Genomic DNA, 72,089 nt, shown 5'->3' with positions numbered 1-72,089 from the left:
CTAACGTGCACTTGTAAAACGCATGGCATGCTGTTTTACAGGCAGTAGCATATAAAATACTTTTTCCAGATGTGGATTCATAATTCTCCAAAGACTATAATACTTATCATAAGATTTATGGAGGATAATTTATTAATCACATTTTTTTCTTTTAGAGATCTGTTTAGTAAGATGAAAGAGAACTCTAAAATGTCATTTTAACGAAATGTAGATGGCATAATATCAAGTTACTCCTTTTGTTCAAATTATTTCCAATGGCTTTATTTGTTTTATTGCCTACACAAGTCAGTACCAACTTGGTGGTAATGATCTCAGGAAATCTCTTAAGGTTTTGAGAGTAAAATAGCATGGAGCTATTTTAAAAGCTAAATGAACTAAAGTGTGAGAGTTAATTAATGTTCATTTACATGAGCTACTGAAGCTTATTTTTTTTAACAGTAGGAAAAATTTGTTGGGAGAAAGAAAGCTTCTAAGAGAGACAGAAGGGGGACTGGAAGGTGGCTTGCCCACCCACCCCACTTTTCAAAGATGTTTTATACAGCAAAGCCCTGTGGTGAGGCAGGTACAAAGTGGGACAGAACTGTAAGACCCAATGGAAATTTACAAAGTGGGCATGAGGTGGGGCAAAACCATAACCAACCAATGAGATTACAAGTACAGTCACCCAGGTAATATTGGTTAAATGGGGGAGCAAGTCATGTAGCAAGCATACAAGAATTTTCAGTAAGGGTGGGGGTCGGGGATATTTCCTTTAGAGGCTGGGTTAAGACCTTGACCCCCCATCCAAGTGATTGATACCCTTTAGAATATCAGTCACTGCTATTTATCCCCAGAGGAAGCACAAGGGTGTGTAGTTTCTCTCCTTTTACAATTCTGGCCTTCAGTGAAAGTGTCTTGACTGTCCTCCATGTTGGCTCTCCTGGGCTGGCCCTGTCTAACTACCTACAAGTTATCTAATTAAATTTCCAATCTGCAATATTCCCCTCTCTGAAGAAGGACCCCTAACTGCTATGAGGGGGAAAAGGGTGAAGACAATTTTGGCTACTTCCAGCTGAAGAGGGTCATAGTTGTGATCAGCAGTTAGTTACTCTCCAGAGAGTCTATCTAAAGGCCCTCGGTGGGCACCAGGCATTGTCATCTTGGGTAGGTGTATAGCTTTGAGTCTGGAGGAGACAGAGCCAAAGAAACAGTTAATACATGGACCAAATTATAAGGTCAGCAGAACTGCTATGAATATAGCTAAGAAGTGTTTCCATTGAGAGGAACTAGAAATGGCCTCCCACAAAAAGGATAAGAAGGTCCAGGAGACTTCAGAATCCAACATAGAAGTCATATCGTATAGTTTAGCAGTTATAAGCTGTTGAGAAGTTCGAGCTGGTGAATCCCAGTGAAAGAAGTCTAGCACATTTGTCATTGGCTCCATTTGTGTGACTGCTTGGAATTTGGCAGCCTCTAGGCAAGAATAAACCAAACTTAAGAAATTAGAGCATGTATAATCTAAGCATGAGCACACTAGAATGGAAGGGCAGGGTGGAGAGAAAGTCACACTTAGAAATTGAAATAGTGATTTTAACCTGCTGGCTCTTAGATTCTTCCATTGATAGAGATTACCTATAAGTCTGACAGTTTGTCATAAGTCTCTCTAGTTTCATCTGTAAGAAGAGATAATTTAAAGAACAAATTTCACTACAAAAGATAAAACTCTAGCTGAGCTCTTATAGATTTTACCATAGTTTTTTTTTCTAATGATCCATAATCAAGGTCAGCTACTGGTGTAGCTGGAAACTGCCAGAAGAGTTCAGAGACTGGAGCCCCTTTTTATATCTAGCTTTATTACTATGGCATTTTTTATACCTCTTTTGATTATTCTTTTCTGCTGGGTGTTTAAGACCAAGTTAAAGTGAGACCTGTGTCAATCAGTATGAACCTCTTGCTATCTGTCAAAGGTCAATTAAGTCTCCTCAGGCATTAATTTGGAACGATGCATAGAGCCTCTCAGCTCCTCTGTCAGTGTCAGCAGTCAGCATGGGTCATGGTCTTGCTTGACCATGTTGCTTTCAGTGAAAGCGTGGGAGATTTTTCCCTCTTTGTGACCCTCCTTTGGCACATGGTACATTTGTCCTCTGGTTCCCAGCAATCTCCTTTCTCAGGAGGTTGAGTGACTTACCAAAGATGTAGGGTCCTGTAGGAAAGGTTCCTTTGTGTCATGGATCTTTGTTGACCTTGAAGGGCCAGGGTCAAAATATTGGTTGTCCTCATAGCCCAGTTACCTTTCTAATTTTGGTCTCTAAACTTTAGTTGTTGAACACCCAGAAGCAAAGATCAGTGACGTAAGTATTTTAGTAGGAGCAGTGAGCTTAACCATTATAATAGCTAAGACATCATGCACTTTTGAAGTATAAAGCACAGTTAGAAGGCTGTTATTTTTTACCAACCATGGTTGTTTAGTAGTTGAATCCCTGTAGAATGTTAACAGACAACAGTTATATATTATAGAGAAACTTAAGATCAAGAGCCACACATAGTATTTTAGCATGGCAATCATGATGACATTGTCTTTGTAACACTTACATGTCTATCTTAGTACAGAATAGTCCTTCAGTCAAACACCTTCATCTGATCACAAGACATTAAATGACATAAAGAAAACTCTTATTTGTTATCCTTTAGTAGGATGCCATCTAAAGAGAACATACATATTGGCCTATAAATGTATCTTAGGAGTTCATAATGTCTAGCCTTTAATTTTAGTCTTACATTGTTTCAACAGTTTGGTGACTGAGCATCCCTAAGTGTGGTGACACATATAACATACCTCATATAAGTTTTTAAGAGAACTATTATTTGACTGGTTTTCTCATGCTGGCTTGACATGTACCTCTTATCACAATTAGCTGGAGTGTAAGAGAGAGGCAAATACCTGAGTCAAAAAAGATCATTACCATAAACAATATCTTAGAAGACCTGTACACCCAGAAGCCATGAATGATATTTAGTACACCACGAGATAACAATGAATATCAGTGACATGAAACCCATTGTCATTTAATTTTGTTTTGCATCAAGAACATTTTAAATAAAACCTTATTGTTTTTCCACAGAAATCTTAGCCCATGACCAATGTATACCTATCACAATGATATGTTTAATGATGTATTTCCCACAAAGCTATGGAAGTTATTGGGGTCCCCTTTGTGAACAAAGGCTGGAATAAATTTTTTCCAGGCAGCTGCTCCTTTATTTACCAAGGGGAGTCCTGTCCAGTAGTTTTTCCAAGCCCAAGAGTCTTTATTTAATTATCTTAACAAATTTTTAGATGACCTGAGAGAGCCAGATCATAACAATTAACACATTATTTTGACCAATGAAAGATTCCCAAGTTATACATAGACAACAATATGTACTGTATTTGTAGAACCAGTTGATATTATTTGGATCATCTGGCAACCTGGGGGAACCATATCTTTAATTACATTTATCTATAATCCAACTTGAGTTACAGGCAAACATCTTAAAAAATCCAAAATGCCAAAAGAAAAAAGCTCAAAGATAACAGCTGTACGTGTTGTAACAAATTGAACAGAGAGACAGACACACACATAAGACAAGTTGTTTGTAAACCAGAGTGCACTCAGATGTATTTGGCCAAGTTGAATTATAATAACTTACAATTGTTAGTTTTATAACTATAAAAAGACTAGTCAGAACTTTGTAGATCGATTAACAGAGATCTTTGTAATAAGAATCAAAAAGAATAAAAATCTTCTACACCTGTGAAAGCAAAGACAATTTTAAGATGGGCCCCAAGCTGATGGTTTATCTGACTGGAATACCCAGCTATACAGGCTTCTCATTGTTGCTTTGATAACCACAGTTCTTTGATAGCTACATGTAATTGCTCCCTCTAAAGGGATAGACTATTAAAGGTAATTTTAACTATCTCCAGTGGGGGTCTGCTCAGGCCAGGTTTGCATGTAGAAGAGAGTAGGTGACACTCTTTGGAGTTAAGTATGAATTCCAAGCAGTGAGGGAAGAAGGCCTGCCAAGGCTCCAACCTACTGCGCTGCAGATGTCTACCTGTGACAGTTTTTCGCATTTTGAAAAAAAAAAAAAAAGGGAAAGAAGGCATCATTGTCTATCCCTCTTGTTCTGTGCCCAATGTAAGGTGTCCCTTAGCCTTTATCTCATCCAGTGCCAGTGGCGGCTGACGAGAGGTGCAAGGAAGAGGCCAGGGCCAGGTTAGCTCTTCTTATCATTCTCTAGTTTTGCCTGAGGGCTGAAAGACTGATAAATCTGGACTAAAACTTTTACATTTATTTTTTGAGAGTTTTAGGATTAAACCTAGACCAGTTTTCTATATGTCCCAGAGATAAATGAAGGTCAGCTTTACTCTGGAAGGATTCCAGGGAGGGGAAACTCACCATTCTGGAAGCTTTGTCTTGAAATCCAGCAGCCACAGAGGAGGGAAGTGCCTTGAATCAAGATGTGTTATTTCTCAGGGTCAGGGCAGTGGAGAAGGGACAGAAGAGTGCCTTTAAGTATGGCACAAGAACTAAATCTCAACCATCTCAGGTGTAGAAGGACAGTTAAGATCAGGAGCTTTTCCAGAGTGGATCTGCGATCCTTAACAAAACATGTCTCCAGGGACAAAAACTATGACTGACTCCCACTGCATTGCCAAGCAGAAAAATCAACCAATAATCAAAGAACCCAAATGGCTGCTTTTTGCCTCTTGAAAGAGAATGAAAATGTTCTAACTATATTGTTTAGGGCTTACCCTTTTAATAAATTACTCTGAATCTATAATATCTAATTTATGATTGAAATACCCTACAGGCTATTGACCAGCTCCCTGATGGTGTAGAAACACTCCCAGAGCCATGTCTCACCTTTTATTAACATAAAAACTGAAACAGTGTCCTGTAGGTAGACATTTAGAAGTGCTTGTTTGAACTTCTGGAATGCAGTCTGGGAAAAAGGTTCCCAGGTGTCTGTCTCTTGGATTTTTCTATAAGCTAATAGAGGGGTCATGTAATCTCATTATATCCTGCCTGTAATTTCTAGGAATGTCCTTAGCTGTTTTAGAGTCTTGGGCTGTGGAAATGAAAGAATTGGTTTAATTCTTTCTTCCCCCAGTCTTTGGGTTCCCTTAGATATAATAATACCTAAATATTTTACCTCGAGGCTGCAAAGTTGTGCCTTCGATCTAGAAATATTATAACCCCTGTCAGAAAATTCAGCAGAGCAGATGTCTTGGCTAGAAAGCTCTTCTGAGGAGGCACATAATGGCATACCATCTACATATTACAAGACTGTGACTTGGGAAAAACTATAGTATTTCCTTTTATCAAATCAGGATGTAGAGATGTCTTATTTTTCCTGATAAATAGTTGACAATTTAAAATAATTGAAGGACTGAGTTCTAATGTTTATTAGACCATCAAGAATACATGCCTGAAAATGTCTTCTATTTAATCTCCTATCTGATTGGCAGGCCAGTGGGGGTCTTGTATAGGAACTGCCTGTGTTCCAGTAGGAACCAGTTGTCCCCATGGCTGCCTGTCTTTTGAAGTTCCAAAATTAAGATAATATTTGTCTCTACCTGTAGTAGCAGCTTGTAATACTACTTGTCTCTTATTAGAAATCAATGTTTGATTTAAGAGCGACATTACATCTTTCTAATCTAGTCCATAGGTCTGAGTAAGTTCTTCAAAGACCTCAATGTACATATCAGGACCATCTGAAAACTTTCTTAGGTATCATTTAATCTGTCTTAGATCACTGAGAGAAAAAAGACACATCATCACATGTAGTCCCATATTTTCCATTTACTTCCTGCAAGGGATGCTGTCTTTGAGGGACCTGAACAACTTAGCTAAGGATGGATATAGCCTCAGAGAGAGATTAATTATGGCTGGGCTAGAAACTCCACCCTCCGTAACTGGTGGTTAGGGTGAGGAGTAGCCTCAGGCTTAGAGGTACTGAATGTCTAAAGGGTGAAGTGTCTCTCATTTTTCTATGGCCCACATTTACATTTGAACACAAGCAAGAATTGCTTGTTAATATAAAGAAAATCTCAACATAAGATGATGACCATCTTTTCTCTCTTACAGTATAATTCTAATTGTGAAATAGCATCATAGTACTTTCCTCTCTGTGCTTGGCTTTAGGCACACTACCTGCAGGTGTAGAGAAATACTAAATTGCTCCTTAATATAGTCCAAAGGAGTAAGAGGTTCAGATATGGAGTTCCTAATCTGAAACAAGAGAAACAAATATGGCATCCCATAAGTCTCTTCTTGATTCCTGTGACCCCAGAGTGTCCCCAGGGAGTCCCCAAGGTTTATATCACTCCAGGATAGGTAGCTACCATCTGGAGAGAGAATTAGAAAATAAAACCAGACTGGACTATCTACCCTTTACCAGCACATGATCTTATCTTCCTCAGGTAACTCATATCCTTACTCCAGTAGGTACTCTTAAAGCACAAGTTATAATTGACTTTGGCCATAACAATCATATTTAGAGAAGGAAGTATTACTAGAAAACCAAGAGGTTTAAACCACTGCTATCTATTTCCTTGAAAGAGAGAGAGGAAAATAAGTCAACAGTCAAATTAGGGCACTTTTCCTGCAATAGAGAGATCACCTCCAGAGATGGTAAGTCAGAGATTCTGCCCTGTGCCCTAGGGCAGAGAAAGCTCTGAGACATTTCTGTTGTCTATCAGTCATTTAGGCAACTTTTATTAGCAGCAAAACAAGGCTACTCCTTTAAGGTCCATTTTTAATTCACTAAGTATTTGAAACTCATAGGTCCTCCTAGCAGCCACAATCTATATAGTAAAGGCACTCTTATCAACTTCCTATGCACACATGAAGAGAAAGGCTGACTAAAATAGTCCCATATTCTAGTTAGCACGTAAAAGCACAAATGCAAGTTACTGATTATTTTCCCTAGTGTAAGACAAAACAGTTGTTGCAAGTTGCCTTCGTCTGACTTTCTGGAAGGAGGAGCAGTCTGACTACTAGGGATTCTGAAATGAACTCCCAACAAGTTGGAGAAAAGTGTAAGGGAGTTTTTAACTCACTAGCAGAGAGAAAAAGTCCAAATAAAGCTCAAGCTGGTTAAACATCCAAAAAATCACCATATAGCATTTTATAAGTCCACAGTCAACGTTCCAAAGTCCACAACCTATTGGAAAAGGCATTTTTCTCCCCTACACACATAAATGATGAAGACCATGCCTGGGGGTGGGGAGAGAAAAGGTTCAGGTAGCTTTTAAACTATCAAAGATTCATTTTATACATTTGTCTAGAGGTATTACTAGGAGAAAGCAGTCCAAACCTTTAGCTCAACTCTTAATGGAGGCTTAAGAAAGGGCTCTGATGGCATCACCTCAGATCACTCTGAGAAAGAGGGTATCTGATGATCACCGACAGAGTTCCCCTTTCACCTCACTGAGGAGTCCAGATAGGGACAAGATGTGGAGATTTTCTGCTGATTACCCAGATGGGCTGTCAGGAGCTAGTTTCTTCTGAGGGACCTTCGGGTATCCACCAGAGAGTTGCCCTGGCCATGACCCTTCAGTTGTCACCTCAGTTTCTGCTAGTTCCACACAGAGATCTTTCTCCGAAAGGAACCCAATGGCCTATCTGGTCAACATTCCACCCACCACTGGTGTCAGTGGGAGTGGGGATTCACGAGAGGGCAACTAGAGAAACCTGTCCTCTGCTTTGAGAGTGGCAGCTGCCCTAAAGGCAGTTACTAGCTGGCAGAGTAACACTGTTTGGCATTCTGTAAGGGACAGAGAAAAGCCTGACTGTCTTCATCTGAGATGATTTCATAAAAGACCCATTTTACAACATTTTTAAGCAACTGTCCAAATGCAACACATACAAAACAAGAATAAAACATAATTTTAAGAAAAGACAATGCATAAGAAAAACAAATTTGTGAACATTTAAAACACACAGCTTAAAATTAAGTCACCTTTGAGACAAAAGCCAAAACAAAGGCCAGAATTTATGGAACAAAAACCAGAATCTGTGAGACAAATGTCCAGAGCCCCTGAGACAAAAGTTACAATCTATGAAGCAAGAAGACCAAAGTTAGAACCTGTGGAACAAAACCAAACTCTTACCTCCGGCCAGCAATCTCAGTGGGACCTCCAAAATGATATAGGGGAAGAGATGTAACTCCCACACCTGCTAGATATCCGAGACGTGAGTTTGTGCTCTCTAAAATCAAAGAATGAATTCTAGGAACAATGGAGGTTAAGAGTAGGAAAAATTTATTAAGAGAGAAAGCTTCTGTCGAAGAGAGACAGAAGGGGGACCTGAAAGGAGCTTGCCCTGAAGGTTATTTTTAATAAGGTTTAGACAAGAAAAACCTTATGAAAACTGTTGCTCACTGAACACTCACGCAGCTTCCTCCACAGAAACTTAGAAGCCCACTGGCGTCTGAGGTGCTAGAAGTAACACGTTGTTAAATAAAGAGCACTGTTCAAACACAGACCCTTTTAATCTGGTGAAGATTATTTAAAAACACAGCTGTGTCAAATCTATATTAAGTACTGGAATCACATGATACATAAAAAGTCCAAATGCCCCTCTTCAGCTTAGCTCTGGAAAAGGAAGCAGGGAAAGGATGATATTGCAATTTAGAGAAACTCCTTGGTCCTAAACAACTTAGACTCTGGCTCCAGAATGACTTGTCCTCTCACACACCCTACCCTCCTTGGAATCCCTCTGCTCCTTGGTGAAGGAATTTGCGCTAGACAAAGACCATCAGTAAATTATGAATGAGCAATCAGTAGGAAGGCTTGCCTTCCTTTTTCCATTCAGGATTCCCCAATGATCAGTTTTCTCTTCTCTAATATCAGGGTAATAATGTTTACTTTGCAAGGATTAAAATAAAACAATACTTGCAGGACACTGAAAGCCCAGCTCACAGCTGATACTCAACTGACATTCAAAGTGTTTGTAATGTGTGAGTGAGCTCCCTTAAGATCTCCCTGCACATGTCAACTGCATTGTACGCTGATGGCAATGCAGACCACAGTACCAGAGACAGGCCTGGGGTTAAGTGGCCACCTCCACATGTCTGATTAATCAGTGACTAGAAAGTCAAGAAAAGGCTGAGACTGGAGGAGTGGACTAGGAAGACATCCAGCTAGTTGGGTTGGAATGGATGTAAGAAAGGTGGGAAGTCTAGGAGAAAACTCAGGAGTATTTGATATTCCTTTTTATTATTTTTATTAACAGATAATAATTGGACATATTTGTGGGGTACAATGTGATGTCACACATTTGCGCATTGTTTGAAAATCAACCCAAGATACTTAGATTATCTTTCATCTCAAACATTTATCATTTCTTTGTGATAAGAATCCAAAATCCTCTTTTCTAGCTATTTAGGGTTGTGCATACAACACTGTTAACAATAATCACCTCTATGTAATAGAAGACCCTCCCTCAGTCCTCCTAGCTGGCTATGTGCCCATGAAGCAATCTCTCCTCATCAACTCTTCCCTCCTCCCCCTCCCCATCCCCTGCTGACCACTATTCTGCTCACGAGTTCTATGAGCTCAGCTCTTTCAGATTTCACATATGAGTGAAATCCTGTGGTATTTGTCTTTCTGAGCCCTGCTTATTTTGCTTCATATTTGATTTCTAGCTCCATCCACATGCAGCAAATGACAAGATTGTGTCCTTTTATGGCTGAATAGTATTCCATAGCATATACATACCACATAGTCTTTATTCACCCATCTTGGCCATTGTCAATTTTGACTATTCAGTGCTGCAATAAACAGCAGAGTACAGTTATCTGTGTGGTATGCTAACTTTATTTCCTTTGGATTGATGCCCAATATGGGTCATGTGATGGCTCTAGTTTTGATTTCTTGAGAAACGTCCGCACTGCTTTCCATAATGGCAGCACTAGCTTACATTCCTGCTGACAGTGTCTAAGGGCTCCCCTTGTAAGCACTTGTCATTTTTTATTACAGTCTTTTGAACAAGATTGAGGAGAAAGACTGTGACTTACAGAAAAGTAGAGCTGAGAAATTAAGAACCAAGCTCAGTTTTCATGTAGACATAGGGCCTCTCTGAAACTCTTTGAAAGTCTGCAGGAAGGCCATGCCTGAAATCATCTCCAAAGGAGATTTTCCATCTCTGATAAAGGTTTCCATGGCACTGTAAGACATGGTGCTGACTATGGCTGCTCTCCAGTAGCCAAGAGGCCACCCATAGGGGAGACAGCAGGACACAGCCTGCCAGGAACAGCCCTCTACCTCGCACCACATCCACACCTCCAGAGCCACAAACTGCAACCTGACGATCCTCTCTCAGGATGGTCATCCAGTCCACAAGACTCTGAGCTCCCTGAGGACACATCTGTTTGGTCTTCCCACCACTCTGAGCAAAGGCAGGCCTCGGGTCATGTCTCTCAGATGGCCTCCTCCATCCATGACTGGTGTTGTCAGAAGTGCAGGCTGCCTGGCTCACCACCTGCTCTTGCCTCGTTCTTCCTCTAGCTGTGTAGAAATTACCACACAGCAAGAAGGTGAAACAGGGGAGGAAAGGAAATCTTCCAGTCAGCTTGGGACCTGAATGGAAGCATTCTTCTGGGGCTCCTTGTTTAGTCCAACAGCACGACCTAGAAATGCTTTCTATAGGGACACATGTGAACCAGTAACCAACGGGACATGAGGAGGTCCTCAACATCAAACCAGATCCCTTGTAGTCCTTTCTCAGCAGAGGAAGCAGGAGCAGGAGCAGACAGACATGTGCAAGGGAGGCTCCTTCAATGGTCCGCTCCCAAGGCTTGTGCCCGAGGATTCCAGCCTCTGCTTCCAGCCAGCAAAGCAGGAGAAACAGCAGCACCAGACCTCAGGGGCCATACCCTCCTGCTGGCTGCCATCACCAATCTAGAAAACAAGCCCTGCCCTGTCCACAGGGACAGTGTGCCCTCCCTGCTGGTGTGGAGAGGCTGCCCCCTGGTTTGCTCTGCTCCCCTGAAGGCACTGCCTAAGGTCTGGGGCAGTAGCCCAGAATCAACCTGACATTTCCTCTAAGTCATGGCTTCTCACATGTGAGGCTGTGAACACAAAGGTGTAACAACACAGACCATGCTGGCCACCTCAGAGAGCCTCGCTGGATGAGTTAAAATATCCTGCCTGATTAGCCCGACCCCGGCTGGGTCTCCATGGCCCAGAAAGCATGCGTTATAGAGGTTCAGAGACAACAGAAAGGTTAAAAACTGGCAGGATCTTTTGTAGGAGGTGGCCCAGCAGCTTCTCTAGCATAAAACTATCACAGAATCGACACTGTGGCTGTCTCCTTTTGCTAAGTTGGAGCCAGGTGCTGGGGAGCCTTGAGTGGAGGCCGGTGCAGGCTACCACGGACAGTGGACATGATGGACAGAAAGCACAGATTCACCTCCCTTCTCAGGCTTTGTGTGTATCTGTTTCCACAGGGAGACAATAGCTCACATACACAGTACTTAATTTCAGGCTTTGCACATACAACTCAGTATTGCTCACCACCACCTGTGAGTTATGGTCTGTCCCATTTTCTGTACTATCAGCGGCCCAATGTTTAAGGGTTGCAGTGGCATGAAATTGAAAGATACCTTGGTGGAGAATGCTTTGTATTCTAATAGGTAAGTGTTCTTCAGGCCCAGAATCCATACAGGAAGCTGGGCTTCAGCTCACCTCTGTGGAAATCCCGAGTCTCAAGTCTGAGCCAGTCAATGGCATCTAAGTCATTAGTCTGCAGGTAACACCGCTGCATATTCTATTCTTAGCTTACAGTCCAAAAGTCAGAGCAGAGGTGGGGGTGAGGGCATAAATTCGCCATCTGCGGTGAAATGTAATCGGACCCCAGGAGCTCCCCCTTTGAAGCCTCCCTGGGTCTCTGTGGGTGACGAGTCTGAGCACATCACCGCCTTGGGCAGGTGGCCTTGTTCTTCATTTCAACGAGGAGTGACGTAGGGGAGGGAAGCAGTGAACCCAAGCACAGGGAGCTCTGGAGGCAGCCCGAAGCTCACAGGCACTTAGTTTAGGTGAAAGGCTTGGCGGAGCAGAGCAGTGGGACCCTGGGCCCTCAGGCGTCTTCCTGCCCAGCACCAGCACTGGGAGAACCGCCCCTCTGCATCGTGGGTAGTCCCTGCGCCATTCCTGCTCTGGTGGTGGATTTACCCCACAGGCCATCCAGGGCTCCTGGCTGGGGCCTCATCTGAAGAGGCTTGGGCAGAGGGGCAGTCTTTCTCGTTTCAAAGGATGACAGTACTTCAGAAGGCTGGCGCCAGCTGTCCTTTGAAATCGGAGCCCACAGACCACTGCTTGCCACCAGCACCCAGCGCTCCCTCCACGCACTGACTGCCGGTGGGCTCGAAGCTTCCTCTGGGTAGGCCACACCTAATGTGCACTTTAGCTCCATGACACCAGAGCACAGCAGAGCAGAGCCCCAGGTTGGACCCTGCAAAGTCAAGCAAGCAGTTCCTGCCCAGGCCTGAGGTCCTGAAAGGCCACAGTGCTACCATCACTGCACCCCACAGCATGAGCTGCCCCCAGCCCACAGACACAAAGCTCCCCCTTCCACATGGCAAAGCACGTTTTCCAGGGGACACAGGCCTGGTGCGGGAGATATGATCAGGCACTTGGCCTTGTTGGGGACAGAAACCAGCTAGTTCCTGGCCTTGTGGCCTTTGGATGGGCTGCCAGCCCAATGGGCTCCCTGGGGTGGCAAGAGTCCTGTGAGAGGGATGCAGGAAGTGAGGCTCTCAGAGGCTGTGAGCTCAGAGCTCCCATGGCACAAGGCAACCAACATCCTGAGCAGAGCGCTAGGGGCACAGGGCTTGGCTTTGCTTAAGTGAATGACACTTATTGTATACTGTTTCTGATTATACATGTGCTGCACACTTGTCATAGAAAGGTGAAAGAAAATAGAAAAGCACCAGTAGGGAAACACAAGTCACCAGCAGTCCGCCACTTTGGGCCAACTCTGTGTCTGGCAAGTCTTGTTTAAACTTTGAACAGAGCAGCCGCTGGAGCCTTGCTGCCTAAAGGAGGGAGAAGGGGAGGCCACAAAGGCCCAGCAAGGCAGTATACAAGCCCTGAGGAGATCGACGCCCAACTCCAGGCTGAAAAGCAGAAAGCCAGAGAAGAAGAGGAATAAGAAGGTGGCAGTGGGGCTGCAGGTGACCCCCAAGAGGAGAAGAAATCTCTGGACTCTGATGAGAGTGAGGATGAAGAAGATGACTACCAGCAAAAATGCAAAGGTGTGGAAGGGCTCATCAACACTGAGAACCCCAAGCAGGCAGCATAGAGAACCAAAGAGGTCACACGAGTGGATCTGGACGGGCCAAAGAGCTTTCAAGGAGAGAACAACGAGAGGAAATTGAGAAGCAGAAAGCACAAGAACGCTACATGAAGATGCATTTAGCTGGGAAGTCAGAGCAGGCCAAGGCTGACCTTGCCCGGCTGGCGATCATCTGGAAACAACCGGGGGGGGGGGGGGCAAAAGAGGAGGCGACTTTGTCTGGCGAGCGGCTGCAGTCACTCTCCCCGAGTAAGGAAGCCCCGCCCCCGCGAGGAGGGGCCAGGGAACCGGGCCTCCCACCAGGGCTGCCGCTGGTCCCGGTCCCGTCCACCCTGTACCCCGGCACTGTTGCAGTAGCCTCTCACGGCCTGGGCGCCTCTTCACCCTGGCACAGAAACTGTTCAGGGGGCGTTGGGGGCCAGCTGCTGTCTTTTGAGGCAGAAGATGCGGGCAGCTTTTCATATGGAGCCATTTGAATGTTTTTGCTGTTTTCAGAATTCAGAACCCTGGTGGGGCTGCCGGGAGATGGGTCAGAGGAGCTATCGTTTGTTGAGTAGATTATGCATTAGCGGGTGGTGGTGCCAGAGTTCGCTGCTGGCACATGTGCAACAGCCAGCCCAGCCTGCGCTGCTCGAGAGGGGAGAGCACCCGGGTCTCACGGCTTCTCCACCCCTGGCCAGCGTCCTCCAGCAGCCCCTCTCTGCCCTTCCCTGCCCTGGGCCCACACATCTGGCCAGGGCTGCTACCCATTTTTAACCCGACCCATTGATCACTTCAAGAAACCTGTCTACTGTGCAGCACCCAGGCAAAACTTGCTCCCCCAATTCAACTTGTGTATTTGGCAGATTAAACTTGGCATTATTGTAAAAAAATAAATTAATAATAAACTAAACTGTGCCTATACTTTTCAAAAATAAAAATACTTTCTCTGGAACCTGCCTTTTCCCTTAGCAATGTTATAAGAAACCTTTTCCTGTCGGTGAATCTGCGATACCAGCTCAGTGGCTGGCAGATGTGCCCTGGTGTGTGTGTGTGTGTGTGTGCGCGCGCGCACATGCATTTGTTTACGCTTCTTGTAGAACACTGGTTTCACTTCATCCTTTTCCACATTGTAGATGCTAAAGTAAACATCTCTGCATACAACTTTGTGCACATTTCTCATTATATCCTTAGTATAAATATTTTTTAAATGTCACTAGAGGAAAAAAGGGGTTTGCTTAGTCAGGGCTTCTGTTACATAGTCTAATTCTGAAGTAATGGGGGCACATTCGGGATGGCTCAGTCAGGGCCTCTAGCTTCATGAACACTGAAGGCGATGTCCCCTATGTCCCAGTGGCCCTGCCTGCTGCTCCTGGCGTTCAGTGCTGTCCTGAGCGCTGTTTAATCAACATGCGTAACTGCTCTTCTCTGCTCAGTGATACGGAAAAGGGTTCCAGGGTGTGGGAAAGGCTGAGTAGGTCTGAGTGTGAATCTCTGTTTCTCTCACTGGTTTATGACCCTGGGCGACTCACTCAATCTCTTTCAGTTCCTGCTTGGGTTTGTTATTGTTGATGACCTGCTCAACACAACCATCCCACCTCTGCCATGGTCTCTTTAAAACTAATACTGAGCTACCAATTTAAAATGATATTTAAGGTAAACACTGACATCATTAAATTGATATGATTCTATTACTGAAGTTTCTGTTTTTCAGAGAAAAGTTGCAATCTTTAGTGCTAGGCATTTATAACATAGTATTAATTCTGGAAAAAACTTAAGAGAGAAGCGATATTTAGCGTAAGTTTTCCTAAAAATCAAACCTATGGGAAAAACATCCATGTTATTCAGCTTTGTGTCACTGTGATAAAATATTTGACATTAACATTTTCAAGGAAGAATGGTTGATTTTGGCTCATGGTGTCAAAGGTTTAGTCCATGGTAACTTGGCCCTACTGCTGTTAGGCTTGTGCTGAGGCCTGATCGTCATGGCAGGGAGCATGTGGTGGGGTAGGGGGAGCTGTTCACCTCAAGGCAGTCAGGGCAGAAAGGGTGAGAGAGCCAGAGAGAGGAAAGGTCCATCTCCCCTCCCAATGTCACTGTCCCCTGGGTACAGAGGGAAGGTCAGCGAAAGGGGTCCCTAGAACCTGTGGACCTAAGGTCCTGCTAAGGTCCAGCAGCACCTTCCCAGGAGCACCTCCCCTGCACCTGCCCCAGCACTGACACTCTCCATGAGCCCTTACAGCCACAAGTCTCCTCCTCCAAAGAGTCATGTCGTAGGCCCTTGCTTCCCGATGACAACTCTCCGGCTGAAAATTGGCTTGGTCACTTCCCATCCCTGAGCATCCGGGGCTATGGGGAGGTCAGCTGTGCTGATCGAATGAGTCTCCCTTGTCCACAGTGCCTCACCCCTCAAGGCAGACCTCAGCCTTCGCCTTCAGCCTGCCCGGCACTCTGCACCACGCCTGGCCTCCCCACCACTGTAACAATATTTGTGCACTGCAAGTTACCTCTCCAGGGTTTAAACTGAGCAGTGCCAATCTCTGGCCTTTCTTCACAAAACTTGCCTTTTGACTATTATCTTGCTTCTCCTTGGACTCTCTCCAAGTGGTCTGCCTCCCTTCTGAGTTGTAAAGCGGAGAAAGAGGCTCACTGTGCAAGGCCAAGCCATCACGTCTTATCTGCTCAGATGGGAGCCTCTGGGAGTTTGGCATCTTGCTCTCCGAGGATGCCTAAGTTTCGATCAGCCAGAATGACCAAAAAACCCAGCAGCCTCCTTAGCGTTGTTCACAGCTCGTGGGGCCCGAGCCTTGCCTCTCGTTTTATGAAGCACATCTGCGAAGCTCTGTCACATGGTGCTGTCTGTATCTTGCAGTCGAGGTGGGAATTAGTTGGCAAGATCCTGATGATCCAGGATACCAGTTCCGTCTCTGCACTTCCAGTGGGAGGCTTAGCATCCTCTACTGTTTGTGAAGATCTTTTAGAAATTACTGTTATTATTGCACACCTAGGATTGCAGGGTTCATGAGCTGCATGATAGGAAGGCTTAAGCTCAAGTTGTCTGAGTTGCTGTTGGATGAAGATCAAAATCCTCACTGGAGCTCCTTGCCGCCTGACTCACCAGGCCATTGTTACTGTATTTAGCTTTGGATAAACTTTCCTGCGGAAGGTGACTGCTCAAGGCAGTTCATTTGAACGTCGGGCTCAGATCTGGCTTCATGTGTGAGGCAGGCCTGTCATCGTGCATTCCAGGTCACCCTCTGAAATGAATCTGTCTGTCCTCAGTGTTTCTCTGAGCTGTGGAGCAGACATTCCTTCGGCTCTGCATTAATCCAATTACTAAACACCTGCAGACATGCAATAACAGTTTGGGTGCCAAGAGCCTCAGAAATCGTTTTATGGCCAAATGTAATCTGCTGTCCTGCTATCAGGAGTCACATTACACACCTGCCAAAACCCGAGCCAAAGAAATAACACTCGCGGTTCTCACTCCAGGCAGGAATGTTCAGCTCACGTTAGAGCTACGCCGTGACAGGCGTTTTGCTTGTCAGCCACGGCCCCGTGGAGCATTCTGAGCCTCTTAGTAATTGCATCCACCCTTATTGTAATGCTAAATGTTTCCCAGAAGAGTACTACAAAATTGGACTTTTCTTCCAGGGACAGTCAGGGGCCTTCCCCCCAACTGTAATTCCATGAGCATGCGCCCTCAGGCTGGTCCTCTCTGCTGTAAGGGCACCCCAGCTACCACCACGTGTGAACCCAGAAATTGCCCTGGCCCACTACCACGCCTGCCTCTGACCACCGAGCACCTGGACAGCTTAGACATTCACAGGGCAAAGACACGAGGTTCTCCTACCTACCCTAAGAGCAGTGCAGCGGAGGGCTGTGCTGGCTTCTCCCTCCACTCTCCAGGGAGTGAGTCCCTCTGAGAAGCCCCAGACTCCTGCCATTCACGATGGCCACTTTTGTTCTGGATTTGCTTTCAAGGGATTCTGCTGTTGTTTAATTTTCACCAACCTGAGAGCTCAGTGCCCACTCACTGCTCCACGGCGCACCAGGGCGAGTCCCTGGCCCAGGGACGCGAGCCCAGCCGGGCTCTCAGGCAGGGGCCAGTGCAGCAGTACACCTGCACCCCCTGTGCCCCACACAGCCAGGCGAAGTGAGGCTCCTTCCACCCTCCCCTGGCCCCTTGGAACTGGAAGCCCAGGGACAGGGCCTGGGAAGCAGGGGAGAGGGACGGGGTCCTCACTTCATCCCAGCAAGCCCCTCACACTAGAGCAACCACACTTTAAACCAAGAGCCCCAGATCCACTAGGCACCGCATGGCCTGGGGCGGCCGCATCCCGGCTGGGCCTGCCCTCCCCAGAGCCAGACTGTCCTCTTCAGGCCCTGCACACCATGGAGCCCCTTTGCCTCTCCTCTCAGCCAGGGTGCAGTAACCTCGGTGTGGGCCTCTCGGGACCTGGTCAGGTGCACAGGCTGCAGCCCAGGCTGCTCAGGGTCCAAGGCATCAGGATCCGGAGGCCTAGCTGCCTGAGGTCTGAGAGCTTCACTGAGCTCCAGCCCTCGCCGAGCAGGATGATGCCAGGCCTGGAATGTGCAGACAGAAGGCCCCAGGAGGGCTCTGTGATGGGCTCCATGACCATGGGCTCCGTGACCAGGCTTCATGATGGGCTCTGTGACTGTGGGCTCCCTGACTGTGGGCTCTGTGACCGTGGGCTCTGTGATGGGCTTCGCGACTGGGCAGCCCAGCTCCCAGGCACAGAGGGGACACAGACGGTGGAATGCAAAGCCGAGGTCACCCCCAGAGAGCGACTCCCCGCAAGGCCCGGCTGCCTGCCTCCCACTCCCACAGCCCGCGATGGGCAGGCAGCTGACAGCAGTGGCCGCAGTCACGGAGAGTGCAGCCCCAGTCAGCTAACTGCTTTTGGAAAGAAAAGTGTGGGATGATTTGGATTAAAGCTCACACTGTATGCTTGTCTCTCTGCCTAGGGAAAGCTCACCCCTCTTCCCTCCTGCCTCCTCTGTCACAGCTAAGGCAGAGGGGCAGTTCCAGGGCTGTGGCACAGCCAGAGCTCCCCCACTGTGTCTGTCTGTCTGTCTGTGTCTTTCTTCCCTCCCCATCTCTGTCTCTCTCCTCTTCTCTCTCTCTCTTCCCTTCCCTTCCCTGGCTTCTTTTTCTCTCTTTCTGTCCCAGTCTGTGCCCCTCTTCTCTTCTCTTTGTCCTCTCTCCCTCTCTCTCTCTGTCTCCCGCTTTAACCTCTCTATGAATAAACAATTCTGAAGGTGAAAGGACATTGCCAGTGCACAAATGGAAGAGGCTCAGGACCTCGGTACCTTGTGGCCCGACCTCCCTGGAGATGGCGCACCCTGGCCCTCAGCGGTCTGCTTCATTTGCCTCGAAGGTGACTTGTTTGAAATCAGTTCTAATCACCTAGCAGGTGACCACTAGGCAGCCAGGTGAAGATGGAGAAATACAGGCCTAATCAGAATCCTGGTTGTAATTTCTCCAAAGAATCAGAATTTCTAGGATCCTGAATCACTATTGCTTTTTTGCCACAAGATGCTGAAAAAATACAATGAAGTCCAGCCATTTGGTGATGCATAGAGAATGAAATTTATGCTCCCTAAGAAGCGCATAGTTATGAACTAATGCATTAATATTTATGGTTATGCTTCTTCTAAAACTTCTTCCCATCTTTTCTTACCCAACTAAACCCTTTTTTTTTTTTTAAGTTGGCTCAAACATTACCTATACCAAATCTTGACCCGATCTCAGATTTCCCAAATGTTCTCCCATCTGAGTGGAGCAAGTATCCTATCTGATGAGATTTTTCAGAAAAAATAAAATTAGCAGTTGTTGCCCAGATAGTATCTGAACATTGCCGTGAGCCAAAGTAATTGAGACCTTGAAATTTAAAGGAGACACTGTCTGTCATAATGCCATAGACGTGTTTCTGACAAACCTCACATTTCCTACAACCTCGTATTAAAAGCAGCAGGCTTTGAGGAAAATGTTAAAGAAAGAGTCCTCAAAACACAATACTCTTAAGTGAAATAAATAGGACACTAATGTGTAAATACCGAACAGTTTCTCTACTGTGAGAAACTGAAAGTTAAATGAGGACTAAAAGGTATAGTAGAAAATGTGAAATAGGAAGAAAAGGGGCAAAGGGGAAGGAAGTGGGAGGGGTAGGGGAAAGGAAAGAAGGGAATGGGATTAATATGAGAAAATGAAAAAATGGAAACAAAGTCTTTGTAAATAGGGAGGGATGGAGGGGTTGAAGGGAGGGCAGGGGAATGGGGAAAAAATAAGAACCAAGAGAGATTATGTAAAGGTGCAAATTTCCCGTGATGAATGTCATTATATTGTACACCTAAAATGTACCAATAGAATAAAATTTTTTAAAAACACGAAATTGTAGCCAGAGCACTGACAATCAGCACTACAGTAATAAAGCAGTTAAATTGCTACTGTACTTGCTCCTACATTCACAGTTGTGCCATCCTTTTTATCTTTAATTTTTAATTTAATTTGATTCTTCGCGTGAGATGGGTTCTAAAAGGCGCTTGCATCTACTGCAGGCCATTTCAGCAAAATGCATCACGTGATCTACAGAGTGCGCCCTCTCCATCAGTTTACTTTTTGGCACAGGGGAAATGTATTCTCAGCTGCTTGTGTGCAGCTACAGCATCTCCGGAGCTGGGACAGAGGGCAGGGCGAGGCACTCACAGACCCACAGCAGCCATTTCGTGCCCTAAAGTACAGCAGGATTCTATGCTTTTTTTCTTAGGTTTTCACATATTAAAGATTTTTCCTTTAAGGACAAACTTTAACTTTTCTCTTTCTTGTTTTGTTTTGAGCCTTCTTTTGTTGTTGCTGCTGCACTCTCTTGGTATTCATTTTATTTTTCTTGTCACATTATTCTACAAGATTGCAACGTGTGGGCCGTGAGGCCTGGGTGCGCGTGCACATCACGAGATGATTACTGCAGCTCAACAGATGAGCACTGCAGTGGCGACCTTGAAAATCGCCATTATACGGACACAACGATCCATCCTGAAAGAAGCACCTTAGGGCAAACTAGACTGCCTACAACACTGCAAATAATACCCCACTGCTGTTTCGAATGCCAGTGGTGTGAGAGACAGAATAACGTCCCCTGCACAGATACCAACAGCGCAGTCCCCAAAGCCTGTGACCCTGCTTCTTGGTAGCACGAGGAACTTCGCATCTGTGAAAAGCTGAGGATCTTGGGATGGGAAGACTGCTCTAGTTTTCCCATCCAAGTCCAAGGACACTCATCACTAGACAGTCAGATTCATTGCGGGGATGCAGTGACAGCCACAGACACTGGTGTGGCTGGGACCACAAACCAAGGGATGTGGGCAGCCTGTAGAAGCCAGAAAGGGCAAGGAAATGGATTTTCCTCCAGTGTCCGAAGACACACAGCCCCGCCAACCACTGTAGACTTTGACCTCCAGAGCTGCTGGAGAATAAGCGCGTGCTGTCTGAAGCCACTAAATCAGTGGGGATTCCGAGCAGCATCAGGAAGCTAGGCCCCACACGAAGCCCCACGGCAGGGCCACGTCAGCCAGTCCTCAGTGCCCCTGCCACACTGACCATCGCTGCCCGTCCACCTTGCCCACTGGGGAAATGTCGGAGGACTTCTGCAGTGAGCACGCCCCCTCAGAGGTCTGGCTGGTATTGTCCTCACCACAAATGTCCATGTACCCAAAATTCAGAGGATAAAGCGATAGATAGTAACTAAAAGACTTTTGTAAAATACTAAACATAAACTGAACACATCCTTATATTCTTCTTCTCAAAGTTCTGAGTTAAATAACCCCTTAAAGTACTGCACTGGGTAGTATTTATAGCAAAGGTGAGACAGTCTAGCTATTGACTGGAAGACACATAATTGGCCTGAGTTTTGATGGGCTCCCAAAGCTGCACTGCTACTGCCCAACTAGAGCCCGGAGCAGACACGAAGTAGAGCCTCACATTCAGAGAGGGTGAGCAGGGAGACCCCAGTCCTGGAGCCCAGTCTCCTCTCCTTACTCAGCTATGGCCACACTTCAGATGCCTTCACTCTCATGAACCAGAAGCAAACAACTCGCAAAAGTACATAAAACACGACACACAGTGCCAGTGTCCTTCTCAAAGTAACCACACCAGCCTTCTGCTTAACCTTCGCCCAAAGAGCAAAGAGAAAAGGGAACTGGCCAGAGCCCTTGGTCTCCTCTGGAGGCTGTGGCCTTCCCTGACAGTGAGCACTGCTCAGGTGTGCGTCCGCACTGGCTCCCGTCTGCCGCCACTCTCCGGGCGGAACACCACGTTCCCATCGCCTTCGGGTGCAGGACCGAATCCCTTCCGCTCTTTCCTTTTCTGGCACTTTCCCAACACATTGCCAGAGGTTGATCTGGGTAATGCAAGGGACCTGAGCGGTGGGGCTGGCAGAGGTTTTCCCTCCGTAGTTTCTTTCCATTACTGCTTCCCTCTCGCTCTACAGTGTTTTCAGACTAGTCTAAGAGGGAACGTCGGCTCTCTCAACAAAAGTAGGAAGAGCGAGCTGAAGAGTCCCAGCAATGCCCCATGTCTCTCTTCTACTCAGTGCTGAGGGATCAGACTGCAGCTTTCTGCAAAACAGAGTGGGGTCGAATGCCACCCCCATTCCTGAAGCTGGTCATCGCCCAGGCTCACCCATCACTGGCTTCCACCGGCTGAGTGTGGTGGAAGTGACGTTTGGAGGCCTGGCAGCTTGTACCTTCTGTGTCCTGGGAGCCACCAGCCCGGTGAAAGTGCTCAGGTGAACAACAGCATGCCGGCGACCACAGGGAGGGAGTCCAGGTGGAAGAGAGCCGAGGCCCAGGGCGATGGCTTCCACTGCCCCATCCCAGGCACAGAGTCATCAGCCGATAAAATACAGTTGTTTGCCCATCATGTCTGGGGTTGAATTTCAATGCAGCCAAAAGCAACTGAAACAGGGAGTCTGGAGAGGCTGATGCCTCCAACACACCTTCTTGTCCTAATGCCCTTGCTCTTCATATCTCCCCATCATGAAGTGCTCATTCGAAAGGTCGAGACCAAGATGCAGCATGGAAAGGACTTTATTTTGGAAGTGTCCTCCTACCTCCTCCGAGAGGCCGTGCAGGCCCTCGCCCAGGTCCCCATGACTACTGTGGGACTGAGTGTGACAGCGCCCCTCAGCCCTGGGGTCTTACCAAAAAGAGGGGAACAGTGCCGGGAATGCCCAGAGCCTTCTTTTAGGGAAAGGAAGTAAGAAGTGACTGTTACGGGGGTAACTGAGAAAGGGTTATGCTATAATAACAATGAGGATTGGATTTCATAAAATCATCAGTCCCTAAGTTCAGGGCTGGAAACAAGGTCACTTCTGCAGCAGTGAGTTCAGCAGGCCTTGAAAAGCAAGTACAACTTTTACATCTCTGCCTTCTCTGCTCCATTAACAAAGCCGCAGTGCAGCTGGATAATTGAGAGAACACAGCTTGGCCCAGGGTGTGGAGCAGCAGCTGCCCGCCTGGGGCAACACAGACACAGCACTTCTCGTGAAGGAGAGAGGAAGCCAAGGGTGAAGCTATCTGGCCCGCCTTGCAGCGGAAAGAAAGGGGAACCGGTCAGATCCCAGGGGGAAATAACAGCAAAATGAGCCTTCGCAGAGAGGTCACAGAGCGTGCCAGCCAACACCCGAACACACGGTGTAGTTTAGAGATCTCGCTGTCCGGTGATGTCAGAGGCTGCCGTGCGGGTTAACCGTTAACTGGCAGGGGAGGAAGCCTGCAATTCCGGTAATGACAACCACATTGTTCACCTCCCCTCGAAGTAGAAGCAGGGTCTCTGCCTCCAAGGCATCCCCTAGGAGGAGTCAGGCGCAGCTCTGAGAGGCCACGGAGCAAACCGCAGGCGCCCGAACCTGGAACCAGCCGCATGACCCAAACGTGCCACGGACACAATGAGTGCTCAAGCAGAAGCAGCAGGAGTCAGATGCCAGAAAGCTTTCAGCTGCTGCGCTGCCCGGGACAAATCCTCCCTCTCTGGGTCTCCATTCTCACCTCTGTGAATGAGTGCTGGACGGAATGATGACTTAACACCCTTTCTCACTCCATGGTTGTGCATTGTTCTAATCATTTTGATAGATTTCCTTCTGTCTAAAACCTAGTATGAAGCTGCCTGCAGTAAATTTCTGTGCTCCCTGCTGGGATATATGATTTCATGTTGTTCTCCTTGTTGTGAAAATTACATCAGCAGTGAGTCCAGAATGCCTGTCCTCGAAGTCCAGGCCATGGCAGAAGCTAGCAGTTCACACAGGGCCTCTTCTAACAGCTGGGGCTTTGTGTGTTATGTTTCACAAACCTTTGGGGCAGACACTGCGGTCAGTCCACTTACTCTTTGGTCTTGGGAGAGGTTTCTCCCTGCAATGTTCTTTGAGGCATACAAAATGCATCAATTAATATTTAGAAGTGTCCCAAGGATGCTTGAGAAAGAGGTGCCTCATCTGTGAGCATCTACACGAGATCACGGGGGTGGAATTCGATTTGTTATTTCCCCTGGTCTCCGTGGTCCTTGGCCACGCTTTCTGCTTCAGCGTTTATTCTTTTGCCTGCTTGGACCCTAATAGACTGAGAATGCTCTGTCTAATGTCACACAACTGCACTGCTGATTTCTCCTCAGTTCTGCGTTTGAACGTTCGCGTGTGAATGTGGTATCATTTGCAGCACCCTATGGATGATCCCATATTATATTTAATTTAAACCAACCTGTCCCTTAAAATATAAATCTGTTGTATTTGTCCTTTTTTTAGTCACCTTATCTTAATAATATTTTCCTTTTTTATCTTTCTGTTTCCTTGCCATCTTTTTCAATCAGATAGTTTTGTGCTATTGGTTTGTTTGTTTGTTTGTTTGTTTTTGCAGCACTGGGGAGAGAACCCAGGTCCTATGCATAGAGCTATGTTCTCAGCACATTTGGGACTTTTTATTTTGAAACAGTCTCCCTAAGTTACTCGGGCTGGGCTGGAACTTGGTGTCTCCCTGCCTCCCAGAGAGCTGAGATTACAGGCCTGTGCCACCACACCTGGCTTATTCTATTGTTTATTTGTTTATCCTTGCAGTGCTTCATGATTTTCTCTTCTAAGAACTTTTACTACGTATTGTTTGGACTATGATATTTATTTCCCATATTTCTTACCAATCTCTTACATTTCCCTTTTTCTTTTACTATAGAGTTCTTTTCTTTTCTTTTTCTTTTTTTTTTTTTTTGGTACCGAGGATCGAACTCAGGTCCTTGCGCTTGTGCAGCAGGCGGCAAAACCGCTGAGCTAAATCCCCAGCCCTACCACAGAGTTCTTGAACAGGCTGTATAATCATTCATTGTCTTTGACATTATCAAGTTTGCCATTTTGTTTGGAAAATTATTTTTAACTTTGTCATACTTTATCCAGACACAATATTTACATTGGCTTGCTTCTTTTCAGGGACACGGTTTGCAGCCTCTGGCCAGCTATGGCCTTTATAAATGCTCATCAGTGCTTCCTCAAATGTTCTGACAGTCCATCCTGAGCAGGTCTGAACTGCCGGGGACCCTAAGACTTCTGCTGACTCACAGGGGCGCTCGGAGGCTGCCCCACTCCTGTCTCATTGCAGGCAGAAGGAAATCTCCCCTCCACCTTGCAGCCATTTCCGCTTCTCACAGAGGCCTCCCGGTCTTCTTGTTCAAGCTCTTCATTTGGTTGGAGGTGGACAGTTGCCCAAACTCCAACTAGCTTAAGGACAGCTGTGAGAAGTGCAGCAGAGTGGACGCGATTAGAAGAGAGGTTTCTGTGGCAACTAAGCCCCAGAACTGTAAGGCTTCCTCAGCATTGACCAGTGCTTTGTTCATGGTATAGCAGTACAGTTAAGTCAGGTCGCCTGACTTTGAGGGCGCGTCTGCCACTTCTTAGCTCTGTGAACTTTTCTCATCTCCTTTTCTCCATCCATAAAATAGCTGGATATGGGTACTTGACTCACATGGCTGTTGCAGGGCCAGTGTGCCAGGCTCCTCTTGTGACGTGTAAGAGCAGGAGAGTGCCAGTATGGCCTGAACTAGCATCCCGAGCAGACGGAGCGAGGAACACGACAGTCGGATCGCCTCAGACAGGGGTGGAGACAGCATCCCTGGCCAGGTCTCGGCTCCCCCGGCAGCCGCTGTCTGTGCTTCTGCATGGTGCTGATGAGCAGCACTGACCTGCAGCGTCCGTCTCCACCTGGAGCAGTCACGAGTCTGCCAGCCCCAGCTCTCCTACCTTCTTGTCCTGAGATGATATGGCTTAAAGTAACAAAAATCAGTAGCAAATTATATCAAAGAGGTGGCAAACATTAAAGAGGATAGAGATGAAATACAGGCTTCATAAACCACTAGACCTAGGTACTCAGCGCGCTGATACTTTCAGTAGGATCTGCACTTCTGCTGCTCCTGTGTATACCTTTCGCATCCCCCTCAGACCGTTTATCCCATGTGCCAGGGGCTTTCTTGTGGAGAATTGCAAGTTCCTTCACTTTGTAACCTAAAAGTGGCAGCTTCTGTTTAAAAAAATAACAAACAAACAAGCAAATGATTTGATTGACATGGTGTAAATTACACATCCGAGCCTGAGTCAATTACTGTAGTCAAAGAACAGGAAGCTGTTTGCAATTTTCCATCAGAGCTGTGTATCCGGCGTGAGGAAGAAGCCATTCTGACAAAGAAGGAGAAACTTCTTTGAGAAGATAAACACTTTCTAACAATAATACCTCCCTCATTTGCCATCCCAGATGGAAAATCAACAGGGCCAACAAATTAACAAGTAACACGGACATTAGACGTGACACCGAAGCCACATTCTGAGGACCTGTCCGTTGTGCAGAGAATTACCCTGTTGTCTGCAGGACTGTGGTGAGGCTGAGGGCTCCTAGATCAGGAAACCACCTGGATGGCAAAGGCAGCTTGAGAGGGTCACGGCCGGAAGTGGCTGTCCACTGACCACTGTGAACGTGCCTCAGCAGGGCCGCACCGGGTCTGTTCATCCCGTCGCCTGGAACCAGGTCCCCCTTGCCTAGCGTGAATGGCACCTCTTACTGTTCACTCTCACGGACAGAGATTCCTTTTGCCATTGTTGCATACTATGTGATGGTTTCAAGGTGAATTTGAGAGGGACTAATTAACATTGGTTCTCATACTAACAGTTTGCCTAGAAATCTCTGAAATGTTTAAGATAGCGTCTTTCGCTACACATCAAACCTTACAGATGTCCAGAGACTTGGGGAACTGGTCCCTGTGCCTGGATTTGCCTGGGCTCCCAGAATGTCCGGGACACCAGGAAGGAAACGAATTCAACATCTGAGAGGAGGCGTTTTCTGTACCATGGCCCAGAGAGGTGAGGCCCAGTGTCTGATTTTGCTGTCTCTAAAATCTAGGATAAATTTAGACCTGAATCTTTTAAGATTTTGTTGTCTTTATTCTGTCATTGATATTTCACATTTTACTTGAGATTTAACAAAACAAAAAACCAGAACCAAACATTCCTGCTAGGCCATTAATTGTTGAACAGACAAGCCTCTCCGCTCCTTCCTAACCTCTGCTGGGCTGGGCCCAACTGGAGTGAGGTAGTGCACTGAATCGAGCTGATTAGGCCCTCCTGCATTCACAGACCCTCCCCATTCCCAAATGGCCACATATTTTCACAGAAAGACCCAACTAGTATCTCTAAGATAGTTCAACTTGTTTTAAAAATATAATATCCTTCCCTGGGGTCATTATTTTTCTGTTTTTCTATCTCTTTCTGAGTTATCAGAATTCTCCAAATTTTTTCCCATAAAGACACCTTCATCGTGAATAGGCTTTTTTTCCCTCCTCACATTGAAGACTTTAGAATCAGTCAGTCTTAAAAATAACAGAACTCATTCTTGGTTAACAAAGTGCTGTGGTGTCTGTGAGTTATTTCTGGCATATGTGGAATTTCTGTTAAAAAGTAAAGGTCTCTGAGGTGTTTAGAAAACATGAGTTAAGGTGGAAAAGAATACCACACTGAGGAAGCACTATCCAGCTCTTCCTTTGCCCATGGTGTATTAGCCATTCTTTCTTAATGATGTCTGGCACTCACCAAATCTTTTTTCCTAAAGCCATCCAAACCCTGAGTTTACAGACTTTCTTTCAAAGACTACAGGCCATGCAATGGCAGACAGCATTTCCAGGGTATTGGAAGGCAGATGAGCATACCACAAGCCTGCCCTCCTTCGCGCAAACGGTTGAGTTTCCCACACACATATCCAGAGGGCTCGAAGTGTGGCTCATGCCATTCATGGAGTGTTTGGAGCTTTTACTGACCTGGTCCTCACTCCTCTTCCAGTCTTATTTAAAACCTTGCACACTCAGTCAAATTTGAGTGCACCAAATCCCACACACCAACACAATCTGCTTCTTTCTTCCCAGGCTCTTTCACTACCTTAATCTGGGTCCGCCAAAAACTGCACACATTAGGAAAAGGAAAACTTGGATAAATATTTTAATACTAAATTTATGGAGACATCATGAGGTGACTGCAAGTTACTTTTGGCCTCTGCAATGACAAGAGGTGCTCAGAGTGGTGGCCAGGAGCTTCCAGACGCTTATTAGTTCTGGGAGCTGCTGGGGCCTGCATATATTTTCTGGTGGACTCTGTATTAATAACATAGATTATGTCCAGATCACAAGATAGAGCTAGGTAAGTCACAGCATTCTCTGGTGGCCAGCTGCTCTCTCAGCATCACCACCCCCAGTACGCTCATCACTACTATCCTCAAAGATGTAGTTCGTACACCAGCCCTTCAGAAAACTTTCCTGATTCTCTGTTCAGAGCTGATTGCACCAGCCCTCAAGCTCCACACTTCTTTTCTCAGCTCATCATTTGTTTCCCTTTACCCTGCATTAGGGTGTGTGTTGTGCCACTTCCTGGCCACAGGGTTGATTACTCGAAGCCTAGCCCTCAGTGTTCTGCCTTTATCTACCCTCTCCCTCCAGTACCCACACTACACAGCTGACTGCAGCTTCCTAAGACACAGCTGCACCTCTCCAAGTGCACATTCCACGGGACTCAGGCACACACCAGAGCACTGCCAACACCCGTCTTCCGAGCAGACCTCTGTGGGCACTGGACTGGCCCTCCAGCTCTCTTGCCAAATCTCCCAAGTCCCTCTCCCAAGACCTCTTTTCTTTCTTCACTACAATTAACTACCATGGCTTACAGTTCTTGGACCACACTCCTCAATCAACACACTAGTGTTCTACCTATCTGTGCAAATTACTGCATTCGTGGATACTCTTAAAGCATGGTGTTTATCATGCTATTACCCTGCTCAGAAACTCCCCACGCCCTTCATTACCCACTGGGTGCAGCCCCCGAGGCTACCTATCCAAGTCCTCCTCATCCCGAATGCTAACTGCACTGTGCTCTGTACGTTCTCTGTGAAGCCATGGTCCAGTGGGTTTCATGCCTGTGCCCTTCACAGCCTTGTGCTGTGCTTTGCACATGGTAGCATGAGACGTTTGCGGATGTAATTCCATAAGCCTGTCTTCATTCCAGAGCCCTGTGTCTGGACCCACTCACGTGAAACCCTGCTCTCATGATCTCATTTCACATCTGATCAGATTTCCTTAATCTGAGATTCTGATAATGAGGCCAGAATTTAGTCATAAATTTATCTTTATAATATTACCTGAAAATAACTTACTAGGGCAATAACAGCTAGCACAGCATATGTTTAATCTATTTTTTAACAAAGACACTTTAAGCATTGAGGGGTTTTTATACTCAATTAGTTCAGTATAAACATATACCAACCTAACCCCAAATACATCTCAAATTTGCTGAGATACAGTTCTTGTTAAATCTGCAACGACTCCCACTCCATTGATGCGAACAGTGAGTCCTGGCTTCGCACGTGACCACTCAGCTGCTCCGTGTCCTTCTGTCTCACACTTCTCAGTAAGAAATGCAGAACGAGTCTGCCGAAAATGACCGAAATCTGCCTGTTGTGCGCCAAGTCTGCATAAATCTGTCGCTGTGGGACTGAGATGTCCTCAGAGGAGCAACAGCAGCACAGCAGGATCCTGAGCCCCTGAACCTCTCAGCTATAACCTCCTGGTGCCTGGCAACCCTTGTAAAAGTGACAATGGCAATCCATCCCCTGGTAGAGGACCCAGCTCTGCCTGGCCGTGGAGCCCAGGATTCCCCTCTGTCCAGGCCACGGGAGCTGGTTAGCTGAGCTGTAAAGGGTAAGCCCTCACAGCTGCTTCCTGCCAAGTGGGCACAGACTGCTCTAGAGTCAGCCTTGGACCAAGGTTTACTCTTTTAATGACCTTTATGTCCATGACTACAGGTCCGCGGTACGTAACCGTTATACTTCTCGTGGGGAGTTGGTACTTGGAGGTGACACATCTTAATTCTCTCATCCTCTCTCCCTCCCCTTCTCCCTGCAACTCTTGGTCCCCTTCCATTTGCGAAAGTCAGTCTTCCTGCTTCCTATGAGCTATTCTTTTGGGGGGCTTTTTCGTAGACTTTCCATTTTACCTTAAGTGATTGTCCACACCTTCTCTGCTGACTGATGAGGTTCCTGCTACCTCAGTTGCCCTCAGAACTGTACTCAATCACCACTGTGTCCCACACAACATGGGAGCAATTTGGAGAATTCTAAGCAACAAGGCCTAGGGACATCATCAGACTAGGGCAAATGCTGTGGTCAGAGACTGCATGTGGCATTAATTAAAAACAACCTGCACTGACACAAATGCAGCTGCACTGCCCACTTCTACTCCTCTGCAGTTTCCACAAAACTGCCCACAAAAAATGTCTCTGTCCCTTTAGCTTCACAAAAACCACCATAAATTCACTGCGGGACACAGAATTCCAAAGAATTGAACCTTAATCTACGGAGGGGAGACATTTTCCCATGCAGGTGCCCTGTGGGCGATGACCCAGGGTTGCACTTATCCCACTCAGCTTCCCTTGATCCTCTCACAGGCACGGAACTGGAGAGCTCAGGAGGCCAGCAACTGCTTGGCGACCTGCCGTCTACCGTGGAGCGGCTCGGCCTGGATGCTGCTCTGCAGGATATATGCCATTAGGCGGAACCTCTCTGAGGGACAGGTGGCTCAGGACTAGGACAGTTAGGTTCAGACGCCCCCCGAAGCCTCATGCCGATGAGGTGGGACTTTCTTTTTCAGAGGTGGGCGAATCTGGAATGTGTGATGCTGGGGCTAAGGGTGTGTGGTTACTAAACCACTACACGTGAGTGACTGGTTTGGCACTGCCCTGATCCCGGCAGTCCGCATAAGATAAAAGCATAAAAGCAGCAGAAAGATGCTGTTAAGCTCCCTTGTTTCCTTTGCTATCTTGTGGACACCATGTTTTTTCTCCTCTGCAAGGCCTGTTTGCCATCCCTGCCTCGGAGCCAGCTGAGTAGGGACTGAAACCTCTGTGAACTGCAAACCACATAAACCCCTTCCCCTCCAACTTTGGGTGCTGGGTATTTTGTCTCAGCAAGGGGAGAAAGTAACTAACACAGGGACAAACGATTCAGTGTGTACTCAGCCTGCATACTCAGATACTCAGGAAAGAGTCACTGTGTTAATTTTAACTCTGCGGGCCTGTTTCCTAATCTCTTCCATATGGTAATTATCTCTACCTATTTTACAAGATTGTTATAAAAAGTGGACATCCTTGGTAAGCTGCAGTTCAATATGCAATGCAAAAACAATGTTGTCTTTATGCAAATAGGGTGTTGCTGCTCATATCTCCCACAACTCCCAAATTCCCATGTCTCTCTCTCTTTCACAGACATAAGCGTAAAAACATAAGCATAAATGATAGGTGAACAATACTTCCATAAAAGGAGAAAAATGAAAACCAACCATAGTCCATGTCCCTAAGATACTTCATATATTTTCAGAAAAGGATACAGTGGATCATGCTAGAGTTGCATGTTGTGCATTCTGATAAAATCCGTGAAAATGGAAATGTTAATACATGTGAAAGATGAAATTTTGCCTTGAACCAGCAATGTAGAGAGTAGGGCACACGCACAGTGGAAAGATGGCAGTCAGAAGACAGGGCAGAGAGAAGCCCAAAAGAGGAGAGACCTGCCCACTATCACAAAACAGAGGAAAGAGAAAGCTGTTGAGAACCCATCCTGTCCAACATGAGTAGAAAGAATCACTGCCATTTCCCCGGGAGGAACAGCAGGCTCCAGAGCAGGCAGGTGATCCAATGTCATTCACTCCAATCAGTAACCAAACACTTAACGCAAGTAGCTCAAAAGGGAAATAGGCAGAAAACGAAAGTCCTCACCCCCAGTTTTTCTCTTGGAAATTGTGGTTCGTTGTATGAACAATCTCTCAAAATTGCAGCTTTTTAATGACATTTTACGTATTTTCTAGGACTCTTGGTTTCAAGTAACAAAGTTGTCCTATTATTCTTAAATATATAATTAAACTTAATTAAACTTAATTAAAGCTTAATAAAACTTAAAATTGTAATACATTTTCCATTATTCTCTAGATAATTTTTCGGCATTTACTTCTACTCTACTTACTTAGCATTGCTTGCATATTTTTTAAACTATAGCCTCATCTCCCAATGAGTCATTGAAAATAAGTTGGTCAAAATCAGATGTTTATAGTCACACTACACATTTATGCGGCCTGTGTATACTAGGGTAATGTGCCCGCTTCATCATACACTTCTGACAAAGACATTCACGCTCTAAGTAGTTTTGTCTTTTTCCTGAATTTAAATTCACTTCATTCAGCATTGTCTACTTTATATATTTGGCCATTTTTATTACCTTTCCAACAACATATTGCTTCATGCATTACAAAATCTTGTCTAACCCTTTCACATAAGTGTGTGCTCGTCACTTAACAACATACTTTTTCTTGGAGGCTTTGAGTTTTATCAAAGCTCTGGTGCAAAGTAAGAACAGCCTCACTACAGATTTAAAGACAAGCTGTGCCTGAGCATTTAGATTTACTGACCTAAGAGCACAAATAAATACAAAGAACTGGCAGATGTGTAATGCGAATGTCAGACCAACAGCTGGACATCCTCAAACATCTCCTTGCTGCCAGATGGGCACAGAAATCTATACAGGACCCAGGAGGAAGGCTTCAGTCCTGACACACTGTGACATGACAGGGTAAATCCCACATCCGTCACATCTAATGTCGTAGAAAGTAGGCCTTTGTGCACAAAAAACTACACATAATGTTTATAGCAGCTTGCAACTGGGAAGCAGCCGAGATGTCCTTCAGCAGGAGAATGGATAAACCACGGCAATCCAGGCCACAGACTATCACTCAGCACCAAACATTGGCACTAAGAGAAGTTATCAGGCCACGGAAAGACATGGAGGAACTTTAAGTGCATATTTCTAAGTGAAAGAAGTCGATCTGAAAAGGCTGTACATCGTAGAGTCCACGTACGTGACATCTGGGAAAGGTGAGGCCACGACACAATAAAATGATGAGTGGTTGTCAGGGTTGGCAGATAGGGGCTGAGCAAAAGGGAAGACGGAGGCCATCATGGCAGGGACAATTGTCCAGAAGAAACCGCCATGTGAGATGCCGGTTGTTATACATTTGCACAAGCCCACAGAATCTGCAGTACCTAGAATGAACCCTAACGTGAGCCGCAGACTTCAGGTGGCCGTGACGCATCAGCATCCAGTCGTCAGGTGCAGGAGTGACCCACTGAGGGGTGCAGATGACACAGGGGACCACGCAGGGAGGGCAGAGCACGTGCAGGGGATTGCTGCACCTTCTCGGAGTACTGCGGTGGACCTACAACTATCCTGAAACTATAATGCCAGTTAAAAAGAATAATTTTGCTTATTGATAATTATGTATTTATTAACAATAGATTGTTTAATAATGATAATTAACATAGCTATCACTGTGTGTTTCCTCTGTGCCAAGTGTCCTTTTATCCCCTGTGTATGATTTTATTTACTGAAGAGGGCCCTGGGAATGAAGTACTAGTCTTACTTGAATTTCACTGGTGAAGAAGCTAAGACAGAGCAGTTCAGTAGTCAGATCTCACTGTCTCCTGCTGTCCCTGAGGCTATGCTGAGCCCTCACTGCCCAGCAGCAGCTGCTGCAGGGAAGGAAGAAGTGAACGCTACTGAGAACCTGCCTGGGGCAGACAGGAGCCCTCCCAGTCCCGCAGTGCTACCTGTGTGCAGGGGAGCCCTGCCCTGCCCCCACCGCCTGGCCCCCATGGTCATGTGCTGTGTGTCTCCCCAGAGCACTGCCTTGTTGCCATGGTAAGCCCAGAGGTGGAGGGGTCCTCAGCCCACAGGGGGCTGCTTGAAGCTATGGAGTAGGCAGGGAGCTGAGGAGGACTTCAGGCACCTCTGTATTTGGGCAGAGGGCACTGCTGCTTGTGTTCGTGAGAATGGAGCTGGGCGGGCAGGTGTTTCCGGTGAAGGCCCACCAGTGTCACGTTAAGAAGCAGCCAGGACCCATGGCTTCGAACTTCAGTACCAAAGGCTGTCTGTTTTTCATGCAAGTAATGGAAAGTCAGCCTGTGAGTATTGTAAGAGCACCGTGGGCTGAGGATGGTGGCGGCCCCTGCCACAGCATGACGTGCACCACCAGGCGTCCACGGCTGTGGACCGACCCCACCGTGCTTGGAGTCCGTCACTTCAGCACAGGAGGCTGCCCCGCCGCAGAAGCAAGAACCCATAGACTTCCACAAAGCAGCCACACAGCCAGGTCCCTCCCTTCGTCCTGCCCAGCAGGTGTCTGGCACCAGACAGACCTCAGAGCCTCCGGGCAGAGCGCGAGCACTAAGGGACCGGCCTTCTGGCTCTGGGCACACCTCCCTCACCCCCACACCCACATGGCCACCAGGCTCCGTTCCTGAGTCACTTTGGGTCCTGTATCTTCCGAAAACAAACAACCAACGTACATCCCTTTGGCCAAGTCCTTTCTAGGCCTGGAAGGGGAGTGATTCATAGCACAGCCATCCTGCAGCCATCTCTGATCAATGCCCCTTCCTCTCGTGAGGCCACTCCAGTCTACGCAAAGGCTGAACACCAGCACTGAGGGGACAGGGGCCTTGCTCCCTGCAGAGCTTCTGCCACTGGAATCCTTGCCCAGTGTTCAGGGACTCAGCAGCACCCAGGGCCCTGTGGAGCCGCAGTGGGTGTCCCGTCACCTGGGGATGTGACGATACTAAAGTTTAGATTTGGTGAGACTGCAGTGGAGCCCAGCAGCAAATCAGGGCCATGATATCAGCCCCGTTCTCTCACGGCTTCTGTGTGAGTAGCAAGTCACGCAGAAGGAGTAGACACTGGGACAGGAAGACCAGAATTTCAGTCCTTAGGAGATTAAAAGCCCAACTTTTAGAAGAATGTGCACTAATGCAGAACAATAATACTAACAACAATGATCTAGCACAAGTACTGGAAAATGTTTCCTGCGTTATTAGTGATGCATAGACATGTCTGTAATTAGAAGCCAGGATTATCAAACATATGAAAAAGTTCAAAGGAGATGTAGCTTTATGTATAAGGGTTCATTCAAAATCTTATCCTCATTCCTCCAATCAGTAGCATGCCTTTCAATTAATGCTTCTGCGACCAACACTACATTGATTGCCTCAGGAAGAGAAGACACAAGAAGCACAAGTGCCTGCCTACCAGGCAGTCTGGCTACACTCTGACTGGATGGTCAGGGCACACATGGTAAGTGACCATACCAGCAAGGCAGGCCACACGTCCTCATGGCGGTGCCTGACCCACAGATGCTGCAGTGAGGAGCAACTCATGTTGCACAGCCACTGTCCATCTCACCCCCTTTGCCACACAGTTATCAAGGCTCCTGGTGGTCAGCAGCCCACAGTACTGCCCCACCCCTGCAGGAGGCTTCCGTTCCTCCTGCCCCTGCTCCTCCTGCTCATCCAGATCCCCAGCCCACCCTGAGCCTGAAGCTGGGACTTGGAGCACATTGTCCATGAGCAGCCAGAAGCCCAGGGGCATTCGAGGCTCTGAGCCCTTCTGGCTGGCCTGATGCCACTGTTCCAGGCTCCCATGAACCCTAGCCCTTTCTTGCAGCACTAAGTGTACACATCTGGAGCTCCCTGAGATCAGGATCTATGCCCAAGTTCCTCCTTGTAACCAGAATGCCTTCGCCATTTGGGCACTGGCTTGTCCAAAAAATCTTTGAGGGATAAACAAATAAAGGAATAAACCATATCCTGCCTAAACGTGTTTGGGGAGGTTATCTTGAGAACAAAACCCCTATGCTACCCAGAAAACTATTGTTAAACTAGAAGCAGAGAGAAAGAATTACAAATAACACACAAAACAAGTGAAAATGTATCCAAGCATAAGTTTTCATATATGAATATGCAAACATGAAGAAAATTAGGAAAGGAAACATCGTAGGATTTTAACTTATTAAAGGGGAACAAAGAGCTGGCAGTAGAGGACAAGAGAGAGGAACAGAGAGTCAAACACAAAAAGGAAAATTAAAAGGAAAAACACCTCTAGTACTTATAAACAATCCCATATGTGTCTCTAAGTAGAATTAGAGAAGGAGAATGACAGTGTTCTGGTATGGAACAAATTAAAAAATCAGAATGAACCCAAGTACAGAAATGAGATGTATGCTTCCAAACAAGTGGGAAGAAATGAGAGCCATGGACAGCATCCCAAAGGGCATCCTTACACAGAAACAACAGGACCAGGGACTCCCCTAAAAGAACTGGGGCCTCCTGGCCACTGGCTTTTGTAGGTTTTTGGCTTTCCCACTATCATGTCCAACTCCAGCTGAGAACAGGTCCAAACGAAATGGTTCACACAGCTACGCCTGCATCACATGAACTGAACTAGTATCAACAATTACATCAGAAGAAATGTGTTTACCTTGGTTTCCCGCCACAGAAAATGGGTCCAAAATGATGTTGAACATACGCCTTTCGTTCCTGCTTCTATGAGAAGGACAAATAATTTAACAGGTGGGACTCAGAATTCCAAGGAGGTTTTTTATTTTTATTTTATTTTTTATAGTAAAGTATTAAACATTCCACTTTTGCTGAATGGAATCTGGAACCTTTCTTAACTAACCTCAGCAAGCTCTATTTATTTTGCAAAAGCCCTCTTAATGCTCACATTAGCGGTAAGTTGGAAAGCCTGGCAAGTCCAATCAGACTGTACTTTCACATGTTATCAGTACAATGTGTTTCTTCAACCGAGAGCCCAAGCTCCCTAACGCCTCCAAAAATTGATCCAGACAGCGAAAAGAGAGGAAATCCATTCCACTTGAACATGGCAGTTGGTCCAGACTTCATACAGTATCATTTCAGTCTAGAATTTTCATCAGCGCTGCCAAAAACATCAAACAGAAACATTACCTGACTTTCTCACAGTTTTCACTCTCCAAAGAATAGCATCTTGTTCCAGGCCTGAGTAGAAAGGAACGAATTAAAGGGAGTGGGATGGGGAGAGGTCACGTGAAGCATTTTTAACGGTTTCTCACTACATGATTTTTAAGATTCATGATAATTATTAAGAAAAGCTTGATGCAGCTTTGATATTAAGGACAACTAGAAGTTTTCCAAATGTTAAATGCTCTCTTTCTCAAACTGAAACTCACCAACCATTTCTCATAAGGGTATCCTATTCATCTTGCTCACTTTTCCTCTTTTGTTTATCTATCCTGCGTAGGCATTCAATAGATTATTCAGGGGACTCCAATAGCTCTGCTAGCTGTCAGTTAGGACGCTTTCCACTGATCTACGCAGAGTGCACAGCCTTGAGGAGACCCTAACTACTGAAATGAACACGCCCTGGAATATACAATGTGTCAAACACATGTGCATAAATACCTTGCACCCTTGAAGTCCAAAAGGTAGTGAGGTTGGTGCACAGGCCACCCAGGTCTCAGAACCCCCGAGCTTCTCCTATGCGCCCCTGGCTCCAGTCTTCTGTGTTCCGCCTGCAGACCCAGAGGGCGACACTGCTTAGAAGCCTCAGCCCAGCAACACGTACAACTTCCCCTCACAGCCTACTGGTTAGGGCTTAATCAGCCGATTACAGTGCAGGTTGTGTGCCCTGGATGAAGAAGAGCCACAGTTAGTGGGAGACTTGCCACTGTGTCGTGAAAGCCAGCTGGAATAATCCACTTTCTAAATTCTACTTGCGTTATAATTACCATGACAAGTTAGTCATCACACGCTGGCTCTGGGTGTGGGTATTTGTGTATATATGGGGTGTGTGTGTGTCTGTGTGTGTGTGTGCTGGCCAGATAACTTGACCACAATGCTCTGGCTTCTGAATCACGCAGAGTCCAACACCTGACACTTAGCAGTCCGGATAACCTGAGAGGACAGCCTCTGACACAGCCCCTGCCGTTAACAATCGAGTAGAAGGGATTCAGACATGCTGAAGGCAGTCCAGACTCTGAGGCAGAATCTGAGGTGACACAAAAGCTTGCTGAGCACTCAGCCTTCCTTCGCGGTGCCGACTGCATGTCCATGTCCGTATTAAACATCCTTGTGTCCTTCACACTCCCAAAGGCTTTGCACAACAGGGCAAGTTACCATGTTCACTGTTAATAGTTCATAAAGTCCATCGATAATTCTCTTCAGATCTCCAAATATTACTCTGTATGAGAATCAAAACTGGGTTTAAGCGTGCGTGCACACACACACACACACACACACACACACACGGATGTCGAAAGGTGAAATCCAACAAACTCAAGGTAAGGTGCCTAGAGGCAGACCCTGATTTCCAGGCTGGAAGGCCACACTCCACCACAGGGGCCCCAGTCAGCTCCCCAGAAACTGACTCCAGTTGGGACCATAACTACAGCTGCTTTGTTGTTCACAGAGACCATTTTATCTGATCACTCTCAGGGCTTCTATATGATAAAAAAGAAAGCTCCCACTGTACCTGTGAGCATACTGGAATCCACCTGGACTGGAGGACTGCAGTCCCACAGCCTAAGACTTTGTCATTCTGTACCTGAGTAGACCTGTAGCACCTGGTGTGCCAGGGAGTCTGTTAGAAATGCAGATTCTCAGGCCCATTCTCCGACCTACTGGAGCAGATTCTCTACCCATCAGCATCCCTAGGAATAGCAGTCCGATCCGAGATATGGTGAATATTTAAATGTTGTTTAATGTAAATTCACCACAGTAAAAGACACACTGCCACTAATCCTCCTCCAAACACTCCCCCACTTTGAACACACTTCTCACCCATTGCTCTTGCCAATGTCTGAACCAGGAGTCATACTTTCATGGCTGCCTCAATGTCCTGAATCAACTCCACACATTTATCTTTTCTGATCATTTGCACTTTGGGGAAGAGCCAGAAGCCACACCATGCCAGATTCCGTGACCGAGGCGGCTGGGGCACCATGTCGTGTGTGTCCAAGACCACAGCCCTCGGACCACAGCTTAGAGAGACACCCGGAAGAGCACCCCCGACCGCTCCAGAAATTGGCAAGAAGGGTGGGTGAGCATTTGGAGTGGGAGAGGGAGTGGGCATGGGATTAATAGCAATGTGTCTTTTACTGCAATGAGCTGTTTTTGAAACATTCACCATATAGTTTAATCGCATCGCCTAGAAATGTGAGCAGTACGGCTCTAGAGTGCCCTTAAGACAAGACGTGAATGCCTGATGTGGAAAAATAACTCCTACAAAAGAGTTCCAGGGAGCCGGGGATTTAGCTCAGTGGTTTTGCCGCCTCCTATGCAAGCACAAGGACCCGAGTTCAATCCCCGGTACCAAAAAAAAAAAAAAAGAGTTCCAGCAAAGCAATAAGAAGAGAAATGAAAAAGACACAAAATGTTAGAATAGGCCATCCATGGAGGAAATGAAAAGGAGCAACAAACCTAAATAAACACTCATTTTCTTTAATTATTTGAAAAATGCACATTAAATCAGAAGCATAGTATCATTTCCACCTACCAGATTGACAAAGCTTTCAATATTTAATAATACCCAAAACTGAAAAACAAATATTGGGAAAGGCATGTTTTCTAATACTACGGAATTGAATTGTTATAATGTCTTTGAAAGTTTTTTTTTATCACCTGTTACTTTTCAGTTTCAAAGGCTTTGACTAATCGATTTTACGTCTAGGAATCCAGTCTATAGAAATACTTGTTCAAGTATCAAAGATAAACATAGAAGGATCTTTATTGCTCCATTTTAATTGTGAGCAATAAAAGGAATCTAAATATCTATTCATAATGAAATAGATAAATAACAGTGGTTTTCAGACTCAGGAATTAAGCAATAGTTTGGAAAATATCAATACCATAAAAGAGTGTCTATGATATATTACTGAATGCCGAACCAACTAACACGACAGGGCAGATTGACTACCCCTTACCCAAAATGATTGAGGGCAGAAGTGTTTTAGATTTTACTTTTTTTCAAATTCAAGAATATTTGCATATATAATGAGTTATCTTGAAGTTGGGATCTAAGTCTAAACCCTAAATTTATTAATATTTAATATGTCTTATATGCATAGCCTGAAAGTAATTTTATAAAATACCTTTTGTAATTTGGGGGCAGGTGAATTTTCCACTTGTGTTATCATGCTGACATTCAACATTTGGATATTTGGAGCATTTCTAAATTTAGATATTTAGATTACAGATGCTCAACCTGAAATAGTATGTTCCCACTTTTATATTTTAAAATTACACTAGATAACAATATGTCTATTATTAAAACTCAACAAACACTAAACTTAAAATCAGTGCATTTTGTTGTATAAAAATCACACTGCAATGAAATTGACAAAAAGGATATATGTGGATTTTTATGAATGCATTTTCATTTATTAGGTATACTACCTATGTATTTCACCTTATGTATGTAGCTGTGTATGTAGGCTGCACACGCATGTGCTCTCATTCATTGACAATTACATATGTATTTTCAGGTCCGAAAAGAAACAGGACAGGGCCAGGATTTAGCGCACCAAACCTTGCACCGCACTGCCCTGGAGCGGGGGTGAATCCAGATTTACTGACCCAGCTGTGAATAGAATACCCTTCTTCCTGTCTCACTTCTGAGTGTGATTTATTGTTATTCTCCTTCATTTCTCCTCCAGTCTGTCCAGGGTGGCCTCCCTGCTGTCAAACACACACTCCAGCCATTGCCCCTCCATCCTCCCAGCCGGGCTTCTATCTCCCTAATTACGGCAGGAACACGCCCGCCGAGCCATGATCTCCATCCTTCCTTGTCTGCCCTGCAAAGCTGCTGTGAGGCCCAGAAACTCCCAACCACCTTTCCTCCCCTGCGTCTTCAGAGGGTAAGGAGAAGAAGAGCCACAACTCCCCTCTTCCCTGTCTCTCCCATTGCTGTATACGACGCCAAACACTTCATGATTAACTGGCAACTACCAGTGGTATTTTTACTTTATTATGTTTTCAATGTTAGACATGGGATAGGAGATTTGTAAGAAATTAGTGCTTCTTCAGAAGCATAATGAGTTGACCTTTCCTATTTTGCAGATAGATTCACAGCAGCTCAGTAAAGTCAGACACTCGGCCAAGCTTAAGTAGCTTGTGAATAATAGTGCCAGTCTTCAGTTTTATTTCTATCTCTGAAGCCCATCTTTCCCCCCACCACACTGCTTTCCTGACCTGTCACTTAGATGGTCTCAAGAATTCCTACACTGCTGTCTCAAGAAGCAGCTGCTGATGGATGAATGACATTTTCAGTAGCAGTGTGGTGCAGTGAAAGGGTTTCCTGCCGCTGAATTTGATGAAAGGCTCCTGCTGTGCTCGGAGAAGCTAAACCTACTCCAAACTCCAGCTTGCTCACAAAATCATCAGTCTCAATCCCAAGACTGTGCAACTCATGATGGAAGTTTTACATATGTGCCGAGTGTAAAAGTAAGGCTGAGGTGATAAAGTTCAAACTCAACCCCTTGCTCCTTGTGTCCAGGGCAAGAGTGAAGTGCAGGGCACCCACCTCACAGTTTCTGGGGGTGCTCCCAGGCTGAGCTGTCTCAGGGAGCTGCGTGACTCCACCTCCTGGGAAAGGCCCACTGGTGCGCGGACACAGAACACTGGGCTCCCAGGGCCTTGGACACTGTGACAGCAGATGGCTGGCCTCCACCCTGCAACCGCCACAAACCAGGCTCCTGGGGCAGCTCTCCACCAGCCACTGTGCCGGTGTACTCTGAGGCAAAATACTCAACATTTCTGGGCTTATTCACCCAGATACAGTATGGAAATAATAGTGCTTTTCTTGCCTCCCCTGCAGGGGATTCAGAGGATCAAGACCAATCCTATAGGGATGATGGAAATATGCGGTGAGTGTTTAACTAAAATAATGTACTACAGTGAAAGATAAATTACTACTAATCCCCCTCAAAACTGTTCCCTCTCCCTTCAGACATACTTACCCACCCTTCTTGGCACTTTCTGCAGCAGTTCTGGAAAATCCTTTTCATGAGTATCTTCACAAGGTGTAGCCAAAGCTCCCATGCATTCCACTGCCCAATGCCACCCGGCAGAAAATCATTCTTGTGAAAACCTCACAGTGCATCCACAACCACCTTCTTGACTAGATCTGGCACCGTGTGACCTCTGGCTCTCCCCAAAGTCGAAATGATCAGGAAAGGTCAGCATTTGCAGTTGATTCAGGACACTGAGGCAGCTGAGGTGGCCATGACAGCACAGCTCGGGGAGGACTCGGGGACTGGCGGCAACATCTTTTACTGTAATCCGCTTTCTAAACTCAGACATTCCCCATACGTCTCGATCACACCTCATGCTTACAGTGAAAGTGTCTACATGAAAACCTGTCTGCACCGTACAGGGAGGAGTCAGCGTCACCCGAGGAGCAGCATACGGCGTGCTTCAGTGGTGCCCAGTACATAACCACAGTTCTTCACACAGCTGGCAACTTTGACACTTGGAGTCCATCCCATTTTTCAACCCTAATTTCTGAACCATATAATGGGAATGTTGTGTTCTTCTTGGAGCATCCACAGAGAATGGCACAGTGCCGCTGCCAGCCAGTTTGCACGGGCACCCTCCCCTCACTCACTACGGCAAAGGTCCCAGGAGGAGGAGTGTGAGTCCATCAGGACACCGAGCCTTCTGACCATGGCCAGCCTGCCTCTCTGCCACTTGGACTCCCTCCATGTTCTGCCTCTGCCCCTAGCCTCACTGAGGGGCTCTGCACAGCTTCCCAGCCCTCTGGTCTCTTAGTTTCTCCACTGGTAAAAAGAGATGGTGTTCTATGTGATCCTTGTATCTCTTCCAGCTTGGCTTTCCCCAATTATTCCACCTACTAATCCTCCCCAAGTGTGAAGACGCCCTCAGCAAGGTCTAGAGAAACTCACACATAGCAATTACAGTGTGTTACACAATTGGTGCAAAATACCCAGGGTTCACATCAAAATTATTTCACATGAAATGGCCGAGTCCCAACGTACACTCTCACCATAAGGGAATGAAACTTTTCAAATTCTCAGGAGGTGCATTGGAGCTGATCACATAGGCCTGCCCGGGTCCAGGGTGGGCTAGAAGCCCCCGGCCAGGCCTTTCTCCAACAATCCAAGCTCCCCTTTCCTTGTCACTGGGGTTTCTCAGAGCTCACTGGCAACCTGTCTCTGTAGATTCCCAAAGACTGATCCAGTTGAATACAAACATACCAACATACCCGGTGCCCAAGACCCACTGATTGTGGAGAGATTTTGGCACTTAACAAAATGGCACTCAGGTCCAGCCAAAGGAGAGGAACACCAGGAGATGATAAAGAAGTACTCAACACTGGGACCAGAACTTTGTAAACCAATCCCGAAAGACTCACCGATACCCTTTAAATTATCCAGCATAGCTCTGTAGGAAGTATCCCACTTAAAACACAAAGATCCATGAGCATCAGATCCAGATGACAGCAATTAACAACTGACTACATGTGATGCAGATTCTTAAATGAGTAATTTACTTATGTAGACACTGGGAAGGTCTTTGCTCCGCAGAGAACCTGCAGCACCATCCCATCGGAGGTCCTGCTGCCAGGTGCATTAGTGTTTGTTTACGGTCTGTCTGGTCATTCTCTGCCAAGCCGCTCTCTGCCCTGGGCTCCATAACTTCCATTCTATTTTGGCCAATGGGGTCACCAGTAGGAAAGCAAGGTGCAGGGAAAGCGATCTGGCTATGTACTGTACCTCTTCTGAATTCCCAAGCTTTCACCACCTTGCTGTGGTGCTGGCCGCTTGCTGACTCAACTCCACTCCTTGCTGCCTCAGCTCCACTCCAGCATCCCCCTCCAGTGGCACTCGGCCCTCTGGCCCCTCAGGCTACTGGTTTTCCATCACTGCAGTCAGCGCACAGCCTCTGCCCTCCCCTGAGCCTGCCCTCCCACATCTCTTCTTATGCTGGGCTGGGAATACCATCCTAGCTGTTTGGAAAGCTGAAGAAGAGTCAGCATCAGGTCCTAACTGTATCAAGAGTCATGAAAGGCACAGAGAATGTGTCTCCAGCATTTGAATACAAGCGAGGGTGTAACAGATTAACAGGTTTTATAGGATATGATTGCAACAGAAGGTGGTATAGCTGGAATCTGTTGGCGTTCTCAGAAAACATATGCACAACAACTTTCTTGGACTGATAAAAATGCCAAATATTTTCTCTCTTTGCCTCTTACCTTGAAAATTTAGGAGGAATTTGGATAGCCTCTTGAGTCCTTCAGAAAATCCCTCTGCAAGGAATCAGTAACAATATTAGGGTTTGATATACATATGCACGATGCAATGCTTACCACAACCAAACTAGCAGATGAATGTGGAAATAGATTTCATTAGGATGCATCTGAGGAAGCCACATGCAGCCATCACATGGAGGTATTTTACAGTATGGCAAAGTAATGGGGGTGTCAAATCCTACAACACACCACGTACTCAAAGCTGACATCCATCCTACTACCAAGCCCACAAAGGACAGAGACAAAAGACATAGTTCCTTTTTAAGCCATGAGTTGACTATTGCTTCTTTTTGCCTCTCTTCATTGCAGAAGCCAAAAGAGCATAGACATTTATCCCATAACTCCTGAAGCATAAGACACACACTCAATTTCCCAATCTCAGAGAGCTTCCCAGCAAATGACAAGGTGAACCCTTATTTTTTGCTGCAATAGACACACAGTCCATAATGCAGGATGCTAATAATGCCATCTTCCCGTAGGCAGAATCCATATTTATTTCTACTTTGTGAACTACACGAGAGACGTTAATGAAGAAGCATTTAATTTAAAATTAAATTCAAAAGCAAACAATAGCAAAACTTCAGATTGTGAGAACTGCTCTAATGAAAGGGAAATGTAGAGTGGTAAAGAGTGCTGAGGGCAGAGGATGGAGCGCTTCAGAAGACCTTGGCAGGAGAGACGCCTCCTGGGCACCCAGCACCCCAGGCCTGTGCAGCCACACCCGCCCCCACGCCGCTGCCACTGCCGAGCCAGGGCCTCCCGGGGCTGCGCGTGCTCACAGAGCCCCCCGACTCCCCAGCTGGGTCTGGGGTGACTGGCAAACAGGGCGGGGACAGCACGAAGTCTCCAGGGGCACATCCATCGGGCACTCCCCACCCCGGGAGACTGACAGGGCTCCCCACACTCAGGATCTGCAGGGGAAGAAGCTAGAAGTCGGCGCTCTTAGCAAACCTCCAGTTAGAACAAGTACTCAGTTACACCACAGTCACCGTGCTGCACCGTGGACTCCCAGAGCTTCTTCATCTCGTGGCCGAGACTTTGTGCCGACGGGCTGACCCCTCCCCCACTCCGAGCATGTCCTGTTCTCAGCTCCTGTGCGTCTGGGAACGGATAAAGAAACGTGGCGGCGCGTGGAACTACGCGTCATCCTGTCCCAAGGAAGGGAGGAAACCCTGGCGTTGCAGGGCACCGGGCCCGTGGACAGGCCAGGGCCAGGCACAGCCCCCTCCGTGTGGCCAGGGCCCTCACGGCCGCCACCCACCCGGAGATCGTGCCTAGGCGCCTCCGGGTTCGCCGTCTCCGCCCGCCGGCCCCGCGCACTCCTCGGCCTTCTGTAAGTGCTGCGGACACGCGCCTTTATTGAACTGCGGACACGCGCCGTTATTGAACTGCTTTTGAGGCTCTCACTCCTCACTTTGTATTTGCATCAGCGCTTTGACGGTCAGTCTGCTCACTAGACTGCAGGTTTTGCTCTGTGTACCTGGATTTTCTCACTGTTTTCGGCCCACAGTGCGACAAAATGAAAACCTGTGAACTCACAAAGTCCTCTGGGGGCGCAGGCCGTGTTCATCCTGATACAAATGAAGGGGAAGAGACTCCGAGACACGAGCTCACGGAAGAGAGAGGGTGGACACCGGAATTGAGAAGCGGTCTTGCTGAAGCCGACTCTGCAGCAGAAGGACAGCGCGCAGCCAAGGAGGGGAAGGGAGTCTGGGCTGGAGCCACCACGAGCCCTGGCAGCCCCTGCTCAGGTGTCACTTTGAGCCTCTGCAGGCCCCTGCCTGAGCCCCTCCGGCCGGCCAGAAACCGAAGCTTATCTCTGGTATTCAGAGGCCCAAGAAATTGGGCAAAGTCTCCTGATGGGGAATGCAGAATGTTGCCTGCCTCTGTCAAATTTCAAAATCTTGCAGTGTTGTCCTTTTTTAAAACAAAAATCTTTCATGCTAAAAATACGGTCTCTGCTCCCACCGAGAAATTCCCTCTTGTCACTGAAATGCCCCTGAGCGATCAGTAGTGGCGGACGGAGGTGAGCAGAGGAGTGTGGGCTGCGACCCAGCCTGGGACTCGAGGGCTCAGGTCGTCCGCGAGCCAGGGCGCCCTTCCTGTGGAGTCCAGGCTTGGCAGATCCCCGGGGAGACTGCACCACAGGGCACAGCGCCACCTGTCCCTATGAACGGCAAGGTGTGTGGGCCTTGCACACGCCCGTCCGTGTCTGGTCTCAGCCGCGCCACATCAGTTCCCCAAAGTCTTCCTTTCCTGCACTGGCAGATCTAGGGACGCCCTCTCCGGGTTTCCTGTGTCCCTTTCCAGACCGGCCCATCTGAGGGCACATAGGGGCTTCACACCTATGTTCTGCCCACAGCGTTCCTGCTCTGTGCACAATAAATGCTTCATAAGCGCAGGTCAACAGGCTGGTACTTCAGGACTGCACGCCTGGAAGTGTGTGTGCTCCTGAATACATAACCCTAGGAAGAGCCACTATCCAGACTCAGGCTGTCTGCACCCTAATCTCATGTTCAGGGAGAAGGAGGAGGCATCTTCCCAAGACTCTGTCTGGGCCGGAAGGGAGGAAGCCCTGTCCATTTGGAAACTAAGCCCCAAAGCTTCTCCCACGTGTGTCATGGCCCTGACACAGCCCCACACGTTGCTTCTGGCTCCCCTCCACCCGAGGCACCTGCTTCGGAATCGGTTGGGAGCCATGTCGGAGCTGGGCCCCAGCTCTCCCAAGGCCATTGGTTGGGAGTGGGGCGGAATGGTGCTATTCCTCAGAAGAGCTTTGTCCAAACTGGAAATGTTCCTGTGCATTGGAAGTTGCTTTTCTGAAGCCCTACTACACTTCAGGCCATGTCTGCTCAGGGTGAGAAGCAGTGGAACGACTCGAGAGGTCACTCCCCCGTGGGAGCTTGTCCATGGGCCGTGGAGGAATCTACTCATAACAAGGCGGACTCTCCCCTTCGCCCTCCTGAGGATTCCTAGATAACGTGCTGGGGCAAAACTCAGGAAGTCGGGACAGAGGGAGAGAAGTAATTCACACACCTAAGAAGATGGGCTGGGGCCGGTGGCCCCTTCTCCCCCTCCCAGGAGGGTTCACAAAGGACAGTGAACTGGAAGTGAGAGTACCCAGGCCTCCTGCTACTAACACAGCATTGCTCTCCCAATAGTCGTCTGAAGCCTGGAGGGATGCACACCATGGCTGCCATGCTTTGCGGGATTTCTGGCCCACCAGGGCTGCCAGGCGGGTATCACACATCTGAGGAGGTGAGTGGCCACTGGCACCCTGTAAACACTGCACTAACGAGACAGGCTCACGGGCACTTGCTTATTCAAGGCAAGGTCTGCCTCAAGGAGAAGAAACCTCCAGCATTCACACGGGGCACTTGGTGGTGGATCCCGAGGATGCCCACCCTGCAGCTTCTCAAAGGTGCCCCAAAGACAGGGTGGCCCTGGCTAAGCAAGCACAGCCCCGCTGGATCCCTTGCCGCACCTCTACTCCCTTGAAAAGGCTTCTCCTTTGGCCGAGGCTTCAGCTGAGGTGGACGGTACACTGCTTCCTCTGCTGCTCGCTTTTGCTTCTTTGGGAGCCACAGCCAACACAGAGAGGCCCGGCCCAGCCCGGCCTGCAGTTCTTTCTCTCCGAGGCAGGGACTCAGGGCGATGGAAGCGTCTGCAGCTGCCGGGGCTGCCATGTGACAGATGAAGGTCTTAGGAAACACCTTCGGGGGTCCGAGGGGACCCTGGGTACAGCTTGGTCTCGGAGGGGTGGACGTGGACATGCTGGCTGGTTTTGGTAGGTGATCGAAGTCCACAATTGCTCACAGATGAATGACTGCAAAGTAATTCATACTGGAAAGGTCTGAACCAAGGGTCTTTTACCTTTAGAGCACAGGGTATGATTTAATTTGGAAAACTAAGAAAAAATATATATATACCTAGATGATAGATGGATGAGGGACAGACGGACGGATGACTCTCAAGTCACCATGGTGAGATGTGGCTGAAGAAAGCTCACCGTCTGCCACGGCCCACCAGCCTGGCCCACCCGAAGTCCAGGTCTCTGGACATTTCCCCGGCAGGAGTCAGCCTGTAGCCCCCAGCTGCGGGCTGTGAACCGCACTGAACAGGAACACCACAGCAGCCTCTTAGTCCCTTCTCCGCTGCAATGAAACACCCACATCCTTCCACAAGCTTCTAACATCGGCATCTATTATTTGCACCACCTGTCTTGGTTTGGTGCAGCCATTGGACTACTATACCCTTGTTTCCTGTCTTCCGGGAAAATCAGGCCTTCAGCGACTACTCCCTCAATGGGAGAAGCCAAATAAACATTTTTGTCTTTGCAATGCTGCTTTATGATGCATTTTGTGAAAGATCTTGGCAAGATATGGTTATGGCTAAGTAATTTAATTTTCTTAACCCAAGACAATTACAAAAACTGTGAGATCTTGAAAACACCATGCATGAGGGTGTGTCCCCCACCATGGGTAACATTTGGAAAAGCAGACTCTCTAGGCCTGCATCCTGGGCAGACCTTCATGCTTGCCCTCACAGGAAGAGGTGTGATTTGCCGGGACATTGAGGGCAGGAAGCAAAGCCCAACACCAGTTAGATCCTGCCCTGAGACACCCAGCACTGGTAATATGAGCACCGGGGCCTTGTCTCAGAAAGAAGCCATGCAGAGTTAGTCCCTGGGCCACACTGGGTGACTTCCAATACAAGTTGCAATAGACAAATACTTGACCCTAAAAGGATACTGGCAATTGGCTGTCACTAGCTCAGAAGGGAGGATAGACAGGAAAGGGGAAAGAGATGGGGAATGACTACTGATGGTTACCAAGTTTCTTTTCTATGTAAAGAAAATGTTCTCAAATTGGTTGTGATGCTGACTGCACAATTTATCTGTGAACACAGGTACCACTGGATTGTACACTGAAAATGAGTGGACTATATAATACGTGAATTATACCTCAATAAAGATGTTTTTATAAAAAACCTGCTATGGGAGTTGTGCGGAACACGCCGAATCAGCCCGCTGCAGACAGGCAGGTCTGCGGACGCCATAGCAACGTCCTGAGTCGTGCCCGGGCTGCAATCCACTGGACACCCCCCCCCCCCCGCCCCAGCACCTCTGTACAGCCACCTGGTTCCACACTACAAAAACACAGAGGATACCAGACCACCAGACAGGGAGCTCAACTGGGGACTTGCAGCCAGAAATCTGCCTGAGTCTCTTGGGTCTGCGACTGGCTTGCTAGGACTCATTGACTTCTATCTGCACACTGCTGCCCGAGTTGTCTATTGTGACAGCAGAAACGTACCCTGAAGGAGGCCCTTCGTCTTCATGGTTATTTTTTATTCCCCAAATTAATATTCTTAGTTTGGTTTTTTTCTCTTTTCTTTTCTTTTGCTCCTCTTATCTTTAATTCTTTTTCCCTACTCTTTGCAAATATTTGTTTTTCTCTCCTTTTTTTCTTTTCTTCTTTCTTTTCTCTTTCCTTTCTCTCTCTCTTACACTCACTCTCTTGCTCTCCCCCACATTGTTCATCTTCCCTTTTTGTCCCTGTTCTGTTCCTCATTCGGAGTTCTTCTTTATTTTCCTATTAGTCTCTTTTTCCTTCTCACCTGTGTCCTCTGGCCACACTGCTAACCTTCCCCTGTCCTTCTTCCCATCTGTCCCTCCCTCCCCAACCCCTTCTAACTCCCCACCCAAAGGGTAAAGTTGTTATATTGAAGAGTTTATTCACTATATGTTGGGTTGGTCCTCAATCTTGATTTACGTTACACAGCTAAAGGTGATAGATTAATAACTACCACAAAATTTCATTTTCAAAGATGTACTTGATGCAGTGGTATTGCTGACTCTATCACTTGGGCTAAGGTGTTGTTATTGATCTAGTCAATGAACTTTCCTAGTATAAGGAAAATGAGACAGCCTCAGAGTCATTAGAGACTCAAAACTTAAAGACCAGCTATATCTGGAAGACACCTCTGAGAAGCAATCATTCCATAAGGGTTATAATTACAAGCAACACAGATACCTACAATAAGCAATTTCAAACTATCAACCCAGGAGTAAAACCAAGGACAGAACCAAAAAGAAAAATGAGAAGACATTTAAGCAAGGCACAAACTCAGACTTCTACCCCACCAAGGGTAAAACCTGGGGGAAATGAGATGGAAAAGTCCCATAACCAACCACCTGGACACCCTGAACTGATAGCACAGGAAGTAACAAAACAGATGAATGAGGTTCTAGAAAAATTCAAAGCAGAAATAATCTCCCAGATATCCACAGAGATGGTGAGTAGAGTGAAAGACATGATTAGAGGCTCTAGAACAGAAAAGATAAATAAATAGATGAGGTCAGAAACATACTGGAAGTCATGAATGCCCAGCATAAGAAAGAAATGGAAACCATGATGGCCCAACATAAGAAAGAAATGGAATCCATGAAACAGATTCAAACAGATATTCAGGAGATCAAAAACTCCATTGAAAGTATCCACAGCAGATTAAGGGAATCTGAAGATAGAATATCAGATATAGAAGACAGGATTGAGGTTAAGGACCATGAAAACAGAGATTTCTTTAAAAAAAGTAAGGGACCATGAGAAATCAATCCAGCAGCCGCTAGACAATGCAAAGAAGAATAACATAACACTGATAGGAGTCCATGAAAAAAACAGGAGAAAGTACAATTGACATAAAAAAAACTGTTCACAGAAGTAATAGTCGAAAACTTCCCAGACAGAGGTAAAGAATTGGACATAAAGATAAGTGAGGCATATAGAACTCCCACTAGCCACGATAAAAAAATAAATCTACACCTAGACATATAATAGTCAAGATCCCAGAAACCCAACAGAAGAACAAGATCCTACAAGCAGTTAGAAAAAAGAAACAAATCACCTACAAAGGAAAGCCCATCAGAATCACAGCAGACTTCTCAACACAAACCCTCAAATTAAGGAGAGCCTGAAGTGAAGTATTTCAAGCCCTAAAAGAAAATAACTTCCAACCTAGACTGTTGTATCCTGCAAAATTATCTTTCAAAATCATGGGGAAATTAGATACTTCCATGACAAAAAACACCTGAGAAATTTCATGAACACCAAACCAGCACTACAAGCAATTCTAAACAATATCCTAGAAAAAAGCAATGAAGGTCACAACTCCATGAGGCCCAACAAGGGGAAGCCACCAGGCAAGGTAAGACACTAAAGGGAAAGGGGGAAAAAATAAGAAGAAAAAGAGCCAACAAAAGTAAAACATCATGACAAGGATGAATCAATGTCTATCAATTATAACCATCAATGTTAATGGCCCCAATTCACCAATCAAAAGAAATAGACTAGCAGAGTGGATTAAAAAGGAAAATGTAACAATATACTGTATACAAGAAACACACCTAACTCAAAAAGAAACTCATAGGCTGAAAGTAAAAGGATGGAAAACAGTTCTCCATGCCACAGGAACCCAGAAAAAAAGCAGGGATAGCAATCTTATTTGCAGATAAAGTAGATTTTAAACCAAAACTAATTAAGAAAGACAGAGATGATCACTACATCCTTGTGAAGGGAACAGTCCAAGAGGAAGAGATGACAATCCTAAATATATATGCACCAAATACGAATGCCCCCAACTATACAAAACAAATATTAATGGACATGAAAAACAAACACACACTAACACAATTGTAGTAGGGGACCTCAATACCCCACTATCACAAATAGGCAGATCATCTAGACAAAAAGTTAATAAGGAAATTCTAGAACTGAACCAAGCTATTGAACAAATTGACTTAATACATGTTTACAGAGTGTTCCACCCCACAAAATCGAAATACGCATTCTTTTCTGCTGCACATGGGTCATTCTCCAGAAAAGACCACATGCTAGCTCATAGGACATATCTAAGTAAATGTAAAAGAATTGAAGTTACTCCCTGCATATTATCAGACCATAGTGCAATAAAACTGGAGGTCAATAACATAAGAAACCACAAAACCCCAACAAACACATGGAAACTGAATAACACCCTTTTGAACAATCAATGGGTCACAGAAGTAATTAAATAAGAAATTAAACAGTTTCTACAAGTAAATGAAAATGCTAGTGCAACACACAGGAATCTATGGGACACAATGAAAACAGTTCTACATGGGAAATTCATAGCAGTGAATCCCCATATTAGGAAAACAGAGAAAACTCAGATAAATAACCCAATGCAGAACCTCAAGCTCCTAGAAAAAGAAGAGCATTACAAACCCAAAGCTTGTACAAGAAAGGAAATTATAGAGATCTGAGCAGAAATCAATGCAATGGAGACTAAGAGAACAATACAAAAAAATCAATGAATCAAAGAGTTGGTTTTTTGAAAGAATAAATAAAATCGATAAACCTTTAGCCAACCTTATCAAAAAAAGGAAACAAAAGGCATAAATACATGCAATAAAGAATGAAAAAGGTGAAATCACAACAGATCCAACAGAAATTCAGAGGATCATCAATACCTACTTCAAGAACCTCTACTCCAATGAAATGCAAAACACAGAAGAAATGGGCAGATTCCTAGATACATACCAATTGCCAAAGTTAAATGAAGAAGATATAGAAATTCTAAACACTCCAATTACAATGAGTGAAATTGAAAATGTAATAAAATATTTACCAACAAAGAAAAACCCAGGTCCAAATGGCTTCTCTGCTGAATTTTACAAGACATTTAATGAAGAACTAACACCATTACTCTTTAAACTCATCAAGGAAATTGAAAGGGAAGCAATACTTCCAAATTCATTCCTGGAAGCAAGTGTTACTTTGATTCCAAAACCAGGGAAAGACCCAACCCAAAAAGAGAACTACAGGCCAATCTCCCTAGTGAACATAGATGCAAAAATCCTCAACAATATACTGGAAATCAGAATACAGAGGGTCATCAAGAAGATCATACACCCTGACCAAGTGGGATTTATGCCAGGGATGCAAGGATGGTTCAACATTCGTACATCAATAAATGTAATACATCATATTAACAGAGCCAAGGACAAAAACCACATGATCATCTCAACAGATGCAGAAAAGGCATTCAACAAAATCCAGCACCCATTCATGATAAAAACCCTTCAGAAAATTGGAATAGAAGGTCTTTATCTCAACCTGATTAAGGCTATCTATGAAAAACCAACAGCTAATATCATACTAAATGGTCAAAAACTGAAAACTTTCATGCTAAAACCAGTAACAAGACAAGGATGCCCACTATCACCACTCCTCTTCAATATAGTTCTGGAAACATTAGCCACAGCAATTAGAAAAGAGAAAGAAATAAAAGGAATAAAAATAGGAAAAGAAAAAGTTAAACTGTCATTATTTGCTGATGGTATGATACTTTACATAGAAGACTCAAAAAACTCTGCCAAAAGACTTCTAGACTTAATTGACAGATTCAGTAGAGTAGCTGGATACAAAGTCAACACTCAAAAAACAAGAGTCTTCTTGTACACAAGTAACAGACTCCCTGAGAGAGAAATTCCTTTTACAATAGCATCCAAAAAAATGAAATATCTAGGAATCAATCTAACAAAGGAACCAAAAGACCTCTACACTGAAAACTACAGCACTCTGAAAAAGGAGATTGAAGAGGATGCAAGAAAATGGAAAGACATCCCTTGCTCCTGGGTAGGAAAACCAATATAGTGAAAATGGCCATACTTCCAAAACTACTATATAGATTTAATGTAATGACAATTGAAATTCCAACAATATACTTCACAGAACTAATTCCAATAATATACTTCACAGAACTTTCTTCACAGAGAAAACAACCCAAAAATTCATTTGGAACCATAAGAGACCTGGAATAGCTAAAGCAATTCTAAGCAACAGAGACATGGCTGGGGGTATCACAATACCCAACTTGAAACTATACTACAAAGCTACTGTGAAAAAAAAACAGCATGGTACTGGCAAAAGAACACAACTGAGGATCAGTGGAATAGATTAGAAGATGCAGAAGCAACTCCAGACATACTCAGCCACCTCATCTTCGACAAAGGAGCCAATCAACAACATTGGAGGAAAGATAGCCTATTTAATAAATGGTGTTGGAAAAACTGGATTTCGACCTGCCAAAGATTGAAACTAGACCCATACCTATCACCATGCACTGAACTAAGATGGAAGTGGATTAAAGATCTAAATATTAGGACAGAAACACTAAACTTGCTGGAAGATAAGTTAGGTAGAACTCTTGAAAACATTGGCATAGGAAAAGACTTTATGAACAAATCTTCAGTAGCACGGGAACTAGCAGAAAGAATCAACAATTGGGATATCATCTTATTAAAAAGATTCTGCACTGTAAAGGAAACCACCAACAGAGCTAACAGACAACCTACAATATGGGAAAAATTTTTAGCAGCTGTACCTCAGACAAAGGACTACTATCTAGAATATATAAAGAACTGAAAAAAATTCAGGCCCCCCAAATTCAAAGACCCAATTAAAAGGGGCATCTGAAATGAACAGACATTTCTCAGACAAAGAAGTAAAAGCAGCAAACAAATATATGAAAAAATGTTCAACATCACTCGTCATTTGAAAGATGCAGATGAAAGCAACACTGAGATTCCACCTCACCCCAGAAAGAGTGGCTGCTATCAAGAAATCAACAAATAGCAAATGCTGGCAGGGTTGTGGGGAGAAAGGAACCCTTCTCCATTGTTGGTGGGAGTGCAGACTGGTGCAACCCTTGTGGAAATCAGTATGGAGACACCTCAAAGAACTAGGACTAGAGGTCCCATTTGACCCAGCTATTCCCCTGCTAGGTATCTTCCCAAAAGAATTAAAAGAATCATACCACAGTGATATATGTGCACCCATGTTCATAGCGGGACAGTTTGTAATAGCTAAAGCTTGGAAGCAGCCCAAGTGCCCCTCAACTGGAGACTGGATAAAGAAAATGTGTTTTTTTTTTAATGGAGTACTACTCAGCCATAAAGAATGAAAAACTAGAGTCATTTATAGCTAAATGAATGCATATCGAGGCCATCCTCTTAAGTGAAATAAATAGGACACACGTGTAAATACTGAATAGTTTCACTAGTGTGAGAAACTGATAGTGCAAACAAGGGTTAAAATGCTGAAAATGAATAATTGATCATTTGAAATAGAAAAAAAGGTCCAAAGACGAAGGAGTGAAGGGAGGGGAAGGGGAAAGGAAAAGAGGGAAAGGAAAAACTATGAGAAAAGAAAAAAAAAATTGAAATGAAATCTATGTAAATAGGGAAGGGCTGAGGGGGTGAAGGGTGCACAGGTAATGGGGAAAAAAAAAATAAGAACCAAGATATATCATGTACAGGTACAAACACCCAATGATAAATGTAAACGAAGTGTATACCTAAAATGTACCAATAAAAGAACTAAATTTTAAAAAAAAGCCAGCTATGTCATCCCAGCACTCTGGGAGGCTGAGACGGTAGGATTACAAGTTTGAGCACAGCCTGGGCAACTTACAGACTTAGCAAGACCCTGTCTCAAAACAAAAAATAAAAGGGGCTGGGGATTTAGCTCAGTGGTTCTGGTGCCTGCCTTGCAAGCACAAGGTCCCAAGTTCCATCCCTGGTACCAGAATAAATAAATAAATAAGTAAATAAATAAATAAATAAATAAATAAATTTGAGGATTTAGTTCAGTGCAAAGGCCCTGGGTTCACTCCCAAGAACTGAGGGAAAAAGAGGTTGCCAATGGATATACATTTGAGTAAATACTACTCTACCATAGTTCCCAGGTTCACTTTGCAAAAGCTTTAGAAGCCACATAGATAAAGTCCTTGTATAAACAACACAGAAGTTTCCTTGGAGAGATAAGATTGGAGAAGCCAGCCCCTCATGCCTTCCCCCATATTTGCTACTGACCAGATAGATTCGCTATGGGACCCACATTGGAAGCATCCTTTGTTGAAGAAGAATCACATGAAGATGACTGATGTCTAATTAGGAGTCAGGACTGTCCCTAAGACCCACTGGCCCTACAGCAGTGGTGGCAAAACTACAGCAGGCATCCCACCTTGGGCTGTTATCACTGAGTCGCTGAAAGTCCTAAAAGAGTCACCATCCCTGCTAGACCCTCCTGACTGAGTCAATCCATGCCCCGCCCCACGGACAACACCACTGCAGAATGAAGTAGAACCAGACTCTGCTTTATCTTGCCAAAGAGTGGTGTGATAAAGTCTATTGCCAATGGCCAGATCCACAATACCATAATGAAATACAAATCCATGCCTCTTGCTCCTAGACATAACCACAGACTTTTATGAATCCAAATTTTGAAAACTACATCTTGTTCGTGTTGATTCTGGCAACTTCTAGAGATGTTGTGTATATCCTTCTACCACCCACTAGACTTCCCAATCTTGCCCCTTCTACTCTGACTCCAAATTTATAAAGAAAATCTACATAAGTAAAATTCCCAGGCCTTATAAAACTGAGATCTCCACATAAAGGAATGTTATATGGAAAAACATTTCCAACTGAAAGTTCACAAAATTTAAACAAGGATTATCTCATTGTTTAGTACCAAAGAAAGAGCGAATATGTATAACCGTGAATAATGTTCAGGCTCTGTGTTCCGTGCACCGCAGTGGAAAAGATTCCACTCGGGTTGAACACCTGGAGGGACCAGGGTTCATTAACCGTTTAGGCCCAGAAACTGCATGATTCCTGGATGTGGAGACACAAATCTTAGCTGACAGCCTGAACGGAGGACTCGACCGTCCTGGGGGCCTCGTAACAAGTCCTGCGTGCTGCTTTCACAGCCCTCTCCTTTGATATCCACAAACGCGCATGCACACATGGTCAGCTTTTCAAGACTTTCAAATGCAAGGGAAAGTAAATAAAAAGACGGCATCATATGTGGAAATCATGCCTTAGGAAAGTCAAGAATGCCCACTGCAGCATTCACTCCTCCTGAGGGTTTGTGCCTGTGGTAAGGAAAGTGAATGTACACAGGGCTTCGAGGGGCCTTGGTTACAACTTGAAACTTCAATTCGGCTTTAAATCGTGCACTTGGTGCTCTGCTTTTTTCCTGTCTGTTGCTGCGGCTGTTATTTGTTATTTACCAACTTTGCCCTACATAAATCTTCTTGAACTCTCTTGTTTTCTACGGAAAGAAACACAGAGAAGGGCAAGGTACCCTCAGGCCAAACCCCGCTCACGCAGACCCTCGAGCTCGAAGCCCCAGGCCCAGCTGTGGACTCTCCCCACGGCCCTGCCAGACCCCGGCTTGCTGGAGCCCAAACTCAAATGCTAGCGCGGCTCGCTCTGTGAGCCACTGTGTCCACACGTTGCTAGACACATCTTCCCTCGGTCGGGCAGCAGCAGTTCGTAGCAAAGGCCACCGTGAGAGCCTGGCCAGTGCCGACGAGGGACGTGCCCTCGGTCCCTGCAGGTCACGGCCGTCGCCCTGAAGATGCCCAGGCCCGGCAACGGCAAAACGTCCGTGCCAGAGAGAAAGACAGGTGCAGTGGTGGAGTGCGAACGCTCGGATGGCGCCTTAGGTCGGCCCTTTCTCTTCTTCTAACTCAGTGCCCTCCGGCAGAGAAACCTGCCCCTGGAGGGGAGGCCTATGCTGCTCCCTTTTCTCCCTTATTTTATTCATTGAAAGAAATTAAATTCTTAATTACAAGAATCCTCAGGCCCAGGTGGCTTCACTGGTAAATCCAGACAAACATCAAAGGAAAAAATAACATGATTTTGAACAAATCAATTTAGAGGACAACGGTGGAAGAGAAACACCCAGAGCATTTTATGATGCCAGTAATACCCTCAATCGAAAACGTGGTAAAGCTCTTCTCCAGAAAAGAAAATGTCAGATCAGTATTCCTCATGAAATTACACTAAAACTCTGAAATAAGTACTGAAAAACACTTACAAAATGCAATGAAAATAATACTGATCCACTATGACATATCCAGAAATACAAGGTTGGATTTATTAATTTTTGATTCGTAGATATTTTGAAGGTAATGAAACTCACAGAGAAATGGGCAAAGATCTTCGCCTCTGCAGATCTGAGAAATATTTAACAAAGTTGGGTACTAGCTGTGTGAGCAATCTGGGCAAAAAGAGGACCCTGAACCTGGGTAACTTCAGCACTCTGACAACTAAGGTGACGGGTGAGCAAGGGGTGGAGGTCCCCTGGGGGCTGGAAGAAGGTGAGAATTCCACTCTCAGGGCTTCTACTGGCATGGCAGCAGCCCACGCTGACAGCCAAGAAGAGAGAGAAACTCCAAAAGGAAAGAACTAAAAATACATGTATTTGTTGGCGAATAACTTTTACTCTTAGTAGTACATGTCTGTAGTACATAATGATTACATTCATTGTAGGGAGCTGGTACAGGCACCCAACACATCTATAGAAAAGTTTACAGCCAGGCGTGGTGGCGCACACCTCTGATCCCAGCACTTAGGAGGCTGAGGCAGGAAGATTGCCAAGAGTTTGAGAGCAGCCTGGGCTACATAGTGAGTTGGAGCCAGCTTGAACTATATAGCAAGACCCTGTCTTACAAAAGCAGAAAGAAACAAAAGCTTATTAGGACTAATTAATAAAATTAGCTAAGCTGCAAATGTAAGGACAATATGCAAAAATCAGCAGCATCTCTCTGTGTAGCAGCAAACAAATGAAAATAAGAATCCTTTAAAGCTATACTATTTATAATAGCATTTAAAGTCACAATAGCTCCCAGTTACGCTGTAGAAGTCTACTTTCCAGCAGCTTCTGAGTACATTCCCAGCATAGCCAGAGGGATGCTGAATCCGGGATTCTGCAGCCGAGGGGCCGGCCGCGTCCATCCCTGAGACCCACAGCCCAGAGAGCGAGCAGACCACAGGGGGCTGTGCCTTTCTGCTCTTCAGAGCCTCCTACTGTGGAGAACAGCACAGGAAGCTAGCTCACCAAAGGCCCGTCCTCTAGGGCTCTTCTTAGAGCCTTCTGCAGGGCAGGCGGTGGGGCATGGGCCTGGGTGTCCGCTACCTCAATGCCCACCCCGTTTGCCAGGCGTCCCATAGCCCTCCCGTCACACGTGAGGGCAGAGGATGGGAGAGGAAGCTTGGAGATCATGCCCTCTGGGTGGGATTTGTCGCCTGCCCAGAAAGGCAGCCACCCGGAAGCTGCTTTAACCTGACATCTCCACCCGACAGTGCCTGAGGCGGCTTGGTCTGAATCCCCCATTCTTGATTATGACATCCTTCCAGGTCGCCATCACTCGATGAGAAGGAAAAGCCACCTAACGGCCAGACTGGCCGCTCCATGTTCAGCCTGGCACTGCACCTCATGTTACTCTGTCGGCACATTCTCTACTCTCTCCTCCTCCGTTTCCTGTATGGAAACCTGGAACCCTGACTAAGGTGACCTCCAAACCACCACTGGGCCAACTCCTAGCTATACCTTGTATAAAGCCTGGAAAGACTTAATCTGACTAAATTATGTAAAATTATTTGGCCTTTTAATTTGAGTCATTTTGCAACGTTTGCAAAATTCTTTCCCATCCATGTTAGTTTATATCTCTGCCTATTGTTCTAAGGCACTGGCACTATCAGTCTTGCTAGACAAATGAGAAAACCCTCAAAAAGTATTGAATTACCCCCAGATAATAGAAACAGTAGAAGGACAAGGCCTCTGACTCCCAGCCTGATGCCCTTTGCTGTCCCCTCCAAATTAGTTCTGGTTATTTACAGTTTAAAAAAACACAAGCATCTCCTGGGAATGCAGCAAGGTATCCCTGCGCCCCAAACTCAGGTGACTCCACTAGCCCTGCTCTGAGTCCCAGGAGCTGGTCCAATAAATGAGCTCTCCCTCGGAGTCTTGTGGACCTCAGATAACCTTCTTCCCATCTAAACTTCTCTCAGTAACTCTGACCATTTAGAAAGAAAACAAGCCTATACAGGAAGGAATTTCAGGTGCTATTTTAACTTTGTATTCCATACATATACAGTTAAGCAAACGTGAATTTTTGAATAAGTTCTTCACACATGTTCTCCAGATAAAGGCTGCAGGGTTTGAAGTCCCCAAAAGACATGACAGTTACTCTTTTTCTATTCTCTGCCATCTTCCACCAATCTCTCCCTTCACAGCTTCCCCCCCAGCCCCTGTAAGCTGTAGGTGCTCTTCGGGCAGTATGTTAGTCAGCTTGCTGCTACTATGACAGATAAGAGGCAATCAGCTTACAAAGATGTTTATTTTGGCTCCTGGTTTGGGGGGTCCAGTCCATGATGGATTGGCCTCCTGGCCTTAGGGCCATGACAAGGCAGCACATCCTGGTGGGCACAGAGTACAGCAAAACTGCCCATCTCATGGCTGGGAAGAGAAGGAGCAAAGGGTGAAGAGGCTGGGGACCCACTTTTCCCTTCAGGAGCTCATCCCGATGATCTGAATCCCTGTTAGATTTCCACCACCTCCCCAAAGGGCTGCACTGAGGACCAAGCCCTCACCACAGGGGCTTTCAGGGGACACCTAAGATCCAGACTATGTCAGGGAGTGTGCACGTAGAAGCAAGGACTTTGCTTGGACTGTCTTCCGGACTTACTCTCCTTGTCTTGGTCTCTAAAAGAAAAGAACCATTGCTTCATCCTTAGAAAGGAAGCCAGACAGTAGACATCTGCAGATGGCCACGGAGACCTGTGGGATGAGGCAGGAAAGGGGGGCTTGGGGTTGAACTTGATGACAACCCATGAAATGTGTGCACTGGCTTCTCAGAGTAAACGCCATCCTCGCATAATATTAGCACTGAAAACAGAGAAAGCAACATCAGGAGCGCAGAGGGTCTTCACGGCCCAGATCCCAGCATGCAGCCGTGGACGTGCACCTCTCCAACACCACAGTGTGTGCTGCCCCATGATATTCCCAACACCAGTCACCTCGACATTCAGAACACAACTCCCAGTCCACAGAGGAAGGCTCTTCTGTGAAGGGAAGGACTCACAGCGTCGAGTGCCCAGGGAACCTGCCATCCTTCTGGTACCTAACCTGTAAAATTCAAACTTCAAAAAACTTCAACAGGGAGCCTGGGATTTAGCTCAGTGGTTCCACCGCCTGCCCCACAAGCACAAGGACCCGAGTTTGATTCCCTGGTACCAAAAAAACAAAAAACAAAATTTCAACATAAGTATTATTCCTAATTCATAGGCGAAAAAACGAACTCAGAAATGCTAAGTAACATTGTCCAGGGACCCACAGCTTCGAATCTGGACCCAAAGTCTACAGTCCTTTTCTGCTTCGTGCAAGATCTCCAGTGACAGGTAGTTGTCTCAACTCCGTTACTCCCATCTGTCTGATCTGGGTCCGCTTACACCGTCCGGCATAAAATAGTGAAGCAGCCATGGGTAGCACTGAAAACAACTTCATAAAAGCAACTGAAACACCAGAAATGTCAAAAATGCAGTCAGCACATGGCATCATAATTTCTAATTTCTTTTCACACACATCGTGCTATTATCATTGTCATTATCATGATACTGTGCAACCCTTCTAACTGCCCTGCTTGGGAAATAAGAAACAAAGTGATTGCAGTTGTGGTTCCATACACAGCTAGTAGTCAGGGGTCTTTTGGTAATTTTGAACATTTCAATGTATTGCACCATACAATCATCCATGCTGATCAAAAGTGGTTACTTTGCATTCAGTACCTGTTGTTGAATATGGGTAAGTTCAAAGACTTCAACTAAAAGAATAATTAAAATATAAGAACTTTGGTCATCGGAGGAAAAACATCAGTATGTTTCTTATGCCCTAAACCCTCCTCCTGGACAGTGTGTTCTGGGCCTGCATCCACAGCGTGAACTCTAATTCTTTAATTAAAATTTTATTATGGATAGTTCTATTTATTCCATTTGATGTAAAATAACTAGCTATAAAACACAAGAAAGAGCAGAAGTGTACAGAAGCATTCAAAAGATCGTGTTTCCTAAAGAAATTATTAAGAAAATCCTATTTGAGAAACCCAGGCCTTCTCGTTATAGGCAGACCCACTGGCTCCCTGCTCCGGATGCAGCCCTGGCTCCTGGGGGAAAGGGTAGCTACCTGAGAACAGCAGCTGGCTTCCCGAGTGCAAGCCTCCTGGGAGCTCTGATCACTACGCCAGGGAGCCCTGGGCGGCCTACAAATGATGCCGCCGGGCTCCAGGGCTCCATCACCAGCGCACCTCCCGGGTCACTGCTGCAGTTGGAGCAGTGTTACTGACAAGTGCCCGGGCTCCTGCAGGCTGAGGCCTCACCCTGCGCAATGTCAAACGTTTCAGCTGAGTGGACAATCTGGCTCAGCAGCAGCACGCTGGGGCAGGAACTCAGGGACGCCACAGCACTCCTGGTCCTGTTGGTAACTTCATTTCCCAAACGTTCATTACTAAACAGCTTTTATTGAAATAATCAGCAGGAGCTCCTTAGCTGTGTTTTTGCAACCGGTATCGTGTTTACGGAGCCAAATATTAGAGACTTTGATACTGAAGAGCTCCTCGGATGTGTTAACGTTGGCATGGTCTCTAGATTCTGCAGATGCAGGCTGCCTCCGCCCAAAACCTCCAGTGCATCGCCCCCACTCCCACCCTGAACCGCAAAGCCGCAGTTCTCCTGTAAGACTCACTTAACAGCATTTCTCCTGAAAGTCCCAGGGAATGGTGTGCAATAGACGCAGGGTGAAATATGAGCTCAAAGTGTCTGTCGGACCAGAAGTTTTCAAAGAAAACATTTCTTAAATCTTGTGTTCACTGCCATTTCAGCAGGCCTATTAGAGTAGATGGAAATGGGGGCGAACTGTCTCCAGTCGCTGAAGCAGGAATAGCAAACAAAACTCAGAGCAAATAAACCAGCCCCAAACTGGCACCCCAGAGCCCCTGGCCAGTGACCTCCTTCATTCCCCAGGCAGGATGGCCAGCCCACCCTCTGGGACCCAGGGCAAAGCTACAGGTTAATCCGATGAGACACTAGTTAGCAGCCTGGATGACTAGAGAGTAATGAATCAGGGAAAGTCTCCAAACAGAAGGAGAATAAATAAACAACAAGCACATGCAGCCCCATTTGGCTCTAGATAAGGCTGCCTGCCATCAAGGTGTCCTGCTGGGCCACAGCGCATCTGTCTTGCTCACTCCGGTAATACTTCTCACGTGTGCCCAGAGAACAGGGCCAAGAGAGTCCTGAGAGAGAAGGAGGTGAGGGATATGGGGGAAGTGATGTGAGGGAAGGCTCCAGTGGGAGTTCTGTGGTGAGCCCTGTCCTATCCTTTGCATTTGTGCTTATTGCATGTAAACTGCTTTTCTCCAACGCATCAAAACGGTTTCGCCTGTGCTTCCACACCGCTGCTACGGCTCAGGCAGTGTTGTTCTGGAGATCACTGGGTTCACCCCTCGAGGCTCTGCCCAGCCTGCAAGGGCTTGGCCTGGGAGCTTCAGAAATCGCTGGATGCTTCCTCAGCACTGATTAGGAGTGAGGGAGAGCGGGAAGGATGGGACACGGACAGGTAATCCAAGGGGAAGTCTTAGCCGGCCTTGGTCCAGCCTGGCCTGAGCAGCTCAGGAGACACAGCCACTGGTCTGCGTCGCATCTTTCTCTTTCCGGAGGAATAGAAACCACTGGAGAATGTGTGTAATGTAAACACGGCTGCGTTTGCTCAGCAGCAAGGAAAGCACAGGCGCATGTAAGCCAGCACCTAACACACTCTGCTCCCGGCACCCGCACAATGGTCTTAACCTAATGACCTGCTCTTAAACGGCTCTACAGCAAATCATAATTAAATAAATACCACTTAATAGCAGAGATTTGTTTTACTGCCAGATTATCTGTAGAGCGAGAAGGAGGTTGGATGAGTCACTTCATCTTTAATTATAAAATTAAGGTAGCTTCTAAATATTTTTATGAATTCAGCCTCAAGCTAAGTTTATAAGATACCACAAAAATGAGTTAGAGGTATTCTGGAAAAAATCAGAGAAGTGAGGGATAAGAGGTGCGGATGATGGGGCCGGGGATTTAGCTCAGTGGTTTTGCTGCCTGCTGCGCAAGCGCAAAGACCCGAGTTCGATCCCTGGTACCAAAAAAAAAAAAAAAAAAAAAAGAGGTGCAGAGGAGTGGTGAATCAAAAACTGAGGTTGCTTTGCTTTGTTATCTTAAACTGAGCTGAAGCCCGGTGGCCCTTTCCTTGGCCCCGTGGCCAGCTGTGTGGGACCTGTGCCGCAAATCTGCCAGGTCACCGACAAAAACAAGGGAAGGACACACGTGTTTCTGTGGCAAAGCACAGCAGAAAGGGGCAGAAGAACAGAAGCCAAAGCCCAGCTCTGCCACTCTCTGGAGCCCAGGAAGGGGTTACCGAGACTGAAGAAGGAGAGGGCTGCAGCTCAGAGCTGGCCCTGACAAGCAGGAAGTTTGCTTCCAGGCTCCATGCCCTTGTCAGCCTTCCCCTCAAAGGGCACATAAGAGCAGAACCGAAACCTCCCTTCTTCAGGAGTTCATTCTCCCTCCAAGTGTTGTGCTCCTTGATTTTTTTCTGCCTCATTACTTAACTCAAATGTTTTCCTTGTGGCTGGCTTTTTCAAGGAGGTCCCCACATTTATATCTATGAGCAGATGACCCGGCGAAGGCTTTGTGTTCTTCATAAAGTCCAATCACACTTGCATCTTGCTGCCCATGGATTACGTGCTCCAAAAGCTGATGGCTGTGCGGAAGGAATCCTGGGCCTCCCTGGAAGCTAGATCCTGCCAAACACTTTGCTCTCGGTGCCTCCAACAATCCCTATGAGTCTAATCTTTCCAGAAACAGGTACACATTCCTGTACTCCAGCTATGCATCATCTTGCTGGTAGCGCCACACTCTTCCTCTGCAGACAGGAAAGCCTGGGAGGTGGTAACTGTCCCTTCCTAAGTGTACTGCCTCCCTGACGCCCAGCTGTTCACAATTCTCCAGTTACTGAGCGCATGAAGGGAAACCTGTGTCAAAGTTTTCATAAGAGCAGGTGCCGTGTTTTTCCCATTACAGCATCTCCACCCAAGCACATCAAATAAACATGAACACATAAGATGCCACTCATTTCATACCCAGCAAATGACGCACACTGCTGTCTCTGAAAAACCATGAAAAATAACATGTAGCATCTCCTATTTGGCAGCTCAGGGTCTAATAAGGAAAATAAATTTATGAATGGGTAACTGTAATCCAAAAAGATGCCTATTATGCTAGAGGTAGCACAAAGAGACAACTCTTCCTTTAACCCATGTCAGATGCAGCTAAAAGGTGATTTCTTTTCCCCTTAGTCCATTTCAATGATCTCCCAGTCTTGTTGATCCCTAGAAAGCCATTCACCAAAGCAAATGACTTTTTCTGGGAGCTGCACTGGCAGCAGTACAAACTGGACACAATATCCCTGAATCATGCTGCTGTGCTCAGACTGTACCTGGAAGGCCTGCACCAGCAAAAGGATCTTGACAGATGAGGACGCACACAGGGGAGGAAAAGCAGGATGTCAGTCACGCCAGACGGCATGCCTTCGGGGGGGGGGGGGGTTCCAAGAGTTCTCTTCCTCAGATTTTCCACTGCTGTGACAAAATAACTGACACAACAGCTCCAAGTTCATGGGTTCGGAGGTTTCAGCTCATGGCCGGCTGCTCCAAGGTAGAAATGTGATAGAGGAAGAGCCGGGCGGAGGAAAGCCACTCACCTCTAACAGCCAGGAATTACAGTGGGAAAGCGAGTGACAGCAGGCGAACAGATATCGTCCCCAAGTCTCATTTCCATCACCTCCAGATAATGCTGTCAAAATATGATCTCTAGTAGATTAATCCACTGAAGGTACAGCCCTCGCAGCCCACTTCCCTACAGCCCATCGGGAACCAAGCACTCAACACAAGGAGGCTTTTGGGGAAGACTTTGGATCCCAACCCTAATAAGCACCAATTGGTCTAGCTGGGCAAGAAACCCCAGAACATCTCTGAGTACTCTGAGTGCCAAAGCCAGGAGCCGTGCGTGCTCATGCAGGCCAGGCCAGCTGGTGACCCAGGCCTTGCTCTTTGAGGACGGAGCTCCCAACAGCTGTGCCATCCTCAGCTGCCAAATTGGACCCAGTAGCCCTGTGCTCATGTTTACAGCTACTCTGCATGGAAGTGCAGCGCTTTGATGAGTGTTTCACCAACGGAACCCACTGCTATCTTCAAATTCATGAGAAGCTGCTCTGTGACAGAGGTGCCAAAACTTTTCTGGCTTGAGTTATTGGCAAGATGGCAAAAGTAAAAGTCAGTGGCTCCAAAGGAAAGGGGAAGTAAAAGCTGTCCACAGTGTGAAGAGCTTTCTCCGAGTGATGAAACCTGAGAATGAAAGGGCTGGCTAGAGGGTACCCCTAAGCTCCACTCACTGGCCCCCAAAAGCAGGGAGCAGATGAGTGGTTTTCAGGATAGTTCTGTCTTAGGAGCGGAAGTGGAGGGCGGGCTAAAGCCCGAGACTGCCTCTGGGACCTGATAAAGAGCAAAGTGCGAAATGGCACTGCTTCCAAGTCCAGGTCCTGATTAGAAGCAGCCATGAGACCAAGTGCGACCCAAAAGAGTAAACTTTATACTCAGCTCCAAAAAAAACTGAAGTTACTTCTTGTTGAATCAAAATACTTTCAAGTGACTTCTCAAGTCAGAAAATGCCAAGCATGACAAATTGAGTTTGCTCAGCAGCCACAGGGGCGGCAATGCTGTTGGACTGCATTCTGCACACTGTGGAAGGAGGACCATGCCCCACCCCTCCTAATCTGATGAATCCTTGTCATAAATTTTGCCTCAGCAACCAGCAGGGTGACTGCTGCCTCAGAGCAAGGAGAGGAGGCCACTTTACAAGACCCAGAGGAGACAGCAGGCCGCAGAGCCCTCTACCAGGCGCCAGTAAATCAGCAGCCAGTGGAGCAACATGCAGGAGAGGAGAGCTGGCTCCACCTCCAGTCTCTCGCAGCACCAGTGAGCAATGTGGAGCAGCTGGGGAGAAGGCTGCTTTCGGTACACTTGTGGCTGCGGGATCCTGAGACCTAGACAGAGAAGGTTCAGTGCAGCACAATCCACACACTCTTCCCGGGCCTTCCGCATGCCAGGTGTTCGCCCAGTAAGTGCCATGCTGAATGCTAGAAATGCAGGGCCAGTGAGAGAGAGGATCCCACCAATAAAGCTCACACTCCAGAAGGAAGTCACATTTTGCAAAGAATGACCTCACATTGGTCTTCTTGGCTATAATAACAGAATATCATAGACCAGGTAGCAAAACAGCAGACATTTGTTTTCTCTTGAGTTCTGACACCTGAAAGCCCTACATCGAGGTCCTGTTGGGTTGGTTTCCTCCTGGCTTCAAGGCAGCCACAATCTTGCTGTGTGCTCACGTGGTAGGAGGGAGAGAAAACTCTCTGGTGTCTCCTCTTATAACATAGATCCTACTGGTCCAGGACCTACCTTTACGACCCATTTAACCTTCACTTTCTCCATGAGGACCTGAAGTCCAGTCACAGCCACACTGGGCTTAAGGCTTCAGCATGTGAATGACTGGAGAATTCCAACATTCAACCAGGAATCAAAGCGCTCTATAAAATGAGCTCTAATGTGAGGGGTGTAATGCATTACTGGATTTTAACAAAGCCCAAAGGAGCGACTCTCGGACAGTGAGTTGGGAGTGGGAAAAGCACCTGATCAGGGCTGAGGAGAACAAGGAAGAGTCCACTTGGCGGAGCGCCAGGAGAGGAAGGTCGCATAGTGTGGTCCAGGCCTGGAGTGTGCAGCTGTCCGGACTGAAATTCTGCCTCTGAGGCCACTCTCCAGGATCCCAGACAAACATTTAACTTCTGTGAGCCTCAGTTCTCTCAGCTGTAAAGTGGAAATGATGGGCTGTTTGACTGAGTTGTAGCAAACTGATTCTGGCCATGCCAGCTAATAATGACCGTTATCCCAGGCAGAGCAGGATTAGGAGTCTAAACTTCAGGGAGCCCACGAAGCAGATCGCCTGTGTGGGAAGGCCAGGGGCTGGGGAAAGAGAGGACAAGGCCTTGGAGGAACCTAGGTTGAAAGTTTATTTAATGCCATAGCAGAGCATTAAATAAACTAAAGAAAGCACAGTTTGTCCTTTGTTCTGAGAGCTCTAGAAAGCTTTTGGAAGACTTGAGACATCAGAGTGACCTGAAGAGACCAAGAATTTCAGAAGATCCATCTGATGTCCACATGAGCAGGAGACAAAGAAGGATGCAGGGCAGGACTGGGTGTCCCAGACTGCACCAGGAGAGGCACTAACAGTGACAGTGCCTGGCAGCCTAGCCCCTTCTTACTCCGAGAAGTATCTGCTGAACTCCCCCAACATGCGCAGCCCTGAGCCAAGGGATGTCCCTGAGCCTCTGGTTCCTACTCCAAGCTACCCGGGGTTCAGTGCCTCCAGCCTTTCCATGCCCCGTCCATTCTCCCCAACTCTCTGCTGCAGGCATGCCGGGCCCCATCTACACAGATTGGAGGGCCTGGGTGGGAGGAGCCTCAACTGGTTCCTCTCCTTGTGCCTTTGCTGATGTTGTGGGACACTTCTGACCTGGTGTGAGCCCCTCCTTTGCTTCTTACGAGTACTAGCAAGTCATGAGGCCGCTTAGAGTCCACTGCTCCCTGCATGCACTAACGACCCTTGCGCACAGACTTCTTGCAAGGACTCCCAGGGAACTGGGCACAGACTGGCACGCCTGAGGCCATGCTGCTGCAGGACCCCACCCCCTCCCTCAGGCCTCGTTCTGTAAGCTCCTTCCTGGGCCACCAGCCGGCCAGGCCCACGCCCCACCCCACGGCAGCCTTCTTCCTCCCACTGCTCTCAGAAGCTCATCGACTTGACAGTTTTCTGGGCACTCATTTATTTCTTCGCTTCCAAACATTCCGTGGTGGAGAGGCCTCACAGAACTACATGCTTCTCATCCACATGTCCCCTTGGCCTCCAGCATTGAGACTATGCTTAGATCTGAACTGTACAAGTGTGTGCGTGAGGTCAGGCGACAAGGAGTAAACAGCGCCACACCGAGGTCCACCCTCCTGTGCACTGCACCAACCTCCCTTCCCAAATGCACGGTTCTGCTGCCAGTGGTTTCCGGTGATTGGACCGGAAGAAGGCTCAGACTCAGAGGAAACCTGCTAGGAGAAGGACTGACCATTGCGTCACGGCTGAACCCAAGCAGGTGCCATGACAGATGCTCTGTTGCAAATGTTGTTTAGAAACTAAAAAAAAAAAAAATTAGACAGAGGGCAACAAGACATGCTACGAAAGGAGTGTAAAAGCCCCAAGGAGAATACTGAATTGGAGCCGCAGGAGCCGACAGCAAGCAAAGGTTAGGAGAAGCCAGAAGTTACCAGTAATAAGAATTGAATGTGTTGAAGTCCTACTGCTCACCATCCACTGAGCTAAACACTGCAGCTAGAGTGTCTTATTTTTTAACAAAACCTTATTATTTATTCTCGTTTCCAGAAGGAATTGAGCTCCTCATGCACTAATACCATGAGCTCCTCGTGGTCCCAGCGCCTCCTCCACTTTCAGCAAATGCTCATGGCCTCCCCTGGAACATCAGTGGTGAGACTGCTCCTGATAACAAGAGCAGAAAGCCCCGTGGAGACCAGGACGGTGCACGAGACATGGAGCAGGGCACCGAGGACACACACCAAGGAGACACGAAGAAGCACCTATTGCACATGGCTTGGGCCAGCCTTGTTATCCTGAGCAGCTTCCTAGGTCCCCGGCTTGCAGGTGTCACTTATTCTCTGGTCTCTGGAGATTTGTGCTGCATGCCGCCTGGTGTGGTCAATGACCTTTTACATGCATGCCTTTTCTTTCTGGGCACCTGTGACTTACCTGAAAGTGGGGGTCCCCTGAGCATTTGCAGAAGTCCCCCCTCAAGCTCTATTCAAAGTATGGTATCTCTCAGAGCTCCTAGGTGTTATCTGAGAATCACCAGAAGAGTAAGTAAATCCCTGCCCTGGTGGCAGATACTACCCTTTACGTTTTTCCACCACTGTGGAAATCAGCATGGAGATACCTCAAAAAACTAGGATTACAGGTCCCATTTGACCCAGTATTCCCCTGCTGGGTATCTTCCCTAAAGAATTAAAAGGATCATACCACAGAGATATATGTGCACCCATGTTCATAGTAGCACAGTTTGTAATAGCTAAAAGTTGAAAACAGCCCAAATGCTCATCAGCTGGTGACTGGATAAAGAAGATGTGGTTTTTAATTATAAAATGGAGTACTACTCAGCCATAAAGAAAGATAAACTGGAGACATTTATAGCTAAATGGATACACCTTGAGGCCATACTATTACGTGAAATAAACAGGACACACATGTGTAAATACCAAATTGTTTCTCTGGTATGAGAAACTGAAAGTGTAAATGAGAACCAAAATGTATAATAGGTAATGTGAAATAGGAAGAAAAGGGGCAAAGGGGAAGGGGAATTAGGGCGGAGGGGGGCAGGGGGGAGGAAAGAGGGGAAAGAAAAAAATAAGAGAAAAAGGAAAAAATGGAAACAAAGCTTATGTGAATAGGAAGGGTTGGAGGTGTTGAAGGGGAAATGGGGAAAGGGGAAATGGGAAAAAAAGCAAGATAGATCGTGTACAGGTAAAATCCCCAGTGATGAATGTGATCATAATGTATACCTGAATGGACCAATGAACTTCATGAAAAATAAATAAATAAATAAATAAATGTATGGAATGCACACAAGAGCCAAAGAGGTCGCTGATGGAGAATTAGTGAATTATCCGAGAATTCAAGTTAAGAAGAAAAACATCAAGGGAAATCCGTACCATCAAAAATGTTAAAGCGCCAGTAGAAAGAAACAAAACATCTAGAGTCTTAAACAGACCCAAGAGAAAACCCTAGATGTCATTGCTAGTTGTGGGACCTTAGGAGATTGTTTACATTTTCTAGGTCTAAGTGTTGTCCTTAAAAGTGGGATGCTAAATTTCTTTCCTGGTCTGCTGTGCATGTGAAATGAGATACGGTGTGAATCTTGGCATTTAGTGAGTGCAAGGATGCAGCATCCCTGACCAGAGGGAAAGAGACATAGGAACCAGGAGTCAGGGCTGCAAAGCCTGAGCCAGCCAGGCTTGGAAGAGTCTGAGGAAGGGCTCTCCCCAGGGGGAGGGAGGGAGGACGGGAAGAGCCTGTCACTCTCGGCTTTTCCTGCCTCCATGGGAGCTGACGCAGGGGACAGGGCTGAGCCCAGATGCTGAACTGCAGAAGGTAGACTGAAAGGCCATGGAGACCTGGAGGAGCTCACAGCACACACTGGACGTCCAGAGAAGAGCTTTGCGCTGCGGCTGCAGTGAACCCTCTTCTGGGACTGCACTGAGTGAGATTTCTGCAGCAAGAGCTCCCTATAGCACCTCCCGCAAGTCTGCAGTGATGTCTCCAGAGAAGGACAGCTGGCAGCGCCCACATCAGACCTCACAGCAGACCACGCAGGAAGGGGACACACAGGGCCTGCTGCTGGATGGTGCCCACCCGACCCTGTGCCTCCAGCACACGCACCACCAGATGGTCACCATGTCACTGACGGAAGCTCTGGGCAGCTCTCCCTGTTCAAGATCGAACTCCTGTGTCCTCTTAGCACTTCCCAAACTAAAACAGTAGTTTTAGTTCGCTTGCCTGACCCCCACCAAACTTGCTTCTTGTCTTCCACTGGGCTGGGATGCCTTCTGTGGACAAGATCCTGGTTTTTCCTTTGCCCTAGGCTACTCACCGGCCCTCCAGCTGCCATATGAGTCTCCTCCAGCACCCTTACCAGGGATGCACGATTCGGGAATTAGACACGGACCTGGACGAGATGCAATATTCTGCTCTTCAGAGAGGCAGAACGTGAAGCCCCGACATCTCAGCCCTTCCCACAAGCTGCTGGAAGACAGCACTTTCCAGTTTTGTCTGACAGCTCCTCCCAAGCAACGCCTGTTCAGCCCCCAAAGGTCCTCTTCACCCCTCACTCTCAGTCTGTGACTCAGAGCTTCAAGTGCAGCATG

General features: G+C 46.5%; 1 long non-coding RNA gene across 1 annotated transcript; it reads right to left on the bottom strand.

Moving 5' to 3' along the window:
* Positions 1-22,648: 22,648 nt before the first annotated feature.
* Positions 22,649-49,084, bottom strand: LOC110347895 (uncharacterized). Its single transcript, XR_015453255.1, has 5 exons — positions 45,015-49,084; positions 44,007-44,060; positions 37,199-37,424; positions 36,725-36,775; positions 22,649-36,301 (listed from the first exon to the last, which is right to left on the bottom strand). It is a non-coding gene; the product is annotated as an uncharacterized LOC110347895 (long non-coding RNA).
* Between the last annotated feature and the right edge of the window lie 23,005 nt (positions 49,085-72,089).

This window comes from Heterocephalus glaber, unplaced genomic scaffold, assembly GCF_053883595.1.
Source record: "Heterocephalus glaber isolate CG9 unplaced genomic scaffold, H.glaber_assembly_v1.0 deba00001457, whole genome shotgun sequence".
NCBI lineage: Eukaryota > Metazoa > Chordata > Mammalia > Rodentia > Bathyergidae > Heterocephalus > Heterocephalus glaber.
The sequence above is the reverse complement of the archived record's forward strand: the minus strand, read 5'-3'. Positions and strand labels throughout refer to the sequence as shown.